Raw genomic sequence first — 72,089 nt, forward strand, 5'->3', positions numbered from 1 at the left:
GGTTAAGTTCTCTAGTGTTCAAAGAAATTACCAAAAAATGACTGACTGGTGTTTTATCACTTTTTATTTCCTGTTTATTTAGAGGGACTGTCATTACAGAAATGAAAATAGCAATATAAACCTTCAATAAAAATAAACATAAAAATAAAAATGAAAAACATCAGTGCAAGGAATGGAAAGCTTTGATAATTGCAACATGAACTTTTTCTCGATGCATCTCTTTACTGCCCAGACTTTGTGAAAACAGCCTTATGGTAATACAAGAGTGGTATATATTTATCATGTGTTAGAAAATCAGAGGGTAAAATAGATCTATTTGTCTCAATCAAACACTATGAATTGTACCTGACTACAGTAGTACACAGTTGTGTGTACACACTGACACACAGGCAGATGAGCTTTACCTTTTGTTAAGTAACTTCATTGTCAAAAATTACAGAATTTCTCATAGCAAGAAAATATAATTGTCCTCTCTGGCTGTGCAATTACTTCATCACATTCAAGAAGTATACCAAAATAAAGCAATAACAGAAGAGGTCTAGATTATTTTCAGAATTTTTTTATTTATAAAGCAGAAGGGCTTTTAACCACCTTTAAACAAACGGTGTCTTTTAAACAAGTATACATGAAATGAGTCTAGTTTACAGTAGCTTACAGTTTCCCTCAACATTGTGGGAACACACAGATAAGACAGTGTGTCCAAAGCCACCTAATGGAAGTGAAGTCATCAATTCTTATCCCCTAGTACATGCAGTAGATTTTGACCAAGCTTCAAACATTTGGTTGTTTCATTTTCTGACGTCCATGGGACTGATTGATGTGCTTTGTCTGAAGGCTGTAAATATGGCAGAATGGAAGAGCCATTGCTACTCATTCCTATTCTTGCTGGTGGGCTTACGGCCAAGCCTCAAAGGCCCCTTCTCTTTTTTGCTCCAGTTTTCTGAGTTCCTGAGATTCCTGTCTTGACTTTTGCAGTGAGAGTCACAGTGAGAGGCATGGGGGAAAGCCCTCAACTCCTCTGCCTGTGCTGCAGGTTGTTACAGTGGGGATACTGTAACATGATGTATCAAACCAGGAGGCCCATAGAAAGAAATATATATGGACAGACTCTTGATAGATGTTTCAGAGATGTTTATTTCTCCAGCTGCATGGCTGGGGCGCTGCCGAGGAACTGCTCAATCACGGGACCCGAGGGTCCTTGCCCGTGCAGGGGAACACAAAACAACCAATGGGGAACGAGGCTGACCTGGGGCAGGGAAACCCCGTGCCTCCCCCCAGGGCCCCTCTCCCAGGGCTACATGGCAGGGGGGAAGGGATCCCAACATTTCACCCATTTATTTTTAACAAAAGAGATGTAAAACTTAACATTGAAAACAACAAGGACAGTTTCAAAACAAAACAAGCCGCCCTCCTGAGTCTTTGAATGTCTAAACAGATTCTCTGGAACATCTTAAGGCTGACAGAAGGGAGACAGGACTCTCCGGGCATGCTTTGTGGGGAAACTGAGGCAGGAGAGAGTTTAATTTCTTCCCTCCCCCTCTTCATCCCCCACTCGGCATTGGAAAGGGATTTCTGGGGAAACAATTGGCAAAGGTATGGTTTTGTGAGGGAAACCATGGATGAAAAAACGGATTGGGAATACACTGGGGGTAATAGGACATAGGATAAAAGGGAAAGGTGGGATTAGGAAAGGGAGACTGTAGGGGGGGCTTATAATGGAGATATTGTCTAACAGGACTACAATTTTTAGCATATATACTGCCTTTTACAGGAACACCATCAGGCCCAGTGACCTGTGATGCTTGTAACCCTTTTCTACCTTGCACAATTTTGAACTCCACCACCTCTCCATCTCCCAAGCTTGGGATGCATTTTTCAGGGTTATTCTTTTTAATAGCAGTTCTATGCATGAATATGTCTTGCTGGTTGTCACATCTTCTTATAAAACCATAATTTTGTTTAACATTATACCATTTTACTATTCCTAAAACCTTAGCTACTGTGGTATTTTCCTTTTTCCAAGTGGCTTCTGTTTTCTGTCTCGCTGCGTTGGAATTTCCAGAGCTGCCAGTGCTGCCGGGGCCGCCGGAGCTGCTGGTGCCTGCGCGCTCTTCCTGGGGTCACATTCGGGGCTGCACGGGCCGGGCCGCGCCACTCAGTTCTCCGTGCGTCGCCTCCTCTGGTTTCAGCTTCGCTGTCAATGCCAGGCTCTGCAGCCACATCTCAGCCGGGCCCCTGAGCGACGGCCCCCCCGCGCCCTGCTCCAGCGCGCGTTTCGGCTGGGCACGGCTCCGCTCCACCACTGCCGCCGCCAGCCGCCGCCCGCGCACCGCCCCTCTCGGCCGGGCGTTCACGGGGCTCGTTCCACCAGGTGCTGCGCGGGGCCGGGTGGGCTCCGCTGGGTCGTGCCACTCCCGCCACGCCTCACTCCACTGCTGACACTGCAGCTCACGTCGCTCCACCCATGTGCGGGAACTGCCTCGCTGCTGCTTGGAGAGCGCTTGGTCCACATGGCCGAGGCCACACGGTCCCTGAGCCAGGCTTCCCTTCGCCAGGACACAGCTGACATTGCTCAACAGTCTCAGTAATTAAATAATATTCACGAAAGTATTCTTCCATCGGCATATATTTTGACTCAAAAATTAACTGTGTCCAAATGGTCTTCCAAAAGTCTTTGGTAAGAATTAAATCCCAAGAAACATAGAAAAAGTTTTTAAACAACCATGAAAGGAAGTGTTTCAGTTCTTTCTGAGCTTGAATTAAGCTAAAATTTACAAATCGTTGTTCAAGAATCATTTTAAGTTTAAGATAAATGTCCATATGTGGCTCTGAGAGCCAAGAGTCTTCCCACAGTTCCTCCATAGTTTAGATATGGAATAGCAAAACATAAACAAGAAGACGAATCCAAAGTTTCTAGGGTTTACTCACACAAATCAGTCGCTTAGGGATCGGGGATCGTTCTGCTCTCAATCCTCTACCATTTGTTACAGTGAAGATTCTGCAACACGCCTATATCAAACCAGGAGGCCTGTAGAAAGAAATATATATGGACAGATTCTTGATAGATGTTTCAGAGATGTTTATTTCTCCAGCCGCATGGCCGGGGCTCTGCCAAGGAACTCTTCCAGTCACAGGACCTGAGGGTCCTTGCTCGCGCAGGGGAACACAAAACAACCAATGGGGAACGAGGCTGACCAGGGGCAGGCAAACCCCATCTCTGTCGCCTCAGGGCCCCTGTCCCAGGACCACATGGCAGGGGGAGGAGACCCCAACAGCAGGTTGCTATGGTTAGGGCGGGGAAGTGGGTTTCAGACATTTCAGCTCAATAGCACTGGGCTCCAAAGGAGTTTTCCACCTCTTGGGCAGGTGTTCCAGCCACTGAACTGCAGTATGAGAAACAGGGATTGTGTTCTCCTCTTATCTAAAAATAAAGCTTACTGAGGTGATGCCTTGAAGTGGCTACCTGAAACAGAAGCTAGACAAGATTAAGAGAAAAAAAGTAGGTATTTATTTGAAGAGCCTTCAAAGGTACACCTTGGGAGTCAAAAGCCTCCATGGGGCTCCGCCCAAGATAGACCCTGGGTCACGGGTTCTTCACACTTTTATGAGTTTGGTCCATTTGCAGATCAGGGTTAATTATCCAATTATAATTTCAGTTAATGATGTAATTACCCCAAGTTTGCTCCTCCTCTCAAAGGCTTTAGTTTGCATATTTTAGGGCCTGGGACAACAAGGTGTCCTTGAAGTGCAAACCTGGAGAGGTCTGTTATGTCTAACCAGCATGAGAGAACAGTAGCTAACAGGCCACAAGAAACTTCAGAGTTACACACTAGTCAGTACAGGATTTGAAAAATATAAGTTAAAACCTAAGGCATCAGAGGGCACTCTGAATTGCTCCTCAAAGGCAAAGCTTCCGCAAAAATAGCACAGTGTAGCTGATTTGAGGTACATAACGAGGATGTGCACCTTACCTATAGGCAGCCTAATCTGAGCATTGCAAAAGGGGGAAAAGTGCTTATTGTGAAGTATTGCAAATCCTTTAGGGGTACTAAGGGTACTGTACAGTATCAGACTGTAGACTGATAGGGGTCAGTCTACAGTCACACTTGACATGCTAGTCAGAGTGATGTGGCTGGAGAGGAATGTTAACTTGGGTAACTGTTACGAATTAGATGTGAGGGGTTAAGATAAGTCCCTGCCTTTTGCCCAGGCCTCTGGCAGCAGGCAGTAGCTCTATCGCAAATTATTTAATAATGGCTGATTCAGTCTATTATAGAATGGATTATTTATTTAATAGACACAAAACTAAGAGACATAAGACTTAAAACAGACTATTGCTGCACAGGAATAAGACAAAAAGAGGAAACTGTGTGTATTATACACACAGGGTTAAAGGTACCATTAAATTTACAGCTAGCTAAGAAATAGTATAACTTAGGATCCAGTGTTTCTTACCACCAAATTGTTGAAGGGGCACACATCAAAATCCTTTCCCTCAATTTCTGAAAAAGTGACCACGAAGTTGCGTCCAAGCTTCGGGGGGAAATCATCTCGCATGATCCCAGGGAGTGTGTAAGAGACTTCAGCCTCTGTGATAAACTGTAGTACTTTTCTAGTGTAAAAACAGGCCTTTTGGTCACCTATCTTTTTTATCTTTTCCCACATCTGTTAATCTGGCAGACCTTTTGGCACCAGGAGATGATACCCGCTGGGCCTTGCCTGCCTGGATTCTCTTTCCTCTCTGCACTGGCCACCTGTGGTGGGGAGAGAGGTGATATGCCCTGCCATAGTAATGCAAATCAAGGCAGTGAATTCCCCATTTCTGCCTCACAGCCCCATTGCTGTTTGTGTTTCATATTCAGTGCATTAGACCATGAAGTAGAACAACAAAAATCATCTCACGCCAGTTGTGTACGCCATCTTCTTAGGCCAGTAAAACTCCATTATTGTTAATGTAGGCTTTCACATTAATGATTGGGCCTGCAGGGTTTATTGTAGTGCTACAACCTACAATATTTTGATGAAGATTTACTTGATGCTTCTACAACTGTACTATATGATCAGCTAACTCACATTTCCACATGGAGCCATTAAAACTATATGTATGTCCCACACAGAGAGTAAACAAGTTTCAAAAGCTTGTTTCTTCTTCTTAAGGCCAGGTCTGTAAGTGACCTTCTTGCACTTCAGTTCCATGGAGATCACACACTGCAGCTCCTGCTTTAGATCAAACCTGAAGAAGAGGGGAGTTAAGCTTACCTGCTCTGTGAATAGAAAATACTTCTATTCACTGTAATTACTCTTGGTCAGAAAACATCCCTTGCACTTTTCCATTTTTACTTGTCTTTGCTTACCACATAAAGGGTTCATTTTCCCTCTCCAGTAGCCTGTATTGCTGAAAAAAAGTGTATTTGCTACAGGGCATTAGGAAATATATTCCCAGATTTCTAAGAATTCATTTTTGTTTGCTTGGAATAAAAGCACAAGAACAAATATAGCTAGATTAAAATGAAAAGCATTGCTACAAAGCAGAAAGCACAAATAGTGGTTTTTCTTCAGTAGAAGATAAACCTTCAGCAGGAGGCCTGATGGGATTGCTTTAGGCAATAGCCTCAACTAGTTTCACTAACTATTTCACTGGAACTTTTATCTTAATGGGGCTTCAGTCTTTGTATGTAATACTTATACACTGAACCTTGGCTTTCAGTGCTGCTAACTTTTAGTAGAAAGGAACAAGATTAAAAATCATACCTGGCAAAGTCACAGTATGATGTGTTTCCTTCAGTAATTATCTTCTAAAGGAAAATATAAAACCCTAGAAAACATTTTGGGTGTCCGTTGTATCAGATAACATTATTTGGACTATTCCAGTCATTGTTTTTTCAAAAAACTGGGAGTCTCTCATATCATTCAGTTCCAGAATGGGTAACATAAATTGCTGCTGCTTCTCTGCAGCTGGCCTGGGGACTGCAGGAGCTGGGAGGAAACTGGCTGGGTCTACAAACGGTGGGAAATATTCAACTTTGTGAGATGGCTCTGTTTCCAGGCAAGGGATGACATGTCATGTGGAGGAGACTCCTCATCTCACTCACTTTTTAGATCTTAGTTAGCACCGTGTGAACCTCCCCACTTCAGCCCTTGTGGTATAACCATGTCCATGTGCATGGTGGCTTTTTGTCTGCCTGTAAGATGAGACAATTTTAAAATTTAACAGAAGAAGTACTACTCCAGAAAATAACTTCTGTTCTCAGTGGCTGCATCATACACTTTCTTTTGTTTACTATAACAACCTAAAGCTTGGTAGGTGTTCTCACTAAAAGCATGACCATTTGTGATATTTTGGTACATTTTTAGAGATAAAATTTCATATTAGTTCTGATTTGATTTCCTTACCTTAACCTCAAACTTTATTAAAAATATAAACAAGGGTTTAGGAAAATATCAGACATGAAATCAGAGAGCTGATACTAGTTTAATGAGGTGGCAGTAACATGCATCCTCTAATTATCTAAGGAGAACAGAAGAGTAAATTTTTACCCAATGTTTTCCAACATGAAATGTCTACAAACAGTATTAAAGTTAGTAAAATATTTTAATTCCCAAAATAGGGTCATGAGCAGTAACTGTAAAATTAATTGCAAACATCTCATCTGTCGTAAGTGTTACAATTACTCCATTCACTAAGATTTTTTTATAGCACCCCTGTCCCATTACTGCTCTATTGCACTTTTCTAAACTTGATTTAGAAAAATAAAGAAGAAAATTTGCTGCAGAAAATATTAAGATAGCTAATTTAAGAAACAGAACAGCTTTTCATTAGCCGTCATATGACTGGTATTCATGACTTACTGGTAATTATATCAGAGATAATACATTGCAGTTAGAAAATTTTCTAATTGGCTTTAATAAGAAAGAATAGACAAAGCGGATGAAAAGAACTGAAAAGAATGCTATTGGTATCATTAGCTAAAATGAACAAGAGCCTCCCAACTATCTGCTCAGTTATCTTAAACATCTCCAATTGTAAGAACTTAGATCAATTAAAAGTGCCCCAAGTTTGAGTACCTATTGCTCACAGCTAACAGTACATTTCAGTGTCTCATGCTCTACCAGTGAGGAGGTGCACAAAAAAAAAAGGGAGGAAACTTGGCTGGGAAGGCACATTCCATACTAAAGAATGTCATGCCCAGTATATTCATTGGGGAGAGTTTGCTAGGAGCCACCAATTGCTCTTGATGGACAGACTGGGCATTGATTAGTTGGGTGGTGAGAAATTGCATTGTGCATCACTTATTTCTCCTGGGTTTTATTTCTCTCTCTCTGTCTCTCTACCTCTCTTTCATTGTTGTTATGTTATTCTTATTGCTATTATTGTGGTGGTTACTTTTGAAATTTACTTCTGTATTAAACAATTCTTAACTTACAGGTTTTACCTTTTTTTTTTTGATTCTTCTTCCGATCCCACAGGGTGAGGGTGGAGGGAAGTGGCAGAATGAGTGAACAAGCAGCTGTGTGGTGCTCAGTTACTGCTGGGGTTAAACCATGATAATGAGCAGCAATTGCAGTCACCTTAAATCTTGTGTTTGGAGCACCCATGTAGGCATTAAGTGCATTGAGACCCTGAGCAGGTCAGAAGTTTGTGATAGATCTGCTTAGGCTTCTTCTTATAAACAACCTCTCTAAAGCAATTTTTTCTTAGAACAACAGTCGGATCACTATCTTTAATGACAGAAATCTCCAATTGACGAAGTGTAAACAGAACAAAGCAGAAAGATTTCTGCACAATTCTTCCCCTGGCCCACAGTGTCCTTGCTTCTGGCTCTCTCTGCAAAGTTGAGTGTATGCCACTTACCCTTGCACAACCCTCCCTGCAGTTCCTGGATCCCTGCTGTGGCTCTTTGCTTCTGTGCCCTGCCACCTCTGCCACCCTCTCCCTCTCCAAACAGGTTCATTTTCTTCCCATTGCTCCCCAGGCTCCAGAAGAGCCATGTGACAGCTTCTTCTGAGAGGACTACAACATGAATTTAAACAGAGGAGACAGGTGTGGTCACACCTGGCCACACCACTCATTTCACTTAATTTAAATTCACCTTTCCAAACCTGCAGGAGGCAGGCACCAGGGTGTACAGAAGGCTTGGGGGGAGTGGAGTGGAGTGGTTGAAACCCTCCCACTGTAGCTGAGTAGATCTGTGAAAGAGAAGGCACAGGGAAAGAGGACACAGAAGTAAAACAGGCATATTTAAGACTCCACAATAAAAGATGTGGAATTCCCACCTTCTGGTCCCTGTGGGTAGTATTTTTTCTGTTTTAATTCAGTGTGGATATGGCAGACAGGACAGTGCTTGCTGCACTGCATGCTCCTGGCTTGCAGGCTGTCTTCCCTTATGAGAAGTGACTGTGTGAGGTGAGACGTTCCAAGAAGCTTGGGAGCCGACTCCTGCCCTTGGAGCAATCTTCCTGTTGCAGCTGCAGCAAGGAGCTGGCAGTCTGTGGCTCCGGCAGAGAGGGTGCTGGCAGCGACAGGAGCAGAAAGCCAGGTCATAGGAATGAAGGAAGAAAAGCTTTCTGTGGAACAGAGAGGCTGTTGTGAAGGTTGATGCACCTCTGAAAGAGACTGTATTTCATTCAAAGGTATTCAGCATTGAGTTAAGAGCTACCAAAGTGCCAAAAATGCCTTCTGGTCTTTAAAGCATTCTAAGGCATCTTACATTTCTGGCTAAAGACCTTCCTATCTGTAAAAATGCCTTCTGCACCCGTGTGCAAGAAAAGTACCTGAAACCTTGTGGATAAGTTTCTTCCAGGCAGCTTTGACTGTCCTGCTGGTAAGTCAATTTGAGTGTGTTTGTAGTAAAACTTTAGGCTCAAGGCTGTCTCTGTAGCATCTTCTGTTACTATTCCTCTATTAATTATAGTTTTTATCTATATCTTGTAGATGCTTGAACCAGCTGGACTACTTAACAGATCTCAGGAGTAACCCATAAAATTGGCTTGATTTCACTTTTGGGACTTGCAGGTATGTTGACCTTTATCTGTAGGAAGCAAAGGGACCAAGAGATGAGATAGTTCCACAGGAAAGCCTGGAGAGGGAGAGAGCCCTCTTTCAGGTACAACCTGCAAACCAACTGAATGGGAAAACCTTTGTTGGAAAATTCTTCTCCCTCTAATTAATTCCCCTCCCAAGAAATGTTACTAAGGATTTGCTTCAGTCATGAATTTAGAGGACAGTGATTCTATTTGGTTTTGCCATTCCTCACAGATTTTAATAAAAATGCAGTCCTCCAAATCCCCAAGCCTGGCTTTCAAGCCTTTCTGTTGGTCACCTTGTCCTTCTCCCACTGCCACAGGAGAGATAAACAGTAACTAGTAGTTGACCTGTATATTGGGCTTAATAACCAGAAAGATTTGAGTTCTTGGCCTGCTTGGTTATTTTACACTCCCTTACTCTCCACCCTTTCTAACCCTTAACTTCCACCCTGGTAGAGAAGTCACTGGTGGTCTGGGAAACTTGGGCAGGAAGTTCTGTGGGTTCCTGCTGCTCCCAGTGACCCTTCTGGACTATCACTGGTGAAAGTCCCTGAGCATCTCCTGGTTTCCATCTTTGTGCATCTCTCTGACTACCAGCACCCTTCTCCCAGTCAGGATTCTCACTACCTTCTTTCCTGGTCCTCTTTCTTCTCTCCAAAACCACATTTTCTCTTTGGAAACCCTAGTGTTTCGGCCTCCTTTTTTTATGGGCATCCCAAGAGCAGGGTTCTCCCAATCTAGTTTATATGCAGAAGCATGATCATTATTCTAGTTGTTGGTCCTGATGTGTGTCTCTTTTGTACCCAGAGGGCTCAAGACATTTCACTGCTATTTAGTCCAAACTTAGGGAAAATTTAGAGCCAACTTGTATTAGTTGCAGTTAGCAAGCAGCAGGCTTCAGCTTGAAACCTCAAAAGTGCAATTTTGGACTTTTGCTGAAACACACACACACACACACACACACACACACCCCCGCACCCACCCCCAGTTATCTGGCACCTATTGCCCTTCACAGTTTAAGATATTTTTCACTTGTGACACCCATGTATATTCACCCTTTTTCAGTGAGAGAGTTCTCCAGCATGGATCAGGTTTGTGCAGTTAGTTCTGCCATGTCACAAGATAGTGAAAAGGCTCCTGCTCCCTAACCTGGACTTTCTTCCCCACTTCTGCTAAACTCCTATATCTTTAAAACACAATTCAAAGCATTATGCTTGCTGCATTCCATTTCCTCTCTTCTTCCCATTTAATTTGCTAGTTCAAAATAGATTGCTATAAAATTATACTACTTGTATGTTTTGTAATGATCTCTTCTCAGGTAATGAAAAGTAGGGGTAAGCTCTGTCAAGTGAGTCATAAGATAATACCAGGCAATTCTCTGCCTGAACACAATTGCTCAATCCAAGTGCTGATACAGATCAAAGTACTACACAGATTCTTTCCCGAATAGATGTAAGAAGAGACATTTAGATTTCATTTCTGACCCTCCCAGGTTCTTACTTCTATTAGAAAAAGACTTAATCAGATGTCTCTTCAGTAAAAGGGGAGGGGTGCTTAAGTGATTTATTGTGTCTTTTAGGAGAAAGGATGTACTTAGGGGGCTTACAATTTTTAAAAAGGGTCATTTAAGATTTGCAATAAATGTAAGTATTATTTAGAGTGGTGATAATTCTCTTGAATTTCATCTGAATGCAATCACCAATTTATTGAGTGCTGAATGTCTAGGAAATAAGCTGGTAAACAGGTAATTAAATGCCTAACTGCATGGGCACAAAAAGCTAAAAAATGAGCTAAAGGCATTATTTTGTTTTATAAAGCACCTGTAAGAATGGGTAGCTCTTCCATTTTCTTTTAAGATCCTGGGTAATATTACTTCACCTTTGCTTGCTTTCTTTAGTTTCAGATTTTAAGATCAGTTGTTGTTTGAATCTTATTGCAATAGAAGACAGTGAGAGTTGTTAGCTAGGGAAGCTGCATAGCCTGAAACATCCCTTGTAGTATACCTAACCACAAAACAATGGGATGGAAATTTGCATACATTTTCATATATTTGAATAAATATATGGATAAACTATTACAAACACAGATTTCAGTTTAAATTGTGTTGCAACAGAACTACAGTTTATTGTTATTCTTTTCTTATTTCGAGTTTTCTTCATTAACCATAGCCTAGAATAGATTTAAAATAGTAGTAATAGAAATAACTCCTAAAAGAAAAAAGGAAGCAGTGTTTCTCCATATTGTTCAGTTATATCTCACAGTAGGTTCTTCATATTTTCCTAACTAAGTATGAATTTTGCTTTTGTGAATAATCACATGGCTGTGGCTATAGCATAAAATTTCCACCTGACATGGTGAATGTAGATATGGAATTTTCCCCCAGTATTTCTGTTCCATAGTGCAGTAAAATTAAAGTACAGCTGGGACTGAAGAATATTTTTCTGACTGGTTTTAAACATCTTATCTTCAGCCTTGTGGCTCTAGATATTGAGTTCATCCCTAGTACACACAGAATTACATTTTGGGGGACAGTTTGGTACTTGGCATCTTTGAACATTTGGACCTCAAGAAAAACCACTAGAGGATTGATCAAAAATAGGTCAAGGCTCTTGTTTAGGAGCAAGCAGTAATTAGCTGGTGGAGACTTTCTAGGCAGAGGAATCTGATAGACCCAAATATTCCTGCAATGTGCCTTTCTTATCCCACAATACTAATTATAATTTATTACTTTTTAAGAAAGGTATTTCAAGGCCATTTCACTTTTTAAATAAATACGATTGTATCTCAATCTCAGTGTTAGTTTCCAAGGCATCAAAGACATTAGAACTGAAGAATTTCTGTTTGCTCCATATCTGACATGGGTTCTCCTCACTTTATATACCTCTTTTCTGTGCTGAACTCATGGTCCTCCCTTTAGGCAAAACCCATGCCTTTCAAAAATCTTAAAGTGCTTTGGGTAGCACAGAGTTTCTTATTATATCATAACAAAATTATGATCCCTGTTTTTGAATTTTTGCAGGAGAATAACAGAAAAATCCCTATGTAGACACGATAAACTGTTCCACTTATTAAGTGACGAATTCAGTGATAAGACTGAACACGACTTGCACAACTGTCCTTGTATTCAGCTTTGAAGACAAGATTCTGCAGAGCAAGGACATCAGAGTAATCATAGATTGCTTCAGACAAATAGTGCACAGACCACTTCATAGCAATAGTGTTGAACATACCCCTATTTACACTGAAATCTCAGGAGTCTGAAACAATCTTCGCTGAATCCAATGGTTATTTTCTCCATTGATATATCTTGTTTAACTGTTGCATTAAAACCATATTTGGGCCACAGCAGCACTTAATAAATGCTCAGATCCTGTAAAACATATTGACTTTATCTGTATTTCCAAGCAGGGAGTCATGGAGTCCAAAGAAACTCCTATCTGTGTTAAATGCCAGCAAGACTGTCCTTGGGGTTGGCCTAAGACCAAGACAAAGCTCATTTCTGTATGGAAGCTTAAGGTGATCCCTTAGGGCACCTTCGAAGAGGATCTTTCTGCAGTGTGAATGAGCCCAGACTCTAGAAAAGAGTTTTAGGTAACATACTTTTCCTGTGGCTGCCATAATGGAGAAAAATAGATGAAATCCCACTCCATTAATTCCAGTGCTTTATACCTCTTTGTGTAATTTTATTGAAAATATGGTATACCTAATTAATGAAGGTGTTTTTCTTAGAGATGGTTCTTCTACATCCTGAAAACATTTACATAGCATATAATAAAATTACTCATGGTTTTTCATATGGAGAGTATCTTCCTTAGTGTTTTGGTCATAAGGGTCTTAACAAGCTCATTAACATGAAAACCAGTATCTGCCAGAGGGAAATGTTTGAGGTTCAGCATCCCAGCCATTAATTCTGGGAAACATGACCCACTGGACAACCCAAAGTACTTTTGGGAATAACGCATGGAATTGCTTCAGGTTTGTACATAGCAGGGCACAATGGGGGCTTGAGCCTGATGAGCACTCCAGCGTTGTAAGAGTATCCATACTTCAACAGCTGGAATTAAAGCAAGTAGTATGAAAACTGTGTCTGTGATAGCTCAATAAATACACACGAGGTTCAGAACACTAGTTAGGGCCAAATAACATAAACTCTGCTGCCTTTCAGTTATCAACAGGTTTTTATACATCCTTTGTTACTACCTTGAAGAAAATGTAGCTATTAAACCAACACTGTGTCTTTTCTTCAATGATACAAACATTTGAGCCAGATTTTTGTTTATTATAAGACCACTTAAACTTTTGTAATTGTGAAGGGATTTTAAGATGGGTGGTCATCAGAGTACTCCTGAAGGGCACTGGTATTTGCCAGAATCAGGTCCTTAATATTGAAATTTCATCTAAGTGTGAAAGCTGTAAATAGACAAAAAATTCTGTCACATGACACATATGCTAAAACATTTTCCAAGGCAATTTACATTCTCATGTCTTCTTTCCCAGATTGCATTATTAAAAAGGGAAATAGGAAATAGATACCTAGAATTAGATCTTTCACAGATGAAAATACAAAGTTAATTGTGCGGTGTAAGGCATGCAGGGGTAGAAAGACACCATGACTTTAACAGCAGGCTAAAGGGATGCAAGGATTCCTGCTTAGTTCAGGAAGCCTGGAGAGGACAAACAGACTGCAGTATCATCTGGGACCCTACTGTAAGCACCAGTACTTGCCACCTTAAAGCCAGGGGGAAAATCTGCATTCCCTTCAGTAGAAAAACAAAACATTACAGCTTAATATGCATCTCCACTGAAAAATAGGTGGAAAACCTTGCATTCAGATGGTGTGGAGATGGATTGTAGCACAGACACTTCTGCCATAAAAATTCACACCTAGTCTTTTGCCATGACTGGCAGTCACAGACTAAGAGGCATCACCCAGCAAGGACTCTGCAAAAATTATTCCACCTGCTTTTTAAAAGCACAAAGTGTCTGAGAACTGATGTGACAGACTTTTAGGTTTGTGTTTGCTCTTTTTGCTGTGAGAAACTAACTCCATATATATATATTTAAGTCAAATAAAATTATAATTTATTAATTTTTGTACTTGTCAGCTAATTTGTTCTCCTACATTTAAATATCTGATCTTCCCCGACTGCCATATCACACCACTAATGAACTTCAGTACATATTATAATTCCAGCATGTTTCTTTCTTTACTGAATTTAAATGCTACTTTTTCTGGACCTTCTAGGGATGCTTACACAACCACGTGTATATGAACATGTGCACTTGCTCATGTGTGTGTGCTCAGCTTGTGTCTACGACTCCAAAACATCCAAGACAGAATATTTGAAGCTGGTATTCCTAGTTTCCTCTCTTATCCTTGCAATTATTTTATCTTTGTTGTGTCTGGGTTACAACTTCAGAGCTCTGCTGTGTGTCATATTTTGTTGGTTCCTCCTCTTGGAGTTCATGTGACATCACAAATATCAAGTCTGTGATGCGTTCATCCAGACAGCTCTGCAACAGCCAAAGTTTGGGGTGGATGTACAAGGATGTTCATCATCCTCTCTGCAGCTAAAGTTAGGCATTTGTAGAGTGAATGCAGCCAGAAGCAAGACAACATTTCCCTTTCCAACAGCACAATCAAAAAAACAAACACACCTGACATACCTGCAGAAAACAGAATGGAAAGGGTACAAGATGTCTGAATCAGTCTCCTGGATTATTGAAACTTCTACCATAAATACTGTTTATCACTTCTATCATTCCAGAAAAATCCCTACCACAACATGTTATAAACTACTTAGAAGCTGCCTCATGAGGTTTTGAGCCACCCCCATCACAGGGGCAGCAACCTCTGAGAAGGAAGCCAGCAGACAGATAGGAGCAGAAATCTTGTCAGCTGTTTGACTTTAATCCACTGATGCTTTAGAGTCAAAACCCTAAACACGCAATTTTCCTTGCAAACAAACATTCAATATATAGTCAGCTCTCCATTATCCCTGGCAGATTATCCAGTTTGTTGATAAACAGTGCCACAATTGCAGACATCCACACTGGCTCTGTGCAGGCTTGCCCAGGTCTGGCAGAGCTTATTAGCTTAAGCTCTGCAAAAATACTTCTGCACAGCTTCCAGAGCCTGCTTTGGGTGCCTCCACATTGGGTTGCTGGAACCAGAGTGCAATGCAGACATCCAAATGGGTCCACAGGAAGCCAGCTCATGTCCAGCAAGGCTTCAGATTTTGCCAGCCCTACATTAACACCAGCTCATACAGGGGTTAAAAACACAGATAGTTTTCTGTAATTCACCCTTTTCCTGCTTGTTCCCATTAATTCATTTACATAGTTATTGTGAGTTCAGCCTTACGCCACAAGAAAGCTCCCAGAAGACTTTAGCCTTCGCCAGGGAATGCACTGAGCAACATCTAATTAACCCCAACCAAAAGCAGGTCCTGGGGACTGTGGCGAGGAGGGAGAGCCAGGGCCATGTTGCCAAGTAACTGTAGGAAGACAGTCCTGGAGCTGGTTCAGCTCCTTGCTCCCCTGCGTTCTTGTATTTCAAGCAGAGCACCAGAACTCCCTCTTTAGGAAATTTTAAATACAAACAAATTCAGTGTTCATGGTGTCCTTATCAAGTAGAGTGGATGATCGGATTTAAGGAGACCCTGGTGTCTTGAATTTGCAGGGAGATACGCACTGGAACATGACCAAAGTTAATAAATTATAAAATGCTTTGGTATAACTCAGGCTGGAAAATATTACAGAAACATGATGTACTGCTATTTTCAATCCTCATGCCCTTTCAGGTTTTTCTCTGTTTGCTGAGATACCCCAAAAGCATGCTAATTATTGCACAGATGTGGGATTTTTTTTCACCAAATTATATTGACATTATCAGCTCAGTTTATTTATTCATCCAAATGGCTGCCAGCTGCAGAGAGATCTGTGGTTTTATTACTCACCTATGCCAGGCTCAGACTGGTGGCTAAGGGGTGAAAGGTCCCACATTAGATTACTGATCCCTTGAGCCAGTCAGTCCTTCAGACCAAGCACTTTCTAATGCATATGTTGTACCACATAATCAACTCACTTTTCAAGGTGACACCGTCACAATTTTTAAAAAGAGAAGGGAAATAGCAAGAAGGTGATGTTCATAACTGCAGTAACCCGTTTGTCTAACACAGCAAGTTTAATTTCTGGGGTCACATCTCTCCTTCATTTCTAAAGTTCACGCAAGCATGCCAGGTAAATGAAAATGAGGAGAAACATATGCAAGCTTCCTTCAATTTATAGGTGCATATGCAGATACATTTATACGTATCTGTATATGCACACAAACATTTGCACATGCACTTTTGCAATGGAAATATTAGCATTTTCAGGAAGATTTTTGTTAAGTGATTTATGCTAACTGCTTAGGAAAAAATGATTCTACCAAACCTGGGAAAATAAAAACAAAGTTATTTATTCCAGGGTGGTCCCACTCAATCAAAATGCTTTGGTTTATTGAGCAGAAATATTTCATTTGAATCATACTGATGTCAAGTTGCATCTGCTCACCACCTCATGGAAGTCCCACTGGAACTGTGATGCAGATGCTACCTATCTCCATGATTTCTCGTGGACTTCCTGGGTTGGATGTGATGCTATGTATCTTCCCCTATGGGCAAGTCATGTAGGAAACGGAATCTCATGGTTTGCAAGGCTGATGATAAATATACTACAGCAAATTAGCCCTTGCTGTAACGCAGGGAAAAATATGACAAGCCAAGTACAATGCCCATGAAGCTTTCCTTTGGAAACTGAAGAGTTACCATGCATCAAACATTTCAACTTGATTCACTACACTGAGATGAAGTATTTCAACCTGGGATTGCAGAAATAATTAATTTCAATTAAAGCACTACAGAAAGTACTGCATTATGTACAAACTAATTGTTTCAACTTTCTGACTTACAATAAATTTAGATATTTTGACTGCAGAGGAGAAAAGAAGGTTAGAAATTCCTGGGGATTTTTAGCTATATCAAAGAATCTGATTCCAACTCAGATATAGCTCAGATCGTATTAAAAAAATTTCACTCCACATACATGGATTCTGATTTTTAGCTTACCATAAGATATTTCCTCTGCCCATATTCCCTCACACTCCCTGTGTAGCAAGCAACAGAACTGAGGGCAGGACAGAAGAGGAGGGCATACCAACCTCCTCTCACACACAGCTTGATATCTAGAGGGAAACTCGGCAGGACATAAAGTTTACATGCATAGAGCCAACAAATCTGCATTTCCTTATGCATAGTAACCAAAAGAACCTTATGGTCAGCTTCAGCTCATTGGAATTCAGAGATATGTCCCATACAGCCAGAAGGGTAACAGCAAGTTTATCACCAAGACCAAGACTGCAGAGCGAAGCTGCCCAGCCAACACGAGTGCCCTGTTCTCATGGGCCCTGGTGAGTCGGCGTCATGAGAGAGCTTTCTGCAAGAAAGGGGAGGCTGGTTCTCTAGGGCACATTATGATTTCAAATTAAAACAATGCCAAAGACTTTGCAAATATATGATGAAGGGCAATAGGACAATAGAAGTATAATTTTGATTAGAAGTAAGGAATTCGGGGAGGTCTAATAGTAATTTGGGAACAATACAAGACACAAAAGGACACAGAGAAGAATTTAAGGTAGAGAGCACTGACATACCAAGTGTTAACTTTTTCAGGAATCAGTAAATACCTGTTTTTTCCCAGCCTCATGCTTTTTGCATTTCCAAAATTCTCACTAGGCAGTGCAATTGCACAAGTACTTCCCAGTCTAGGAGGGATCAGGAAAGAAATGTAATTACTCTTATGAAGACTCCTCTTCATAAAACATTTTATGGATGTTGGGGTGGATAATGTGGCCCTAATTACTTAAATAAGTCACCGGGTATAATTTAAAATTGAGACCTAGATACAACTGACTGTTTTGACTGTTTACTCTGGAAGTAAATGTGGCTAAGAGTGGCACACACTTTCCATTTTGCCTACGGCAGTAAAAACCCCTCAAGCCAGCCCTGTCAGGAGTGGTGCTGACATGCATTAATGGTGCAGTTACCAGTAGATAATAAAATGCAATTAACAGATCTCATCACTAGTCCTTAAGTGAGTGCACCACATTGCAAAATTTCGATATGAATCTCATAATTGGTGCAACATCCCACAGTACCAGATATCCTGGATTAATCTTACACAGTCTGTTCTGGTTTATACTGCACCATGATTTTCTAAAGATTGCAAACCGAGACCTGACTGACCTCCCGCCCTAACATGTGTAACAGCCACAGTGAAGTTACTGGTCTCACATAACTAAGCCTTATGGCCAAAAGCTCTGGAGGGGAAAGATAACTGTACTCCCTCTGTTGGTAGAAAAGGAAAAATGATGCTAAAAACATCCTAATCCACAAAGACCACCTTGTCTGTGAATGTTTTTTGCTGCAAAACTTTTGATAAAGTGGATTTAGGGAGACAAAAGGGAGCTGTAAAAAGGAAATGTAATTCTTATCATATATTTAATAAAGAAATTATTACTACAAAATTTTGGAAATTTTTTTTGCCTTTCTGTGAAGGTCTTGCTGTGATGACTAATACATTCTGAAGAGCTCTGCTATGTCACAAAGAAGACAGGAGAAAAAAGGAAGTCCATCCTTATTAAAGTGGCATTATCAAAATTTGACTAGATAGTGATATTGCCTAAGCAAGATCAGGCAAACTGCTCATTTTGGGCAGGAAAGCTCTGCAGTCTGGCCATGCTGGGACCAAGGGATCTGGTTAGATAAGACAGCAAATTGCTGAGGATGACCAGATTGTTGTGACCCTCCCATACCCCATGAGCTACACTACAGCCATGAAGAACCAGGTTTTTTGCTGTTTTTGAGGGAAGTATCAGTGTTTCTGGGGTGGCAGCTGCTGCTGTAGGAGAGCAGCCAGCAAAGCCCTTGTGCTGCCTAACTCACTGGTAGCAATAGGAGCAGGAAACTGATCTCCAGCTTCCTCTCTCAAGTCACCTTTCCTGCAGTATATCTTTCTTTCCATTCTTATCTCCTGGTGTTAATCTTACTTGTAGCCACATTATAATTGTTGGTTCTGCATGTTTCATCTGCACTGGGGGTGGAGTAGATAGAGGTAGATAGTTGCATTGTAACTTGACCTGCACTCAGGTGATGGGTTGTAGAGGGGCTGGCAAAGATATGAGTACCTAGAGAGATGGATGGAACATCAACACTTAACTCATTGAGAATTGCCAGGCAGGTTTTGGACATGACAGGCACCTCTGTGTTCATGACAAGTTGTTGCTGATGGCATCTCCCTTGCTAATGGCCTGTAACTTCAAGTCCTGTCCTTCACAGATCTTTTACTAAGAAAGCTTGTTTGGGATTTGAATTCTTCACGGACATGGGCTTTACTGGTCAAAGTTATGGGAAGAAGCCAAGCCAGGAGGCGAGGGTCTTGTTCACATTGCCTCCCACATGCACTGATATATGACACAATGTTCCTTTCTAATCTAATTTATTTGCTTAATAAGAAGTGAAGAAAAATTCACCTCTGTTGTAACTGCATGTTCTTCTCCTTAGTAGGTACAGATTTACTACTTATGACAGCTGTGATCTTTGCCTGCTCTCCTGTCCATTTCACTGTGTTCGCACCTGGGATGGTTACTTGGTACTTCATTCCATTGCTGCTGCATCATCTGAATTTTTAGGGTGAAGGTTTTCAAAACAAATTAATTTGCATGATTCCCATTTATGTCAACTCCATACCATCCCCATCTCTGCAAACAAACAAAAAAGAAAAAATATTTTTCCTCTAGCCAGTTGAAGTAAATAACGACCATCTTTTCAAAAAGTAGCTCCCCTTACCTTTTATTTTGAATGCTTAAAATACATTATTAAATCACCTAAATGCATTACGTATACAAGTTCAATAGATGTGCTAAAAATACTATAAAATCACTGATTAAGTTATGATCTACTGCATTCGAGAAATGGCCATCAAAAGAAAAGTAAGGGTTGATTCTGTCAACAAATGAACTAAACCAAGTCATAGGTACATTTTCTATCTGCACATCCTTAACAACCATGAATAGCATTGCCAAGTGGATAGAGAAGACCAGACTCAGGACCACAAATAGCCTTTGTGCTGAATGATAAAACACAATATATCCCTCTCTGACTCTGATGGGTGAAAAAATACGTGTAGGATGATAGGGGCCAGGAATAAATAACAGTAGAGTGCACTGTTGAAAAAGAATAGTCAGCTGCTTTCGTGTTTAAAAAAAAATGAAAAAAAAACCAAAACCCAACCTTAATACAACAATTATCATTAAGAATGATTTTTCCACCACCTAACTGACAAGTAAATTATCACGTCTGTACCTGCATGTTGAGTTCCTGCTTCACCTTCACCAGTAAACAAAGAGGGGAAAAATTGCTTTCAGTGACAATTTTTTTTCCCAAAAAGTCAAGCTGTTTGTGCTTTTTTCTCTTTTTCTTTCTCTACATGTTTTGTTGTTGAAAAAAATCAGATATAATTAGATAAAGTGGTAGCATAAAGCCATGAGAGCTTTTGCTAGAAATCAGGGAAATTGTGTCTCATTTACTGTTATCCCTTCAGTTATCTCCCTCCATCAGTGCTTTACTCCTATAGCCTTCCCTAAACATATTAAAAGGTTAATTAATATTTAATAAAATAAAAGCCTTTATTCTACTTTATTGAATGTTGAAGAGGTATTAATGAGCAAATGGATACTGTTGTCAGGTCACAAATATATGGAGCCTATGGATCCATCTAAATTCTGCTCTACTTCCCTTCTTTATTTCCTGGCATTTCAAAAGAGAGAAACGTTAAATCTTTTTTCCTCTTTACTACTCTTTTATGAAACAGATATCTGGAGAAATTAATTTTTAAAAAGGAAGGACAGTGTTCTTACTGCAGCTTTATCAGAAGACAACAATAATTAGGTATCACAAATAAACAGACCAACATAGAGGAGGCTCATTGTAAAATTTTAAAAAGCTCCAAAATGCTGAAAACATCAGCCTGATGAATCACATCCCAACAGGACCCATTAATGGCATCCTGATGTAACCAGCTTGTAGACAAACATTCATGGAACAAACACCTAAAGGTAGATGTGTCGTAACACGGGTATTCATAATTCTGCTTCCTTCTACACCCAGAGGTGTCTCAGCCTTGATGGAGAAAAACAACTCTTATGTGCTTGCAGCCAAGGAAGATCCAGAAACAACTATCTCGTGGCTCTTCCCTGGGAGGCTCCATCCAGCAAGTTTTGTTGAAGGCCTCCCAGAACATCTCAACCCACACCCCCCTGCTAGACTATTACAATGTAGGAGCCTAACACCACCAAGTGGTTCAGCATTCCAACACTGCTTCACCAGCCTTGGCAGGTCCCTCGGGTGCCCCCAGACAAACTCTGAGGGAACCAGCTGTGTGTTTGCTGCTTGGGTGCTGCAGGTCTCAGCCCAGGACACAAGGCTGAAATGCCAGCAGCCTAACAGGTCGTGAAGGAGCCGAGGAGCTGAAACACCACTCCAGCAGCAGCTCCAGGTGGCAGGACAGGGCAAACCACTGGCTGTGCAAACCTCTGGGGTGGCTCCAGGGGGATCTGCCACAGCTCATGAGTCAGGCTGCTCAGTGGTGAGGATGAACACCCAGATTGCAAGAGCCCTAGGTTATAAGGGCTTACTTCTCTTTTCTTTATTTAAATTATTTTTTCTCATCTGGTAATCTATTTCAAGGTGGAGATATTCTCACCCTATCCTATGAAAGCTATTCCATTGTACAAAACCCAGAATTCAAGGTGAGCGGTCAGGAAGAGAGGCTGCACATTACTCTCTAGATCTTCTCCTTGGGAAAGGGAGGAGTGCCAGCCCCTTGCTGCTGCAGCTATATATGTCTTTTATGTGAAAAAGCCATTAGACTGAAATCCAAAATTCATGAGAGGAATATGTCTTTCTTTCTTCTTAGCTGACTGTAAAAGCAGAGTATATAGCAAAGAAGCTAACAGAAAATGCAGATGCTGATTGTCATGTATGAAAAAGGAAGAAATTTTTTGCTATTTAAAAGAAAAGGTTTGGTATCAGTTTATATTGAACAAGAGATTGCTTTCTTATTTATACAACTATAACCCCATCTGCCTTGGATAGACTTGATGTACTGACACACTGTCCTCCCAGTTCTACAGATGCCAGGGAGCAGTTCCTGTCACCAGATTCCTGTGACCTTCTGCACAGGCACAGGAGGTTTTTCCCTTCTTTATCCCTGCATTTTGCAGCCTCTCTCCTCCAGGTAACCCTAAGAAAAGCACAGAGTGTCATCTGAAGTCAGAACTGAGAAGCATCCTCTTAAAATACAGTGAGGCACACAGGTTGCTGCAGATGCAGGACACTGTCAGTGCTGAATGCTGGCTTTAGCTTCATTTTCAAAGAGCATTACAGTCATGTAGTAAAACTCAAACTAAAACTTTTTGATCTTTTACACCATTATTTATGTTTCCAAATGAAAGTTTAAGCAACCCACAATTTTGCTTGGCGAATACAGCAAGCTTTGGGGATCACTTTCAAAAACGCCTCATTTGCATCAATTCAGCTGATCTCTTCCTTGTTGGTGAAGATGAAAGTGTGCTTCTATCTTACGTTTCCCTCTACTCAGACAATGAGGCACTCATTCCTTTCAAAAAAGAAAAATAACTAGATCAGCAAACTTGTTCTCCCATTTTCCAGTGTTTCTTTGACTGCATAATTGAAAAGCAGGAAAAAATGCAAAAAGCAAAAAGCAAGAGGCACAGTTGTTTACATCAGAGGTACCTCAAATAACTTAAAAGTACCCTAACTGTGTATAGCCTGTGAATATATTTCATGCCTCACTCACTGAGAATTAGCATTGAAAGTCATCACAGTGAACACAGGGAACTGGATGAATTTCAATCTACTGCAGAAACCAGCCACTTATGTTGTTTGATGTCATCTGCAGTCACATCACTGCAGACATCTTTTGCAAGACTAGTAAAAGAAACGTTGTCATTTTTGACATGGCTGCCTGTCCCTCTTCACTGCTCGAGTGACAGCATTCATAGCGCTCTTCCCATTGCTCAGTGTATATAACAAACCCAGGTGCAGAGATGAGTCTCCCAGGCTTTCCTTTGAAGAATGTCAGATCAGCTCTGCTTCTTTTAAAACTGCTCCCTTGGACCAGCTGACATTTCTGCAAGCCACACAACACTGAGGAATCAAGATTTCAGGCAACTGATACCACTTTGGGGACACACAAGCTGTAATCTAAATGCAAGCTACAAAGCCAAAATTAACAATACATGCAACTGAATGTCGCTGGGGTAGGAAAACACACTGCACCATTAAGAGAATTAAGGAAAAAAACAGGTATCAAACAGGTGAAATAATTCCCATTGAGCACTGCTCTTATTGGCCTCTTCACTTGTCACAGAACATCAATATTGTGTTAATGAACTGCTCTGTGCAAGCTGTTTTGCTCTGTACCAAAGGGCAAAACAGGGGATTTGTGATGATGTAAAGGAGAGAGACCAGTCTATCTAATTTTAAGCATTTATTTCAGGCACCCAAACAGGAGCCTTGGTCACCTTGGGCTCTTTCTATGGTGAGTGAAGTGTGGGAGAAACATCTCCAGGGGATGCTTCTGCCCTCTTGAGCTGTGAATTGGCTTCTAGTGGTGCCTTTCACTCTTCATTTCTCAAGAACAAAATGAAAAGCTTTAATTTAGGAATCTCTGACCTCCTTCAAGTCCTCCTCATCCTCCCCTCAAAGGCCTAAAGCTCCATTATGCTTCAAAAACCTGAGAGCAGCACTTGAATGCTGGGATGCAGTTTCCTGCCTAGGAACGAAGGTGAGATAACTGCTGTGGCGAGGGAGATGCTCAGGGAGCTATGGTTTTGTTCAGAAAAGAGTCCAGAGCTTGCCCCAATTATCCAAAGTTGTATGTCTGCTAAATTGGGCTAGAAATGAGTTGGGAAATCTCAGCTCATGTGATGGATCAGTAGTAATGCTTCTTGCAGTGAAAAATAGAAATATTTAAGGCTTTCCCTGGAACTACATTTCTCACACTAGCCTTGTAGAGAAGCAAGAGCTGAAGAAAACCCATATGTGTCAGTATATTTCAGATTCTCATGGGCATCTGGGTAGAAAAAACTTTTGAAGAGATCAGTTCAAAAAGCACTTTTTGTCTGTGCATTCATGGCTATCTTTCCATAAACCAGCCTCTCAATGATAATTAACATAGTTTTTTGTTTCAGGGTTACTGTTGGTTTACAATTTAGAGATTCTGGCTAACCTAATGAAATCACTGCATCAAGAAATCCTCATGTGTACATAGCCATGCACAATCAAAACCAAGTTATTTATCTCCCACACCAATGCTGCACAAATTAAATGTTGCCTGTAAAAACTTGTGGAAGTATATTTACATTAAAAAATATAGACATATTCAACCCTTGAGCAAACAAACAGAAATGGGGAAAGGAGTGGAGGAAATAAAAGTAAATTAAATTTAATACAGCCTTTTATTTTATCCTAAATGGAAATCACTGCAGCAATACTGCACAACAGAATTGGTAGAATTTTTTTAAAAAGTCAAAGTGCATCTACCAGTTAAAAAAGGTTGAAGATACGCTGTTCTTCATCATGAATAACGGAGAGAAGTTAGGCTGGCTTTAGTTGAGGCTTTAGTTGTCTGGCTTTAGTTGAGGCTGCCTTATGCTGTGCAAAACCAGCTTTCCCAAGCCTCTGGGCTGGGCAATATAAAAGCTCAATAGGATGAAGAAACTAATGCGGTGCTATTGTTGTCTCTTTGAATGGGATGGATTTCTGATTCACAAAACCTGACACAGGAGGAGGATCTCCATCTCATTTGAAGATCATCTGTATATCCTGTTGAGAACTTAATGCAGAGAAGAAATTGAAGCAGAGAAAGAGGTACGGGATTTCATCAGTCTGTTGTTATTCACAGCTACATCTGCTGCTAAAATTTTAAAAGGCAACTAATTTTTTAAACTCAGATAAAGTTTCTGCTTACTTTCAGTGATTGGAGATCCTTAGAAAGTTAAACTAAACTTAGAAAGTTTAAAACCAAACTGAGTTTTAAACTCAGCATGGTCACAATATCCATACCGTGGGAAAAGGTGGGTTTGGTCTGCTGGAGAATCTGCAAAGAAAGGGCTCAGCAATGGTCCCGAAGGTCACTTCGGTCTGTGAGCATCCATGTGCTGGTAGAGCAACCATGCTCATGTGATGTGCCAGGGGCATGCAAGGAGGAAGTGCACATGCACCCAGACACAGCCCAGTGAGACGCTCCCAGCAGCAGCTCTGCCAGGGCCTGGTGACACACACAATATATGTATTTATTTTTTTTGTGCGTATGTATGCAAGCTTCAGTGCCTGGGCTGAACTTCCCAGCTCCCATCTGCTGTGCACAGTGTGAAACGTCTCACTGTGCAGGAGCCAGAACAGCCATGCATGCTGCAGAAATCCCACTCATCTCAGTATATTTCCAGAGGCACAGCTTGTGCTGACCCCAGGAACGGAGGCGATTTGCATTCACACGCCAGAATCAGAGGTTTAGCTGCTGCCTTCCTCTCCAATTCACCATTTGACCCGTTGTTTTTCTCCAGCTCAGCTGACACAGACACTACATTATGCTTCCAATGGCAGAGAGTATATTAAGATTCAGGGGATTCTCTACATCCTGTGCATTTTTCATTACATCTATTGATATTATGTATTAAAAGACTAATGATTTGGAGCCTCTAATATCAGGAAATGATGCCTCTAATGATAAATGTTTGACCTCAGGCCTGGAGTCTGCAGCATAGCTTCCGTGTCTATGTATATGTTTCCTAAAAGCTTGGCTGAGTAGTGTGTTGGCTAGTGCAGCAGCTGCTTGAGCCTGCACCTTTGTCTCTGTGGTGCTTGATGTTCATCACAGAAGGGCACTAACTGCTTAGAAAACAAACCAGGATAGTCAGGTATTTGAGTCAAAGCATGCATCTGGTGATGGGAGCAGCTTCATTCAGTATGTAAATGGTCTGTAAAAAATAGGTTTTACCTAAATTTCCTCTGGTCTGCTAGATGCACTGAATTTTGTATCACACAAGAATAGTTTAAATCCACTCTGCAAGCAGACAAAGAGGAGAAGGCTGATAAAAGCAGATGGTTGATCTAAAGGTGCACTGTATTAGTTCATGCTTCATATAAGTACAAGACGTATGGTTGGGGCCTCGAGTTTTTTGACACAGAAGCTTAAAACTTCAGGGCTGTCTGCCTTTTCATTCTTTAAGACAAAATGTGAATGTTCAGCTCACTCTGATCTGCCTTATTGTTGGAAACTTGATTTCCTGATTTTCTCCTCAAGTTGCAGAAAGAATTTTTTAAGAAGAGTACCAACATGAATCTTCAGCATCCAAATAATAAATCCCTTCTTCAAGGGAGTCATAAGAAAACATCCTTATGTAAATTAACGTTTCAAAGGCCAATTAAATATTATGCAGACTAAAGAACCTTTAACAGTGTCTCTGCCACATGTCTTGCCTTCACTGGTAAATGTCTTGCTGTGTAAAGTTTCATTACCAAACTCATTTCTATTACCCATTTTATTGGTCTGGATTTCTTTTCTCTGTAGGCTTATTTACTGTATACATACATGATGATGTAAGGCTTGCCTTAGGGAACTGAACTAACATCATTACTTTGCAATTTACAGTTTTTATTAAGGTTTTTTTATTAAAAGTGCCACTTAAAAAAGACCAGTTCTGAATCCTTTCATTATTAAAGAGCTCCTCATGTGAATATGTGCTCCCAGATACGAAGTACTGATCCTGCAAAATCATAAGCATATCATAAACATGCTTAATTTTATACACTTTGAGTGACTCCATTCAATTCATGGAGTAACAGGGATCACAAGTTGCAATTCAACAGAGTACCCAGACATATGCCTAAAGCCACCTTTGTTCAGCAAAACCCTTCTGCAGGCAGATTTTCAGTAATATACTCCAGGATATATTTAATTTTAAGCACATGATTAAGTGCTTTATTGAGCTGGAGCCACCATTTCTTGGATGAGGCATATCAATAAGCCTATGTAGTTTGGACTGCTACTTCATATGAAAGGCAGTCAAACATGTATGTCCAAATACATACAATGCAAAAATTAAATTGGCAGAGTAAACCACTGTTTTGCAAGATATTCAAAATCAGTATTGATTAAAAACAGTGTGCTAGATGGCAGATGCCCCTTTCTCACTTAAGATCTCAGAAGAACGCACTACACCCACAATGGGAAGACAGATAGTTGAGAAACAGATCTCTGATTACATAGTGATAAGTTACAGATAATCTGTTTTGGCAGCATTTATTCAATTAATTATTTAAAGATTCAGTGTGTCCTCCAAGATTCATAGAATCTTAGAATCTATAAGATTGGAAAATGCCTCCAAGATCACTGAGTCCAACCGTTAACCCAGCACCATCGTGTTCACCACTAAACCATATCTCAAGCACCACATTCACACACCTTTTGAACACTTCCAGATAAAATGATTCCACCACTTGCCTGAGCAACTTGTTCTTGTGCCTGACGACCTTTTCCTTTTTCTAATCTAATTGAAACCTCCTCTGGTGCAACTTGACAGCATTTCCTCTTGTCCTGTCCCTTGTTAGAACCTCCTTTCAGGTATTTGTAGAGAATGATAGATTCCATGGCCCTAACTTTTCTCCTGTTCTAATAAATAAGACATTTGACAACAGGAATTGAGACAACCTTCTGTAGTCACTGAGAGTATTTTGTTTTCTCTTTCAATCTTGATCAATAGCAAAATGCAATAGCAATTGCATCCTCCCATGCCTTCTAGAAGGAGACAACACGAAACTAAAAATGAAAGAAAAATAAACTTGAAGCAATACTATTGGAAAAATAGTTTTAGAAGAACAATAGTATTAGAAAAGATGTCAGCACTCGTCTCAAAATTATATATCTTGCAACCTTAGTATGAAGATATAATAATAATAATAATAATAATAATAATAATAATGATAATAATAATTGCAGGTGATCTGCATAGCTTACAGTTTGACTTTACCACAATGGATTGACAGGTCACCCCAAACTTATGTTAAGAAACCTTTTTACTACAGTGGTATGTATTCTTTATTAATATGGCAGACAGTTCTGAGAGTTTCATCTGGAAAGATATGGACAGAGATGAGAGAATTATGAAGAAAAAAGGAAAAGCACAAAATTGATTAAATGGTCAAAAGTCAAATAAGTGGAGAATGTTGAATAAGGCAACTCTGTTATTCAAATGACAATAAGGTGAAGAATGTAAAAAACAGCACAAAGAGAGAATCTTAATGCCTTACAAACTAGCAACATAATTAAAATAAGATAGAATGGGAGAAAGACATCTGTAGTTTAGCTAGGAAGAAACATCCCTTACTGCTAAGACCTATTAATATCTTTTCCTAGGGAAAAGTGGCAGAAGCCCTAGCACCAATTTAATACTAACTGGTAAAAAACGGAGAACACTCTACAGAAGAGCAGCACTCCCCACAGTGGTGTGCTGGATGATGAAAGAGGTTTGCCTGACACCCAGTGCTATAGCTTTAATGAATCTTCATTTTCTGAGCCTTCCCCCTTAAAAATTACAATATGCAAGTTATATAAAACATTACAGGCTCTCTTGACTGCTCTAAACTATACTGATGTGCAGGCAGATGTTTTTCACCTGATCCAGATATTTTTTTTTCTGTATTTTTTCTCCTTCTGCAGCCCTGCTTTTCCTTGCAGGGTGGTGAATGGGAGCCAGGAGTACACTTGTGAGAGAGCAGCTGTTTTGAACTGGAGCAGGCACACCTCTGCCAGGGTAATACAAAGAGCAGTTAGAGAGCCACTGACAGTTCAAAGTGTCTTGCTTTCATTATGCTGCACCTGCCATCATCCTCCGTACATCTGTTAAATTCCCTTCAGAGGAATGTTGTTTTTATGAGAAAAAATGAATAGTTCCCTTTTACTAGATGAAAACCTGTAGATGTATGAAGTTAAGACAATTACTAATATTAAACTAACATCTACCATTTAATAGCAGCTTCTCTTGAGACTAAAGCGGTGACATGAAATACTATTGTTGCAGAAAGAGAGACTTGCAGCTTACAATAGAAGCAATGCTCTGCTTACGTGTGCAGAGCCACATGTGACAAACTGTGGCAGCTTTCATAGGTTTAACGAGTCTCTTTGGAGTTCCTCTCTCTGGTTAGTCATAGGCAGAGCAAGGGAAAAGCTGCATGCAAATACATACCTCATGTGAGTAGCTGCACACCTAACAGCAGGAAGCGTAATGAGCAAAGAGATGGGTTTTCCTGTGATGTCATTGCTTCATACATGACTGGTAAAAAAAAACAGGCCAGGAAACAGAAAATAGTCTGAGCCTTTTTGGTTGTACCCAAACTCCGGAGTGCAGGGTGTGATATGCAATGACAGGCTTCATACTCTGATTTTTACCTCTGGTCACTGCTGTGTTAAGAACAAGTGTTCCCAATTTGGTCTTGCTGTACAGGAAGTAAAATAAGAATTTAGTGTACCCCTAAAACTTCCTGCTGCATGTTTGCTTCTCTAAACTCATCCCCTGACTACACTGCATTGACAGCAAGAGGACATGGCAGTTTTCCCTTTCCCATCAGGGCTGTAAAGAAGCTGACTTAGCTGTTCCCTATGGTGTTCGTCTTTGCGGCATTGACTAGAAATGTTGTGTCTGAAGTTCACTGGGATATAAGGTGGCTGTTTTACTTCTAAAGATATACCAAATGGTAATGAGGCCTGGCATTGTGTTGGGGTATAATGAGGGATTTAATTACCCATGAGAAATAGCAGTCACATAATCATAAAATTTTAGAATGGTTTGGGTTGGAAAGGATCTTACAGATAATCTTAGTCTACTTCCTGCCACGATCAGGGGACCTTCCACTAGACCAAATTGCTCAAAGCCCCACCCACCCGGGCCTTGAACTCCTCCAGGGATGAGGCATCCATAGCTTCCCTAGGCAAACTGTTCAGTGCCTCACCACACTCACAGTAAAGAGTCTTCTCCTAATATCTAATCTCAATCTCTCCTCTGTTAGTCCACCAGTACACCTCGTCGTATCACTATCTCCTGGAGTAAAATGTCCCTCTCCTTCTTTCTTATAAGCCCCCTTTAGGTACTGGAAGGTCACAATGAGGTCTCCCCACTGCCTTCTTTTCTCAAGGATCAACAACCCTAACTCTCTGAGTCTGTCTTCACAGGAAAGGTGCAAACAGCCCTCTGATCCTCTTCATGGCCCTCACAGTACACTAATACCACACTTCAACTTGTGTGACTTTCTCACAACCCTGAGAGCTGTCAGCTATAGCTTGTCAGAGTAACAGTTAGCAAAGCTTTCTTCATGCACTGGCTTTTTATTTTTGTATTACCAAGGTGGAGATTCTGAGTTTGTGTTTGGAAAAGATAATTACTCCCTTCTGTGCTTTCTTTATGCAGTTATGCACTGTGTGGGTAGCGATGTGAACTGTACTGGCCTTTAAGTTCCAGGGGTATCATTAAACTTTACAGGTCACTTATCAATGTAGTCAATGAAACCCTTTATAGTTTCTCCTATGATCAACCCACAGTGATGGTCAAAAACACAAAGTTAAAATTTAAAAAATCTTGCATGACAGAATGATCTCCCTCAAGAAGTGGCTTGCTCATCAATTATCACATTATGGGTGCTACCTAAACCATGTAACTGTTGTTATTTGTCATCAGCAACTACCTTTGGTACAAGAGTTATTTCTCAAAATGAAGTTGCCTCAAATTGCCTATTTACTACCCTTCTTGTTCAGTTTCAGTGTATCCAGTCTTTGTCCTTTATCAGTGCTATTTTCAACCTTATCATCTCCTCTTTCCTTTCAAAGATCTTTGAATTGCTTTCTCCAATGCTGTCCTGTTTTCCAAGCCATGTGGAAGAGATATCATTCTTGTTTTCAACTGTGTTAATAAAGTGTGCTGGACGGTACTTACTAAAAGAGATTCAATAAAATAATTACAAATAGCACCAGAGTACTGAGTTCTCATTGAAAGCTTTGCTCCTGTATGGTAAAATTAAGTCCCAACTTCTCTGTGAGACCAGTAACTACATCAGCATGCTCATAGGAAATCTATAAAGGATCCATCATCTCCAATGTTTCAAATTAAGACAGGTTTAGCAGCATAGATTCCTGTATCCATAAAACTTTGAACAGTTTCGGACCTGCTCAGTTCTTCATCTTCTCTGAGGAGATGGTTAAAATCTACTCTTAAAGCTAGAACATGAGCAGCTCCAGGCCCAGCAATAGGAATCTCCCAGAAGGCAAGAGATCTCCCACAGCAGCACAGTGCAACAAGAACTTGACAGAAAATCTGAATTTTTCTTAAATTTTTCAATGAAGCATCTAATTTGCTTTTTCTTTCCTTTTTCTTTTTTTGTTAACAAGATGCCATTTTCAGGTAATTAGTACATTCCTTAAAGATGTTGTACGTAAATACCACTGAGAAAGTATCTTTACTGTTGCCTTCATAACAGAATAACCTTTTGGTAACAGTCCAGCAAGTGTGTCTTTCTATGCACTGGTCATCCTACCACCTCAAAACATGTTAACCATTGATGAACTTCCACTGAAAAGGACAGAAGAAGAAAGCTCTCAATTATTATTAAGCTCCCTCATGGCTAATAAATTAAATTTTCCATCAGTTAGAAGAGACTGACCAAAAAATTTTTCTCGCCCATCATCCATAAAAAGGAAGCAGCAAAATGTCAACTTGTATGAGAAATAGTGTGGGGACTACCATTAAACCCCAGACACAGGATAATTTTGACTAGAGCTTGAAGAGACACCAGAACTTACTGTTTCCACCTGGAAACTACAGAACTGTTTGCTTAACTTTGTGTTTGATTCTTCAGGTGCTATATTTGCAGACTATTCGTGAATCAACAGCTATTTTTCAATATCCAATGTGCAGAATCAGTAAGTTCTTTCCCCAGGTACCTCCATTTTTGTGGGTTTTTTTCTTTTTTTTGAGATATCTGTAGTGTACTACCTTCCTTGAATCTTATTATAAGGTACCTCTACTTATTCAGTATAAGGCATTGCACAGACAGAAGTAAATCCAACTTCAGTGGACCCCAGACTTCAAATGTCCTGGATTACCCCTGGACAACTATTGTCACTAATTGCTTCAAGATTCATAGTGGTATGGGGGCAAACAGCTTTTAAAACAGCTGCAGGAATTCACTTAGAGTGGTACTGCTACCAGCGCCCGGAAATCCTAGACATCCTAAATGTAGCCTCAAAGAGAACAGATGCACTCAAGAGCTGACCAAATGCCAGCATCTTTTAACCATATGCTATTGACTATTGAACCAGAAATGCTACCACAGTACTTCTTACTAACCTGCTTTCCTTGGTAGTAAAGGGTAGCTATAACTGTCTTTTCACTCCAGGATGAAAAAATCACATTACTATGAGATTCTGTAAAAGCATGCAAGAAGCTATAGTGAAAACATGGTGATAGCTATCTGATTGTGTGTGTCATCATGGCATAGGCACCTTTAAATAAACCTTGCTGCAAGGTAATCTAGTAGAATCTAGCATCACTAGGATCCTTGAAAATAAAGCATTTATGGATTATTCACCACTGCAATCAAATAAGCACCTACACATTAAATCAAATTCTTAAATGATAAATGCTTCTGTGTGTAAACTGAGGAGAAAATAAAGATGACTGGGGTTTTTTTTCACATTTAGGTCCTAATTTCTAGCACTCTAAGACTTATTCTGGTCTTGCCTACTTGGACAAAGAGCTGCAACTTTTGAAAACAGAGATCATAGCTTGATGGGAGAATTACTAAATAAACTGCAGTTGTCACATTTAGAAAGGTGAGCCAAAGGACATGTGTCTGAGGTGGCAAGCTTTCTCCTCTGAGTAGCATGGCTGCAGGGAAAAAATGTAGAATGGGTTACAACAGCAGCCTTGCTTCATTTTAAAAGTGAGGCTGGTGAAATTTCGGGTTAGTGGCAGTTCACTCCTATCTTCATGAGGCAATACTTTGGCTAGACTGCAGTGCACTTTGTGATCTAACAATGAATACTTAAACAGAAAATATGCCCCTGTAATAAGCCCCCACAGTAAAAAAATTAATATTAATGCAGTGAAAAAATTGTTCTTTCTTTTGAACCCAGTGAGGACTGCAAAGACAGTGATTATTAAAGAATTCAGCTGGTTTCAAAATTGACCTTAACCTGGAAAAAGCTAAGCAGAAGCAGAGGGAAAATTGATTAAAAATTCAATGCAGCATTTCATGGCCTTGGTAACCTGGGACTGGGGTACTCAAGAGCTACTGACAGCTTGCATTTCAAAGCTGATTTGTAAAGTTGCCAACAGGTCAGTAATCAGTAACTTTACAGAGCATGCAGCTGACACAGAAAGCCAAAAAGGAACAACAAAAGACATAATTGGATCTTAGGACCCAAAAGATGCCATGAATGCATTCATTTTTGGCACTACGTATGCTGCATGTTGCTACAAGATATGGTTATAATGAAGGTGATTTGCATATTTTTCATGAAGTTCGGATGCACTGAATTATAAAAATAACCCCCTAACATGAAACTATTTCACTGGCACTTGGAAATCTTATTTGAAACATTGACAGAACCACAGAAGTATTTAGTGATGAAAACAGAAAGGAAGGAAAAAAAAGTCCGTTAGGTCATCACAGGCATCTGCCTTCAAATGCTGAATTATTTTGTTCAGCTTTTTTAAAAGTTATTCATATTTACCAAGGGAAAGAAACAATACAGGAAACCAGCAAAGTAACTATAGATGGCTTAAAACTTCACAGCACTTAAATCTTTGGACTCAAATGGGAAAGTTCTTACCCAGCTGCTGCTGATTTTGGAGAGTTACAGGGTCTTAAAAGGACTATGCATACTGTTTAAGGGACTACTGGTTAAAAATTCCTTCCCTTTAATGTCCCCTTATCCTTCTTTTCCCTGCTGGTTATCAGCCCTGAGGACTAGATATCATATTTTGTATCCAGAGGTTTCCAGGTTGATGACCACATGCAAAGCTGCGTCCCCTGTCATAAGGTTCTGGGTCAGTCCTCTTGTACCTTTATCCAGTGTTTTTGTTTAACATGGGAACTTCAAGCTCTACCATCTTCTTGGTTTGGGTGGTACCACCCCAGATTTCCAGACCTGAAGCTCCTGGAAACACTGGCAAACAGCCACAGCTGTCAGAGGCACAGACTGGACACGCACAGGCATCAGACAGGGACTGTTGGAGTGGGCAGAGACAGCGCTGGCAAACGCTGCCCTGTTTCCAGTCCTCTTTCACAGCAGCCAGTATACAAATGGCAGCTGGGCTCAGATAAAGCTTGAGGCTTCTCACCTCCTTCTCCCTCACAGGGCAGGTGGCTGGAGCCTCTGTTTCCTGCTGATGTGTAGGGACTGAACCTGTGGGCGAGTAACCACAGGTGGTCTGTCTTTCAGTGTGCTGGGCTTCGACAGCCCTTAGCCTCAGCACAGCTGGGGTCTGCACAGCCTGAGGGGAATTACACTGTTAAGGTGTAACTTGGATTGCCAATGTCATGCCCAGCCTTGCAGTCCCACCAGCAGCAAGTCAGTCCCTGTGGATGCCTCTAACCAACCCAGGGACAAAAGTCATGCCTTGAGGTGAAACATGGAGAAGCATTTGCAGCACACCAGATACACTCCAGTGAGTCACATTAAGAAAAAGCTGTATTTCTATGACATATAACAAACCTGGACCTTAAAAGTTTCCTGTTGTCACGGCTATAGCACTCTTGGCAAATCTTTCCATTCTTCTCCATGGAAATTTCTTGTTACTCCTGTGCCTGGTCTTTCTGACAATCAGTTTGTGACCACCTACCTCTCTATCTATACATATAGCAATCATGTATTTCTGCTAGAATGTTATAGCTGTATATTTGCTGTATTTACTTCAAAGAAAAAAATTTATAAAAATTAACACTGAAGTGCATATTCCTCTGTTAATTTATCATTGTTTTACTCAATACACAAATGATAAATATGGGCCAGTTTGAGGGCTAAGTCGTTTATTTTTAGGGATTTTTAAAAATTATTTCCTACAAGTTCCCTGTAGGAATAAAACTGTATCAAAAATTTGAATATGCAATAAATCCAAGATTTTTGGATACTCATTTATTAGAATAGCAGACTTCTTTACTGGGGCTTCAGACCAAGTAATGGTCAGCTTTAGGTTTTTGCTCTTGAAGGAGTTTTCTCTTGTGCTTCTGGGAAAAAAATCTTAAGTCGGTTTGTTGTTATTGGATAAAAAGTACTTCTGCCCTTTGAATTGAAAGATGTAAATGGCAACAGGCAGCAACATAAATGAAGCAATGGGTTTTCTGGATATGCACTTTGGCTGCAGCTTCTTCTTGTTTGCTAGGGATGCTGCAGCAGAAATGCAAGGTTTGTGTGAAAGGAGTCACCCACAGTGACATGAACACAGGTTTCCTCTACACTTTTCTTTAAAAGTCTTAGTACAGCAGAAGCAATGGGAGGGAAAAGGCAAACCAAGGCATGGCAAGGCATGGCAAGGCCCTAGGGGGAGTCTGCATAGTCTTCCATGGTTGTTGCAAACTGAGTGGTATCAGGGCTTGATGTGGTTATAGCAACATGAAGTGTCACAAAATGAATTTAAGTAATACAGCTCTGTCATTACAATGCCAGACTCACTCTTCTGTCCCTACCAACTCATCCTGATGCAAATTTATTCATACCAAGCTCTTGTGAAGCAAGAATGTGATTTATTTTTGAATATGCAAGTGCCAAACTTTAGAGATGGAAGAGATATTTCACAAAATATGGTCAGGGGATATAGCTATAATTAGTGAGAGAAAATAAGAAACAAAAATAATTTTTTTATTGGTGAAATCTTCCTATCTATCAATAGGAACCCTGTACTTCCATAAGACACATCCATAGGACTAGGCACTGAAAATACCGCTATTTCTGGAGCAGTTGGCTAATGAAACTGGTGCATACACTGAGCTGAAGGTACTCAAATCCTTTCAAGCCTGGTTTTAATTGAACAGGACACAGAACCAGTTTGGATCTAGGGCAAATAATTTCTCACTCTAGACATATCCTTCCAGGTCAGAGGGCAACTTGTTGACATGAAAGAAATAGGAGGTCTGGTAGCAACTTGCTGCCTACACTGCTGCGAGATGTGACACATAATGTGCAGTGACTTTTTTAGCCCTTCCTACCAGCATTTGGAAGGAAAGCATGCTGTGATATGCAGGCATGCATGGCTAACTCAGCCACCTAGGAGATGTGCACATCATGTCAGGTGCACAGGGAAAGGAAGCAGGGCTCCACAAGGGCAGTTCTTGCTTGCCCTGCAACGTTTGTTCCCATAATTTATTAAGCTAGTGGCCTGTCTCCCCCATTTTAAAAACTATTAGCAATGGATTCATTCACTAATATGTTCACACACAAACAAACAAGATTTTGTGAACACATGGGAAAAAGTCCAAGCTTGCAAACGCTCCTTTGTTTCAAATACTAATTGAGGTTGCTAAGAGACAATAGTGTTGATATCTATTGCATCATTTCCAAACCCAGACACTTTAAGAAATTAATAGCTGAGGGTACCACACAATTCATACACATAATAAAATCTGAACATACAATTCCTATCAAATAGAAACAAATCAATTGCAACTCCTCCCCTACTTTGACCCTGAAATAATATTATCAGCCTGATTTATCAGGAGTACTTAGTTCTTGCAGCTCTGTAATATTTCAAAATGAATTCGTAACTGGTAGTTCAAAAAAATCTCTAGCTGTGTTTTCTACCAGAAGTCTAAATGAATGCCCTTCTTTGAAAGAGAATGTGAGAATGATTTATGTGCACATTAATGTAATGTATTGATCAACCACCTTGTCACATGTAATTTTATTATTATTTGAGATTATGGTTGCTCATTAAGGCATATAATTCCGAAGAAATTTCACTTATCAAATTTAAGCAAAATAACAGATTAGCAAATTGACTATGAGATATTTCTTAGTTAAATGCATCCCTTAAAAGAAGGTATGTGTGAGGGATTCCTTTTGCCTAATTTTTAGCCATCTGAAAGCTGGGTGCTTAGCCTAAGCTAGTCACTTGCATTCCTCAGAGCAATGGAGAGAGACTGCAGAAGAGAGCAATTCATCCAGTCTATCTCAGACGCCTATCTTAAAATGGGATGAATTGCCATTTGGAGGAACTTATCTTTCTCCATTTACTATAAGGGGAACCTGGACAAATAGCTTAGATGAAACCCTTAACTTTAAATGACTAAATGTAGTGAAGATGAATTCTACTCTAAATCAATACAATACAAATAATACATAAAAGACACAATGCAGAGGTCAAACTTAAGGCCATTGTGATGAAATATATATTTTCTTGTTCTTGGTAAGAAGAATGTAGGAGTTTTGCATGCCAGGAAACTTTGAGATTTGCAAGGAACCTAAACTAATAATTTCTTTTCTTTCTATTCTGCTATTTCTAAGTGAGTAGCTATGCTGTTTTTCACTGAAGTCTTTTAATGTAATTTTTTTAATGGGGTCAATTGATTTTTATGTATATGGGAGCAGTTATAAGTCCTAGAGCAGGAATAACAGCGCCTTCTGGATTACATGTCACATATGCTAAATTCAGTTGCAACTTTGAAGGCATGGTAGTGATTGTGATATCCACATTCCCTTCCAAAAACCGTCATTTAAAAAAAAAAAAAAATTGCTCTTCTACTGTAAGTAGACTAGAATGACTCTTTTCCCTCAATTTCAATTTTTTTTGTGTAAAAGAGGGCATCTCCAACATTTGCTTGATGCTCTCTTGCTCACATTGAGATTCCTTCCTTGTTCCGACAGTCTCTTCATGGGACTCCCTTCCCACAGGATTGTCCTTCTGGGCCCCCATAGCCCTGCTGGTCACCTCCTCCTCTTCCACACCTTTATGGTAAACAATGAAGAAAGGACGCAGTTTTTCAAATACCAAGGAAGAAATGGAGCAGTAACTGGAGGACCATGAGCTACTCATTGCTGCTTCCAGTGGATATCACAGTCAAACTGGACAGACAAGCAGACCCTGCAGGACCATGAAGAAGTGCCACTTATTTTACTGGTTCCAAAAGTTTAAATTACAGAATCTGCAAATCTTGAATGGATTAAATCAACTTCCTTTTAATTTTTAAAATTTTGTAAGTATGTATTTTCAATGTGTCCCGGCTTTGCGTGGGATAGAGTTAATTTCTTTTCAGTAGCTGGTACAGGTCTGTGTTTTGGATTCAGTATGAGAATAATGTTGATAACACACTGATGTTTTGGCTGTTCCTAAGAAGTGTCTATCCTAAGTCAAGGACATTTTTGTGGCTCATGCTCAGCCAGTGAGGAGGAACACAAAAAACCTGTGAGGGAGCATAACTTGGACAGATGACCTGAGCTGGCCAAAGGGGTATTCCACACCATAGAACAGCATGCCCAGTATATAAACTGGGGGAATTACCTGGAAGGGGGGCTGACTGGGTTTCAGAGACAGGTGTCTGGCATCAGTCAGCAGATGGTGAGCAATTGTATTGTGCATCACTTTTTTACCTTGGGTTTTATATTATTATTATTGCTGCTGTTGTTGTTTACTATTATTATATTTTACTTTGTTTCAATTCTCAAACTGTTCTTATCTCAGCCTGGAAGTCTGATGCTCCTCCCCATTCCACTGCGCTGGGGGTGTGGGGTAGGGGCGTGTGAGTGGCTGCATGGTGCTTAATTGCCAGCTGGGCTTAAATGACGACATGTTGCCATGTTAGCTGTTCAGAGGTAAAATGACAGGCCTGAAGTTTTAGTATCTTTAATTTATTACTTTAATTTTTTTAAAAAAATAAGCTTTGGATGGGGCAGAGTTTTAAATCATTATCACCAGTTTTAGTGTCTCCTATGTAGTAGTTCTCTCCAAGTACTACCAACCTCAAAAGTTTTACTCCCCTCACTGTAAATGTAACTTTGGGATAGAAGCTACTGTTTGTTCAGCAAATACATCCGTGTGTGTGTTTTAAGTAGACTAAATATACACAGATTGTAGGTAAATAGAAATAGACAGTATACATAATAAACTGGAATGGCCTTGACTACACCCTCTTCCGAAGGAGATTTGTTGTTAATTGAAATTCTGGCCATCAAGCAAGTTCACAAAAGCTGCTTGAAGAGGAACTTCTTCAAGGAAGATCCAGAGAAGACTCACAGCAGCAAGAGCAGTACTGCTCAATGTGGAAAACTGAAGGACAATGATGCTAAAAGGGCAAATATAAACCAGTGAATGTAAGTATTTTTCTAAAGCTTTGGTTTTTTTCGGGTAGATTTCCCAAAAGCAATTGATAGAAAGCTTGGTTAAGGCATACAAAAATCACATTCACTGAAGTCAGAAAACATGTCTTGGACTACCTACTCCTCTCATTGCGGATGTTCAGAGAGGGTTCCAGCCCTTCATGTATAAATTCCTTTTGCCTGATGCAAAGGCAGAGGAGCAAGCATGGAACTGGGAGGCACTTTGCAATCTCAGACAGGCTGGGCAATACCTCTTGCATAACTTAATGACTTCAAAGGGAGACTCTTTGGCTTGAACATGGATCAGGGTAACCATCGCTATATTGTCCCAGTGTTGTTAGAGTAAAAGAATTTTAGTTTTACATTCTCACCACAAATATCATCACATGTTTATGGAAATCCCTAACAAATAATTAATAAGACATATATGGGCTAATGAAGATAAAAGGAATGAGAATCTCTGTGAATTTTTAATCTGAAATCTAAGAAAATTTCATCAATTAAATTTAATGACATTGAATATTTAAAGTTGCTCCCTGACTTTTTTTTTAACATTTTTTAAACCATCATTTTTGTACTGTATATCTTTCCTTCTTCAAATTATCAGCAAATATTATAATAAAAAAGTCTTGAATTGAATTGGCAAAACTCCTTCCTGCTGGAGACACCACAGATTAATTTGTCCCAGTATCCAATTCATCATATTGATTAAAAAATCCTGTTTAGGTCATCACTGGAAATACTTCTGTTCACATTTATAGCACATTAAATCCCAGTATCTCAGAGTCTTTGGAAACATTAATGAAACACAGCCCAGGTATGAAATAGGAGGTAATAGTCCCCATTTAAAAAGAACAAAAGGTAAGGATGAGGATAAGGATGAGCTTTGGTTACATATCCGTTGCCCCACTCAATATAGGAGATAACTACATGAAAATCTCTGACCTGTTTTACTCAGAAAGATCAGACAAGATGATCTAATGATCCCTGATGGCTTAAAAATCTATGGAAGTGCCAAATGACTGCTGCAGGGCCATGGGGTGACTGACTGAGAGCTGCTGAATTGGACATATCAATAGGAAACAATTAAACAATTACTATGTTCCTCTCTATCAGAATAAATATCAAGAATGCAGCAGGAAATGGTTTACTAGGAAAGAGTTCTTGGCTTAATATGCTACTTTTTGACCATGATATACTGTTTCCGGGGAAATTGTTCTTAACAAGCAAGTCTACTGGTTAATTGTTAATATTAAAATATTGCTAAATCCATTCCCTGATGGATTAAAACCTTTTCAAATTTACTCAAAGAGCATGTGCTCATGATAATAAATACTGAAGGAAACACCTGGATGCATAGTCCCACAGTTCTATTTGCAAATGGAAGTGAAGAAAAAGCTCTGTAGACCTCTCTGAGAGCAAAGTATCTTACAGAATATAATGGGAAAGCATGGTTCCTAATAACCTGTCAGACTTCTAACAAGGTCACCATAATGAAGAAAAGCATTGTATAGTAAAATAATGAAATAGTTAAGAAAATTTAACATTTAGATTTCTATTTTACTTTTGATCTTTCTTTTTGAGGACATGGCATTGATTGTTAAATGTACAGTATATTTTACAATAAAATGCTAACACAACTCAACTACTTTGATGGACTATATCGAGTCAAAGTGTTTAACTGTAAAATTGACTTGAAATGATTCTTGCTGTATTGCATCCCAGCCTCTTAAGAATTCACCAGAAAATTCACTTTATAATATATATATTTAATGCTGTTTATGTTGGACAAACCTTTACAAAAATTTTCCCCGGTGTCAAAACTTTCATCAAAGAGAACAACAGAAGACATCATTACGTAATGCTCTGATGTACACATTGCATCAATTCTACTTTCAGATGGAGTTTTGCATATGTCAGTATAACTTCTTGTTTTCCCTGTGACGTATAGCTACGTCTGTGATCCTCTGTTTGCTGATTTCCACTATTTAGCTGTAGTATTTTGATATGCAATTGCTGAAAACCGTGGGTGACAAAAATATCACCTCACCATTGGAGAACCAGTTTCTTGAAGAAAAAAAATAACACTCCAACCACCTTGCGAACAGCCTGCTCAAGCCCAGTAGTGTTTGAAACCTATTCTTTTCTGAGGATGACATCATACAATCCTTTGCAGAGGGCACAGATGTCATCTTGGTGTTGAAAAAGAGCTGCTGAAAAGAGACTGTAGCCTCTATTTGTCTGTTAAGTGATGGATTGCTATTCAAAACTGTCAAAACCCACTGCACCTGAGATTCCCAGCCTACACCAAGATGACATGGTCTATTGTCCTCCCTCCCCACACATTAAGGGTAGATTAGCTTTAGAAATAAAATATAGCTTCTGAAGTCATAGAATGCAAAGTATTTTATTAAGTCTGGGGATTAGGTTTAGATCATGATTAGTTTTCTACAGTGTGCAGCGAGATACCATAATGAAGTAGCCATCATTTCTAGTTTTTTACAGACAGCTGTCACAGAAATGGCAGAATTGTTCCAAAACACAGAACAACTTTCTATGGAGAGGTGAAAACCAGTGAGGCAAGCAAGGGTCACTTATTTAGGACTGAGGCTCAGTATATTATGCTAACATTTTATAAGGGTTTCACTGGAGCATAATCTGACCAGTACCAGAAGAAAAGCCCCATTCTCAAGTCTGATCTCACTCCTCTGCAGCTTCTGTGCAGAACCTCTGTCAGCAGCACCATCAGCCTTCCTGTTGCTCAAATCACAGAAAAGATTAGTTAGAGGGGTTTTATCAATATATTTTTAATAAATTTTAGCATATGACAATTATTAATAATTTTTCATTTAAAAACCTGTGAAATTTGATCTGTAAGTAAAATAGTTTCCCATCTCCCATTGTCAAGACCGTGACCAGGCCAAACCTGATTTCAGATGATTGGTTGCCAGATCTATTTAAAGTTTCTGGGTGAAAGTGAGGGCAAACCAGTGAAGATGGATGCCACTCCTTGTTATTAGCAATTTAGCAGAAGACAGGATGCCACCAGGGAAACTAATGGTCTGTTAGCTACTCTGTGAGGGCCAGCCAGGGGACAGGGGAATATGGACATGCCAGATACAGTGGGATCAGTGGGGAGGGAAAATGCATTGGAAACAGGACAGCAAATTGAGTGAGACTAATGTAGGGACCAGGAGGGATGCAGAGGAGTGGCAGAGAAGCATGAAGATGAGGACATGGAGTCAGAGTGCAGGCAAATGTGCTGCAACAGAACAGAGGAAAGTGCCAAGTAGGAATTTGTGAGAAGGAAGTATGGAGGTCAAGCAAATGCTGCAGCATCCGAGCTATGTGAAACCATACAAAGAAAATTCAAGCAGTTAGCTGCTCCTGCAGCAGGGACAGAGAAATCTGAGCCTTGTAGAGGCTCTTAGAGGTTCCTAGTAGATAGAGTCTCTCAGATAAGTGAGTTGAGAGGCTGCATTTCTGGAAAGGATTTTAAGAATAAACTTTTTATACCTGCAAAATTACTAACAGGGAGATAAAAAGGAAAGTTCTACATTCTCAGAAAACTACTGACTATTTTGGTATCTTATGTTTTACAGATAAGCCATTGTTCTGAGAACTGGAATTGCCAGACTTTGTTTTACAGCTATCATTATCATTACATATCATTATAAGCTAATATAAACCAACTAAGTAATTGCCACTGTTGCCTTTCTAGAAAAAGCTCACTAAAGATATATGCACTTACACAGGATAGTTGTGAATGAACTTAAGCCAGGTGGATTTTTGAGGTAACACAGTCTTCTTCATTCTGTTACATGAGAAAAACCACCTCTAGGATCCTTCTCTGGAATCTGAGATATCCAGTGGTGTCAGAGTGTGTTAATGTTGTACAGTCCAGTGGCTGCCAAGATTTATCTTTTAAAGGTTTGCCAATGTTATAGTGTACCGCTATTTTACAGTCCAGCGACTTCCAAGGTTTATCTTTTTGCAGAAGCCCATATAAAAGTTACAGCATCTTGGACAGTTTTGATAGGAAGCATCCATAATCACTGAAAGATTGAAAACTATTTGAAGTTGGACACACTAATAATTTTCATTGCTTTCATGGCAGGTGTCACCTTTTACTTTGGAAATGCACCATGTCAGTGTCCCCCAAGAAGGAAGACAAAACTTCTAGACTGGTGAAGAGCATTGAATAGAGTTGTGGGCAGATGGTTCAGAAAAGGCTTTCTTTTTCTGTGACTTTTTCAATTGTGGTTCTCACATTGAAAAGTTTATGCTGAGATTCTGTCTAACCAGCCAGACCTTTTATGCCAGGGAGGAAAGCCTTAAACACTCTGTGCCCTTGTTCCATGGCACCATGAGTCAAACCTGGTGCCAGGTTGAAACCTGGTTGAACGTCACCGCATGCTACTCTATGAAGGAGGGGAGAGAGCAAGCATGAAGAGCTGATTAAGCTTTGGTTCTAGTTTTTTCTCTCCTTAGGCAGACCTGTTCCTACACAAAAGGGGAAATACTCTCAACTAGAAGCTGGTCTGGTGTAGGGTGATTGTTAAGCACTGAGAAATCAAAATCAAATGCTCTTACAGTCTCAAAAATACTTTCCAGTCCTTGGGACAGAATTTTTACATTGTAGCAAAGACAAAATAGAATTGCTTTTTTAATATTTATTTCCAAAGCGTCAGAAAAGTGGGTTTTCAGGTAATTTCATTTTTAGTATGTACAACACATAGTCATTCTAAGATAGTCATTGTGATAGTTTTGAGTTTTCCAGAATGCTTGTTTCCTAAATGTCTTCAGAAAAAGAAAATTACACAAGATATACTTCATCTTACTATATTTACATAGTCATTCATAAATGACTGGTTTTATTCGAGTTTAGGAATGACTGGACTTTGTTAAGGACTTCTCACAGCACATTAATGGGAATGTTATCCAATAGCTTCTGAGATGGCAAAACTTGAATTGGGCAACTTTATTTACATGGCTGAGTAGAGTGATTGCATATACTGTAACATGTTCACATAAATATTTTTAACAAGATTTTTATAAAAGTGGATATAGGATGCCACATTCTATGGTTTTATTCATGCATCGTGCACCAAATCACTTTCAATAATTTACCAGGAGTCCTGGTCCACCAGGCAAGTCCTAAGTGACCAGAAGATGGCAAATGTGATCCCATCTCATTTCCAGGGAAGGTCATGGAGTAGATCATCTTGAGTACCATAAAGCAACAGGTATGGGACAACCAGAGGATCGGGCCCAGCCAGGATGGGTTTAGGAAAGGCAGGTCCTACTTGACCAGCATGATGTCCCTTCAGTACCAGGTGACCTGCCTAGTGAATAAGGGGAAGACTGTGGATGTTGTGTATCTGGACTTCAGTAAAGCCTTTGTTACTGTCTCCCAACAGCATTCTCCTGGAGAAGCTGGCAGCCCACAGCTTGGACAGGTGCACCCTTTTCTGGATTAAAACTGGCTGGATGGCCAGGCCCAGAGAGTGCTGGTGGATGGTGCCACACTCAGGTGGTGGCCAGTCACTAGCAGGGTTCCCCAAGGCTCAGGATTGGAGCCAGTCCTATTTAATATTTTTATCCATGATCTGGATGAGAGGATCAAGTGAAGCTTCAGTCAGTTTGCTGACAACACCAAGTTGGGTGGGAATGTTGGTCTGCTGGAGGGCAGGAAGGCTCTGCAAAGAGATCTGGACAGGCTGGATCGATGGGCTGAGACCATTTGTATGAGTTTCAGCAAGGCCAGGTGCTGGGTCCTGCACTTGGATCACAACAACCCCCTGCAGTGCTACAGGCTGGGAACAGAGGAGAAGGACCTGGGGATGCCAGTCGACATCTGGCTCAACATGAGCCAGAGTGTGCCCAGGTGGCCAAGAAGACCAAGGGTATCCTGGCCTGTATAATGTGGTTGGCAGGACTAGAATAGTGGTCATCCCCCTGTACTCAGCACTGGTGAGGCCACACCTTGAGTGCTGTGTTCAGTTCTGGGCCCCTCACTACAAGAAAGACAGTGAGGTCCTGGGATGAGCCCAGAGAAGGTCCGTGGAGATGGTGAAGAGGCTGTAGCACAAGTCCTATACGGAGCAGCTGAGGGAGCTCAGATTGCTTAATCTGGAGAAAAGGAGGTTCAGGGGGGATGGTTTTATCACTGTCTACAGTTACCTGAAAGGAAGTTGCAGTGGGGTGGGTTTCAGTCTCTTCTTCTGAGTAACAATAGACAGGACAAGAGGAAATGGAGGTCTAGATTAGATATTAGGATTTTTTTTTTCATTTAAAGTGTTGTAAAGCATTGGAATGTGCTGTTCAGGGTAGTGGTGGAATCACCATTCCTGGAAGCGCTCCAGACCTGTATGGACATGGTTCATGGTTGAGGACATGTTTTAATGGTGAACATGGTGGGAGTGCTGGGTTGATGGCTGGACTTGATGATTTTAGAAGTCTTTTCCAACCCTTAGGTTAGATTTTATGATTCTATGGTCTGCTAGTGCTGTTCTTACTAACTGATGTTTGTAAGGTTTTTTCTGCAATGTCTTAGCTGTTGGAGTGAAAGCTTCTCTGGACTCAGGCCCAAAGGAAAGCCAAAGCACAGGGGTTGAATTAAAACCTTTGGACAAGCTGAGATACATGAAGTCACACCAAACTGAAATAGAAATATAGATTTTTAACTTTTAGTAGAAACATATGCTAAGTGCCTTAAACATTAAAAAGCTGCAGCAGAGACCTTAAACACATTTCTTGCTGCAGCAGTGTTGCCTTTTCACAGAATTCTTTACTTTAGACAAAATATAGATAGAACTATACTGTTCACATTTTTTAGATAGAGTGTTCACATAAACAATAAGAGCTGATAGAAACTGTACATGCAAATCTGTGTAATACCTATGTAACACTTGTGTGAGACTTACGACTGTTAGAATTAGACCAAGATAGGTTAAGGAAAGGAAAACTAGAATCGTGTGTTAATCTTATTGGTCAATTAACAAATATAATCCACACTTCTGTAAGGAAATAAATATATAGAAAAAACTAGAATTAGAAGAAGCAGCTGGTTTTTGCCTGCTGTTGCTGCTTGGCTTTATCATGAAACCCCCTTGAACTCTGCCTTCAAGAAAGCTATGAGACTATGAAGTAAAGAACTTAGCAAAACAGCAGCCTCCTCTGCTCTTCTGCCCTGGTCCAAGAAGGAAGGGTATCCCATCCAAAGCTCAACAAAAGCTGAACATGGTGGGGATGCTGGGTTGATGGCTGGACTTGATGATTTTAGAAGTCTTTCCCAGCCCTTAGGTTAGATTTTACAATTCTGTGATCTGCTAGTGCTGGTCTTACTAACTGATGTTTGTAAGCTTTTTTCTGCAATGTCTTAACTTCTATGGTAAGTTGGAAACAGAAGCTTCACAAATACTAACTGAGATGTGAAGAAGAAGGGGCTTTTGAACAGTGTTCTAATGGACCATACATAGATTTTAAATAAGTGATCAGGCATGTAATCAGAATCCCAATCAACATATTAATTTCAAGTTCAAAGATGCAAGGCCAAAGCCTCCAAAAACCAGATTTTTCTATGTAAGAGTATCCTCATGAACAAGTCAGGCCACATCAAACTCTCTCTCAAAGAACAGAGAAATAAAAGCAGCTTACAGCAATGAGGTATAGTATTACAGCAATAAGAGTAGTAGAAGTTTCTCAGTCAAGTGCAAGAAACATGACACTGATTATATGGGAGTGCGAGACTGCATGGGAAGATGAGCCCATGCAAGACCTGACTACCTTTCATCACTCTTACAAGTTTACAGTGCTGTCCTTTATGTGACTCCCTCTGTTTCAAGCAACTAAAGACCCAAGTGAGGAAAATGAACAGTTCAAGATAATTTTCAATAAGGCAAGATATGTATTACTCTTTGAAATTCATGCCTCAAACTACATGTAGAAGTCATCATCATTGTAGAAGACAGACATCCTTGACCATGAAGGAAAGATTTAATCTACAAAATATATGGGTTAGTTTGTCCTAAATCCCCAAGACTTCAGCTCCAGTCCTTCTTATTTATCCATTGTCCTTTAGTTTCTAGTAATTCAGTCTGTATGAAATCCTTTTCTTTGAAGTCTGTTGCCAACTCATTAAAATTTTTCCAAACTTTCCAGTACATGGATTTATGGGCAATTAAGAATTTCTCAGACTCAGTAGTCAGGAAATATAGCTTATTATCTGTTACAAAGGCATTTGGCCAAATTAAGGGGATTCTTCAATAGAAAAGTTGTTTCCTAACAGTATTGCCTGGTCTCTTCCTTTTCAGATATTTTGTCCTAAACATTTTTTTTCATACCTGCAATTGCTCTAATATGAACAGCTCTTTCATTGAAGGAAATGGCTATATTTTACCCAGTTGTTTTCAAATGGTAAATTTATTGAGCTCGTCTAATGGCCCTGATATAATAGATGAAAAAACTCCATTGTCTGAGTGCAGGTCTTGAGACATATATTCAGAAAATGTTTTATTTTATTGCCTTTTTCTCCTTATTCCTGGTAATATGTACACAGTATGTTTGTGTTAACGTATTTTCTGCAAAATCCAAGGTCCTGCAGTTCATTCTGCCAACTCTGCCATTTGTTCAAAATCTTTATTCTTAAATGCAATTTTCATTTTAGACCTATAGGAAATGTATCCGAGTGTGTCACTTTATAAAGTTAGATTTTCTGAACCTTTCATCTTCTACCCCTTGGACAATTTTCCTACTTGTGTTAAAGCAACGTCATTTCTATCGAAAGACTGCTCTTTTGAAATTTGTCATCAGGTGGTTCTCTAAACTTTATTAGCAGTTTCTAACAGTATCTTTTATTTACTGGACAATTCTTCAGTGCTTTTAGTAGCTGGTACTGTAGCAAAAGCAATCACACTAGCAGTTTTGAAAGATTTATTGTCTGGGTGCAATTTTTTGTTAAGGGACTTGCTGCTCAGACTGTGTTCAATGCAGTTTGTAAAAGCATCACAAAAAAAAGGGGCCTCTGAATTAAGATCTGCACAAAACCACTTTGACGAATGCTGGGTTCCATCCAGGGCCAGCCCTTTGCACTCAGATACAAGTAAAAGATCAAGTCATGGTGCTTATACAAGTATACCTACTTGGTCAAGCACAAATCTCAGTAATGTCATTCAAGTAAATAAGTGTTTGCAGTTTCAAATCCCATTCTTGGTGAAAGTATTTTCCATGCTCATCTACATTTCTAAGTAAAAGTCTCGGAGATCTTTAGGAAGAAAAGCAAAAAATCCCAACTTCTCTTTGCATTAAAACAAATCACGATTAACCAATTTATCATTAGCCAACTTATAAAACTATTTTCTTTGGTGTTTCCTGAAAAAAATTTCTTGTTCTCTGTAACCTTTAACTACTGCCTGAATCTTCCTTAGAAACCTGGTGAAAAATGTCTTTGTATGTATTTCCAGAATGTGTTTTAAACTATTGACTAGTACCTCCACTGTAACTTCTTCCAAGACTCTGCAAGACCACCTTAGGTTTCCCCAGAGCTACTGGTATCTGTATGCAAGATGTAGCTATAATCTCTTAATAAAAGCAATCAGATTTTTCCTTTCATCAGGGTTGTTTTGTGCACAGGCAACTAATCACTACTAAATTAATAAATAAATACAAAGAGAGAGGAAAAAAGAATATGTCTATTTATAGATAGATTAAATGACTGTAAGAAAAAAAAAGAAGACTACTCAGTTTTGAAGTGCATTTTCAAAGATAATAAGGATTTCACAGTTTGTTTCTCTTCTCTACATGTGACAAAGAACCCTCCCTCCATCAGAAGCAGCTTCTACCTCTAAAAGCTGTTGATAGGCAGTGCTAACAGCATTTACTACTCTTCTTGATGGTACTATCATATATATACATATATGTATATATCATATATACATACTTACATATCATCTAGATGTATATGTATATAGATGAATATGTGTATATGAAATATATACATATACATCTTCATATATGTGCATATATATACAGAAATTCAGGAACATCACATGATCATGAGTGCTTTTTCAGTCCTCTGCAGTATGCATGGTATAGAGTACAACCACCAGCTTTTAAGTATTTCAATTCTAGAGAAAATAACAATCTGTATATAAAATATTCTCCTTCAAGGTAGATTTTCTTAACAGCCCTTTTCACTCAAAACAGCTTGCCTCGCAGTAAGATCTTTCAGTTCAGTTTCAGTTCAGATTAAAGAAATGAACCAATGAAAGAAGAAAGAAAATGCATCTTTACACAGCCCATCTCTTCATGTAAAACATATACAACACACAAACACTGTCAACAGCCTGGCATCCTGTCCCAAACATTTCTATCACGCCACATGCATTAATAAAAAGCCCCTGTATCCAATGACAGTGCCTTGTTAAAGCTCCAACATCAATCATGTTTTTTAAAAAATTTTGGTTCGTGTCCCTAATTGAATCCTTTGAAAATACGCCAGAAAGGTGAGATACTTTTTTCCCCTTCTTTCTCTTCTGGCTCTTTAATTACCCTTCCTTGAAACGAACAGGCATCAAGTAATAGACTGTTATGGGAAAGTTTCAATAGAAAACTCAAATCTCTCATTACTAGATTTTTATGGGACAACATTTTTACTTAAAGTATCTGGGATAGACACAGCTTTGGAGAGTGGAAAGGTAGAACCGCTGGCAGAGCAGCTGCTTGTTTGATATCAGGTGCAAACTCAAGACAAACAAATGGCCCTGCCTGCAGAGGGAAATGTGCTCTGACAAGTGGAGGTCAACTAAAACATTTCCTCTTCTCAATGCACAGTTGGGCCTCTCCTTTTACACTTTTCTCTCCTACAATGACAGTTTTAATTGTGACACTCCGGATGCACATGAAGAAAAAATGTCTCAGATTGGCTCTAACTGCTGTACTCCAAAGGGGTCAGTGTAATGGAATCTGATTTTTGCAGAGAAAGTTTCAGCCTTTGCTGCACAAAGCAAAATTTAGTCAAGAAATTTAGGGCTTTCATTTCAGTTAAGCAGAAATGCAGCACTCTGAAAATCATGTTCACTCCTGTTGGGGTCCCTTCCCCCCTGCCATGTAGCCCTGGGAGAGGGGCCCTGGGGGGGAGACACAGGGTTTCCCTGCCCCTGGTCAGCCTCATTCCCCATTGGTTGGTTTGTGTTCCCTGCACAGGCAAGGACCCTCGGGTCCTGTGACTGTAACAGTTCCTTGGCAGATCCCGGCCATGCGGCTGGAGAAATAAACATCTCTGAAACATCTACCAAGAATCTGTCCATATATATTTCTTTTCCACGGGCCTCCTGGTTTGATATATGTGTGTTACAGTAATCCCCGCTGTAACAAATGGTGGGGAATTGCCGGCAAGACACTGATCCCTAAGGACAGGAAATTTGTGAGTAAAAACCACTCTAGATCTCTCTCTTCTCACCTTGGTTTGGATATTCTCTCTGGACTATGGAAGAATCATGGGAAATGTGGCTCTCTGAGCCACAGAAAGAAATGTATCTAGAAGTTAAAGAAATCCTTGAACAACAAAACAAGAAAGTATTGGAACCGGGAGATCTAGAACATTTTTTTAACTGGCTTTTCAAAAATTTCTTCTATATTTCTCGAGACTTACTTTTTGCTATTGAACCTCCTGGAACTAGTCATGGGTGTTTTTGGTAAGAGATCTGGGATAAGATAAGGGATCAAACAGAACATGGACTAGCGACAGAAGCTCTCCGTGCATCCCTTGTAATCAGCGAAGCTCATGAGGAGCATTTGTATGGTCCCATTACCCCTAAAGCGGAGGATCATACTAATCTTGTGGCCGAGACCGCACAGCAGCCATCCCAGGGGTGCGTGACTGCAGCCCTGCCGGTGGAGGTGCCTGTGCTGGATGTGCCCGGCCCCCTCAGGTCCCCGCGCCTTATCGTGGACCTCATCCCTGTCTCGGGGTCCCTGGCCACTCGACCACGAGTGAGGGAGCGACGCCGCAGGTGCTGCAGGTGCCGTGGGCCACGAGCAGCCAGGAACCAGGGGTCAGCATGGAAGCCCCCTCTGAGCACACGGCTCGGAGAGCTCTGTGGAGGGAGAAGCGGCGGTTTCCACAGCGACATGAGAAGCCGTGCAGCACAGCGCCAAGCTGAAACGGGGCCACGCAGAGCCCAGACATGCACCGGAGCAGCACCGCTCAGAGGGTGCAGAGCAGCCGCAACGTGGGGGCCCGGCCGAGACGTCGGAGTCAGCGAGGCAGAGGCCATGCGGGACCGGCACCCACGACGAACACGCAAGCACGTGATAGGAGAAGTTGTAGCAACAAAAATCACAGGAACTGTGAAATGGTGCAACGTAAAAAACAACTATGGATTTATAACATGAGATGATACAGAGGAAGATTTATTCATCCATAGAACTGCCATTAAAAGGAATAACCCTAAAAATTACCTGCAAATTGTAGGAGATGGGGAAGTTGTACAATTTGATATAGTACAAGGAAAGAAGGGTTTACAAGCAGCAAATGTTACTGAGCCTGGGGGTATTCTAGTCAAAGGCAGCTGTTATGCACAAAATTATAAACAATATCCATCCCAGCAGCTTCCCTACCCACAACCTACTTCCCCCTTTTACCCTATACCCAATATGAACCCTTTCCTAAGTTTACCCCATCCCCAGTTTATTCCTAATCTGTTTTTCACCCCATGGCTACGGCTTCCCTATACAATTCCCTTTCCCTACAATTCCTCTCCGATGCCAAGGGGGGGATGAAAAGAGGGAGGGAAGAAATTAAACTCTCTCCTGCCTCAGTTTCCCCACAAAGCATGCCCGGAGAGTCCTGTCTCCCTTCTGTCAGCCTTAAGATGTTCCAGAGAATCTGTTTGGACATTTAAATGCTCAGGAGGGTGGCTTGTATTATTTTAAAACTGTTCTTGTTATGTTTATCCAGTTGTTTTCATTCTCCTTTCATTCAAATAAAACGGGTGAAATGTTGGGGTCTCCTCCCCCCGCCATGTAGCCCTGGGAGAGGGGCCCTGGGGGGCAGACACGGGGTTTCCCTGCCCCTGGTCAGCCTCGTTCCCCATTGGTTGGTTTGTGTTCCCCTGCGCGGGCAAGGACCCTCGGGTCCTGTGATTGAGCAGTTCCTCGGCAGAGCCCCGGCCATGCGGCTGGAGAAATAAACATCTCTGAAACATCTACCAAGAATCTGTCCATATATATTTCTTTTCCACAGGACTCCTGGTTTGATATATGTGTGTTACAGTAATCCCCGCTGTAACACACTACAATATGAACACATAAGTAACATAATTATGTCAATGCTTTCCAAAGAATTTTATGCATCACTCTGTCACTGTATTATGTACCTTTGGTGATCTGCCTAAATTTTGGCTTCATCTCATTTGCCTGCTAAGCTCTCTTGAATAATGACACCGTACAGCTATTTTAGGTAAAACAGATTTGTCACAATTCTCTCACTCTCTTTTCTGTTGCCTAACAATGGCAGGGATGCAAAGGCAAGAAACTACTACAAACCCTACTTTGCTTCCACACAGACCACATGGAATGAAAATTGAGAGACAGAGCCAGATGCCACAGAGGTGACATCCTCTTTCCTTTATCGTCTCATCTCATTCCTCAAGGCAGCCAATCTCCTATCCCCTCCATGCCAGTGACAGTAATCCTATGCGAAGCAGTGTCACCATATAACCATTAAAGAGAAGCAGCAGTAGCAGTAATACTCAAGGTGCCTTTCCTATCTTGCCTTTTAAAAAGATCAAACTTTGGTACATTCTGGAAAATAAGAACGGTTAGATCCGCTCTGTGAAATTGTACCTTCATTGAAAAAGAAAACAGGCAGAGACAGAGCTACTGGCAACTGTTCTGATTTTTGAAAAATCATGCTGGCAATATTACAGAGAAAGATTACAGACAGTTATGTACATGTGTACAATCACACAAATAGATAATTGAAAGAACTACACTGGCTTTTTTTGAGAAAGTACCATATGAAAAGATAGTGAGTAAAAACTCCAGACAAGTAGTTCCTATAAACCTCCACACCTGGTGAGCTGCAGCTCCCATCTGCCATCCTCCTTGCTTTTCTCGGTGCAGTTCTCTTTGTACAGAAATAGTGTATATTCATGTCATCATTGGATCCAAGCACACTGTTGGGATTTAGATAATAGTGTAACTGATCCCTCTTCGGGCTGTGTCAGTGTGAACATGAGGACATTGATGTGCAGATACGTGCAGAGAAAACTCATAAGTCAGAGCAGGGCCAAAATGTGTGCCTGAACACTAGCCTCCCTCAACCTGAGCCTTCCATGGGCTCATATAAATAGCTGTATCCTGACAAATAACACAGTTTTCCACACTCAGACAGTGGAACTACCATGGGTATAAATGCTTTAAATTCTGTGTGAAGGAGCGTACCACCAACTCCCACCTCAACTCACCAGACAATAGTTCACAGACTTTGCATGTTCCACTTGCACCACCAGTACAAGTTTTAAACTCACCAGCTTACTTCCAGAAACAGAGCACAGTGCACCAACACTCATCCACAGTCGAGAGCAGACCACGGCTGCCCCTGTTCTGTCTGCATCAGGCGGCTCCTTCCTTGCTCCTACAGCCACCTTCAGGACTTCCAATGTCCTTTCCTCCAGCTTCCTTTTTTCCTTCCTTGTTGGTGATTGAGGCACGGACCCAGACTGGCAGGGAATCTGAATCGTTTATTCAAAGGAATGAGCTGGTTTTATACACTTTTCCAAAGCACAGTATTTTCCTTACATGGTAATTCTCACTACGTGACCTATCCCGTGTTGCCACATCAGCAACACGCTTTCCAAATGTCCTTTTATGGGGTGATCATGCGCTGTTCACTCGTCTGTCAGCTCCCGGCAGCCTCTTCTCTGTAGGGGTCTGCCGTGTGACATCTTCTCCCCCCAGGGTCCGGTGGAGGAGCTTCTCTGTGCCTCCATGTGCTCCTTTGTGCTGCCATGTGCTCCTTTGTGCTGCCATGTGCTCCTTTGTGCTGCCATGTGCCTCTGCAGCACGTCTCACAGCCCACAACGCAATTCTATCTTATTCCTCCCCATACTCCTCCTAAAAACATTTACTGCTCCACATTGGTCCTTACAGCCTGCTAAGCTGAGCCTAACTAGCTTCTTCCCTTATCTTCCCTCTTCTCCTGGAGACATCTACAGGCCTTATGTTAAGCAGTGCCCCATAAAGAAACAATACTGAGGCCACTAACCATCAAGATCAGCCTCTGTGTTGACAGTTCTTTAAAATCTATTTGGATTTGTGCCAGTGGTAAATTCTGACCTTTGGGACAACTTACCAATATCACCTTTCCCTAAATAAAATACTAGGATTCAACATAGGTCTCTATAAATATAGACCTCAGCTGCTCACATATCTGCTTTGACAAGAATAACTATTAAGGTGATAAGAACTTAAAGCTTAAACAACCAGAGGACAGCTTATCTGAACATGCTAAAAAACATATTTCCTGTCAGATATTTTCCACCCCTGTGGAACACAGCTAAGAAAATCCTAGTTCCTATGAAAATATTGCTGTATGCTTTTGCAAATCAGTTCAGAAATGCATCTGAGACAAATGTTTCCACTAAACATTTTCCCCAGGAAGATTCACCAGTTCTGGGCCCCTCAGTTCAAAAGGAAGAAAACCACAAAGCTCAGAGCTCCAGGGCCACTGCAGCTGCAAAAGGCATGCCAAGGCCAGCGCTGCGTGGCCCCAGCATTGCTCCTTCCACTCTTTTCTCCTTGGCACCAGCCTCACCCCCATGTGGCTTTTACTGCTCCACCAAGGGTTAGGGTTACACTTAGCGTTAGGATTATGATTTAGGGTTAGGTTTAGGTTAGGGTTAGGATTAGGTTTACCATTTAGGGTTAGGGTTTTTCTTAGGGTTAATTTTAGGGTTAGTGTTAAGTGTTTAGAAAACCAGAAAGCCCAGGTCTCCAAGGTCACGGCAATTTTCATGGGAACGCCAAGTCCAGCACGGCTCTGCCCCAACTTTGCTTCCTCCAGTCTTTTCTCCTTGGCTCCAGACTCTACCCCCATTTGGCTTTTACTGCTCTGCCAAGGGTCAGCATTACACTTAGTGTTAGGGTTAGGGTTTAACACTAGGGTTAGGCTTAGGGTTAGGGTTATTCTTCGGTTAATGTTTAGGGTTAGGCTTTAGGATTTTATCTAAGGGTTAATCTTATGTTTAGGATTACATTTCAGGGTTAGGGTAAGGGTTAGGTTTTCAGTTAGGGTTATGGATTACAATTAGTGTTTGGTTTTTTTAAGGCTTAGGGTTACATTTAATGGTTAGCATCAGGGTTAGGGTTTGGTTTAGAATTGGTTCTCCAGCTTAATTAATAACTTTCTGTCACATACTGCAGTGCAGTTCAGACAAGAACACAGGAGAATGAGGATGGCCATACTGATCACACTAAAGGTCTCTCTGTCAATAGCTCACAAATATAAAAGACAATAAAAATGGGCTGAGTATGTATCTTTACTTCCCTCAAAATGTCTCCTTACCTCTATGGCTCACAGACTTCCTAGGTTTAGGATTACAGTTAGTGTTAGGGTTTGGTTTTGGGTTAGGGTTAGGATTGGTTTAGGTTTAGGATTACGGTTAGGGTTAGGTGTAGGCTTAGGTGTATGGTTAGTGTTTGTGTTAGGGTTAGGTTTAGTGGTTGGTTAGGTTTAGGGTTTGATTTAGGTTTAGGTTTACTGTTATGTCTTAGGGCTTGGGCTACTTTTATGGTTATTATTTGAGTTGGGTTTGTGGTTTGGGTTAGGTTTGTATTTGGGTATGATCTTCGGCTCAGATTGGTTTAATGTTAGTATTAGCATTAGGTTTAGTTTTGGGGTTAGAGTTATATGTAGGGTTACTGTAGGTACAAAAATGCTGTTAGCGAGGATTTTCTTGCTATTTTCTCAGTCCGTGAGATACTTTTCTCTCTCACAGAAGAGGTAGCAGGGAATGTAAACAACCAAGACACCTGCAACCTTGAAAATTCTTGTTTATGGTATAGTAGAAAAATATTTTGACAATGGATGTTTTAGGATTTTAGCCAATCACCCCCAAGGGGTGGCTGGTCCTTTGTCCAATTAGACTATTAAGAAAAAAGTCTATAAAAGAGTTTGTAAAATAATTAAATAAATCAACCTTGCTGCACAATTCCTGCCTGCTGGATCTTCTCCTCCTCCTCCTCCCTATGGCTGCGGGACACGGTGATATACCGTAGGAACCAGGCCTGCAGTAATAGGGTTACGGTTAGGGTTAGGGGTTTTTTTAGGGTTAGCCATAGGTTTATGGTTAGTGTTAGGTTTAGGGATAGAGGTAGAACTAGGATTAGGATTGGTTTAGGGTTAGGGTTAGGGTTAGGGTTAGGGTTAGGGTTAGGGTTAGGGTTAGGGTCATGATATGTTTAGGGTTTAGGCTAGGTTTAGGGTTAGGATCATTTTAGGGTTAGGGTTCAGGGTTACAGTTAGGGTTAGGGCTTAGGGTTAGGGCTAGGTTTAGATTTAGTTTTAATGTTGGATTTGGCTTAGGGTTAGGTTTGGGTTTAGGTTTAATGTTTGGTGTTAGGTTTTGCATGCGTTTTATGGTTATGGTTTCAGTTGCGTTAGGGTTTGGGCTTGATTTACGGTTAGGGTTTTGTTTGTGTTTTTTATTTTGTATTTATTTTTTAGGTTTTTCTTTCGGATTGGTTGTGGTCTAGGGTTGAGAAAACCATTAATCCTAGATCTCCAGGGCCATTTCATCTGCAGAGGTATGTCTAGGCCACTGCTCAGCTGCCCCAATATTGCTTTGTCCTTACTTTTCTCCTTCGCCCCAGTTTCTACCTCGATGTGGCTTTTAATGCTCCATTTATTGTTAGCGTTACTCTTAGAGTTAGTATTGGGAAAAGAACGACGTCCAAAGCTCCAGGGCGTCTGCAGCTGGAAAAGGCTTTTCAATGCCAACGCTGCCCTGCCCCAACATTGCTCCCTCCACACTTTTCTTCTTGGCACCAGCCTCGCCTGCATGTGGCTTTTACTGCTCCGCCTAGGATTAGCGTTACGCTTAGGATTAGGTTGGAGAAATCCACAATGCTTTTGAGTATCTGGGCAATCTCTGCCAGAGCTGGGTCCCCCTCACATCAAGAAAGTGTTTCCCAATTTCAGACAGCACCTCCTCTGTTTCACTTTGTGCCTGTTGGTTTGTGTTTCTATTTTTATGTCACTGGGTACCATCGATAAGGGCCTGGCTTTGCACCCTCTCTCCGGGTGTTTATATATATTAATAACATGCCCCATAGTCTTCTGTTCTCTGAACTAAACATTTCCAGCTCTCCTAGCATTTCTTCATATGTGAGGTGCTCCAGTTCCTTAACCATCTTTGTAGTCCTTCACTGGACTCTCTGGAAGAACTCCATATCTCTTTTGTTCTAAGGAGCCTACAATGGTGCCAGGAATGGCCTCATCAGTGCTGAGGGGAAGAATCACTGTTGTGATAGCTGATACAGCCTTAGCTTTATCACTTTAAAATTATTTTATAATTTAAAAATTATTATTCTAAAATTCTGGAATAATTCCTACATGTTCTCCAGCTTAATTAATAACTTTCTGTCACATACTGCAGTGCAGTTCAGACAAGAACACAGGAGAATGAGGATGGCCATACTGATCACACTAAAGGTCTCTCTGTCAATAGCTCACAAATATAAAAGACAATAAAAATGGGCTGAGTATGTATCTTTACTTCCCTCAAAATGTCTCCTTACCTCTATGGCTCACAGACTTCCTAATCAGAATAGGTGTCTATATATGTAGTAGCCTTAAGGGACTTTCCTTCAATGATTTTTTCTCATTGCTATATTAATTTATGTAAACTTCAAGCATCAACATCCTGTATCAAGGAATCCTTCAGATGATGTGTGGTAGATTAGATCAGCTGTGTTTTCTGTGTCTAAAAAGTGCCTTTTCCAGGAATAGATAGCAGACTGGTCTGGCCAAATTTCTCTTCAGAAAACCTTTTACCTTCCACTTACCACCATGTCTTCAATTTTTCCTTCCTTGAACTCAGACAAAAGTGCCTGTCCCTGTTAGCTCACTTTTTGTGTTTGGTTAAATGTAAGTGCTATTCTTCAAACCCCTTATACAATCATACCCTGCTTAAAAATCTCTTACAGGCTGGATCATGAACAATCCCTCTTCTGACTGCATCGGCTCTTTCAGGACACTGAGCGAATCCAGCTCTTTGAGTTTTCCTCCCACTACACATATAATAACTTCAATTTCATCCTTATTGATAATTAGCTCTAGCAGCAGAACTACTGAATCCTGGTCTCCTACTGCTTTGTGAAGCCCAGGGTTAAGATCCCGTGGTCATTTTCTGTTGTCTAGTAGGTGCTGAACTCATGTTGCAGATTTGGAGCAGTAACAGGGCTCTTCCATTTTATTCAGCCAATTATCTTTGAGTGTTCTATTCTGCTTCCAAATGTGACTGAAATCAGCTGACTGATTTGAAAGCTGTCTCATGGACTGCAGGAGTGAGGCACAGGAGAATGCAATATTTAGTTGTTTTGGTTTGTTTTAATGCAGAATTGAGTTTTGACTGTTATCTCCAGGAACCCCTTCCATTGTTGCAAGATTGTTTATTTTCAGATTACAGATAAACTATTTGTGTTTCATTAGGGTTAGTACTGAAATGGCAGACTTGTGGCAAAGACTGAAGTTTATACACCCTAGCATTATACCCTAGAACATCTAGAAGTGTTAGTCATAAACAGTTGCTAATTAAAGAAAAAAAATCAAGATTATAATAGAATAGAATCACAGAATGGCTTGGGTTGAAGGGACCTTAAAGATCATCTAGTTCCAACCTTCCTGCCATGCACAGGGATACCTTCTGCCAGACGAGGTTGCTCAGAGCCCCATCCAAACCGGCCTTGAATGCTCCCGGGGTGGGGCACCCACAGCTTCTCTGAACAGCCTCACCAATCTCACAGTAAACAATTTCTTCCTAATATCTAATCTAAACCTACTCTTTCAGTTTTAAGCCACTTCCCCTTGTCCTGCCACTACATGCTCTTGTAAATAGACTCCATCTTTCTTGGAGGCCCCTTCATGCCACAGTGCTAATGCCAGCTAGCACGCTGTCCCAAGTACCGGGCAATCTTCTGCCTGTCCCCAAGGGGAGGATGGAAGCTGATCGTGGCACAGGAGGACGGGCGAAGAAGCCCCTGCTTGCCCACTGATGACAAGGGTGTGCGAAGGAGGTAGAGAAGAGGTGGAGGGACTTCTTCCTGAAGGCAGATGGTTTATAGAATACAGAGAAACCACGGAGAAGCCGAGAAAATGGGACTGACATGGAGTTTTATAGCCCTACAGGGTGGGCGTGGAAAACACGCGGCAACCAATGATATATCAGTTAAGGGGTGTTACAAAGCCAAGGAAAAGGAATTAGGGCAATTGAAAGAAGGGGTAGGTGGGAAGGAGCAGCAAGGGCCAATTAACTACTGAGGAACATAGAACTTTATGGAGAGACAGCCAAATGAGAAATAAGGGGAGGGGAGGGCCACAGCCAATGGTAAGGTGTAGATTAACACATTTCACACAGCCTTTTGGGCACTCTCTTGAATTTAATGCTTTTGGGCTGTGGAGGCCTCAAACCAATGGACCCTTTGGTCCACTTGACCCGGCTGGCCAGGGCGTTGGCCATGGCTCACCGCAACACCTTCAGGTACTGGAAGGCCACAATTAGGTCACCCCAAAGCCTTCTCTTTTCCAGGCTGAACAATCCCAATTCTCTCAGCCTTTCTCAGCCAAGCCCCTTGCAGCCACTCACTCCTTCCCCACTGCTGGGATTGAGAAGAGAACTGGAAGTGTAAAAGGTAGAAAACTTGTGTGTTGAGATAAAGTCAGTACAGCAGGAAAACCAAAAGCCACACACACAACAAAAACAAAACAAGGAATTAAATCACTGCTTCACAAGGACAGGCAGGTGTTCAGCCATCTCCAGCAGAGCAGGGCCCCATCACATGTAATGGTGAGTTGTGAAGACAAACACCATTACTACAAACATCCCCACACCCCCACTTCCTCCTTCTGCCTAATCCGCTTTGTATACTGAGCATGATGTTGTATGGTCTGGATATTCCTCTGGTCAGTCTGGATCACCTGTCCTGGCTGTGTCTCCTCCCAAATTCCCAACTTAGTTCCCAAGCAGATGACAGTTCCAAGGTTTCAGTCTACATTTGGTTGTTAAAATGATGTTTTACTCCTTGATAACTGACAAAGGCATTGTTTGTGAGTTTTGAGTCATTATTTGTGCATTACTGAAAGTTAATCTTTCACCTACTGCTACATTAGCCTAAATTGATGAAAGCTTGTGATTATTTCTTCATTTATTCATTGATATTTTTTTAAAGTCAAATTATTTCCATATCTTTACAGAAAATTCCTCTACAGTTGTGGGTGGAAGGAATGAAGCTGGTTAAGTAATTCTGAATTCATTTTAGAAGACTTCTCTTTTGCTACATAGAAGCATATTTATGTTTTTAATTAAAAAATAAAGAGGCTATAAATTGCTGGTCAATTTTACAATGTTCTGTCACCTCACATTAATGCAAATATAGAAGATATATTTCATAAAATAAATATATGGAGCAAGGATTCATGCAGCATGCTGATAGTCTCTCTTTTTACAGTACCTAGCACAACATATCTGTAACCTAGCTGATGTCTCTCAGCTCTACAGCAATATAAATGTTAATAAATTCTGTCAGCTAAAACTTGATGTTCAGAGAAGGATTACTAAACAGGTACTTACATAAGCATTATCAGAGAGTTGTACCTATTTTATATAACTGATCAGTCATTAAGCACAATAGGGAAAAGAACAATACACAGGGGACTTGCATGCCATTTGGCTTTTTTATATGTAGACTAGCAACTTCGGTAGTATTCAGAAGAGACACAAAGATTATAATAATCAGATTTGCTTTTTCAGTGCTGTCACCGTTACTGGGTTAGCTGCACATCAGATCCCTCCTTGGTCTCTCCCTGTCTCACGTGGGCCTTCCTGAATGGCAGATGAGCTGCTCCATTGCCCCTGAGGTTAAATCCTGCAGATCTCTGACTCACAGCCTTGTCCCCAGCTGCAGAGGACTACCCAGCCAGCTGTGCCGCCACAGCAAACTGTGCTGAATTTAGTGCTTGAATGGGACTCTTTTTTGGTTTGACTTTCATTAGTAGATGCAATGACTCAGAACAGCTTTTTCAACACAAAAGAACAGCACTAAGACCATATGACAATAAAAAATGTCCTGAAACTAGAGGCAAATGAGTAAAGGTTATGTGATCTAAAATTTAAGTAGGTCTAACTCATGTCGGACACCATCCCTAGAGAATGGAAAGTCTAACTGTATTCCTCTTCTCTCTTTTCCCTTTCAGAGCTCAAGATTTTTCAGATGTGTAAAACCCCTCAGAGCAACTGAGCTCCTAGTGATTTCTCAGCAAGATACTCCAACAGGGGACACATGAAAACCATTGAAAAATATTATTTTGTCTACATTCTTTCCATCTTAAAATCTGTTTAAATCTGAAAAATTTGCTACATCGTCTCTCTACCAATGCCCAGAAACATTAGAGTCAGCTCAAAAATCTGGAAAAATTAGAATTTGAAAAATCCTACAAAACAAAATTAGACATAGCCTTTTAATCAGCAGGTTAAAAAAATGCCCTAATTGTAACATGATCAAAAGTCAACAGGATAAAAGGTGTCGCGGGTTGGGTTTGTAACCGGGCTGAAACACCAATTTAGTGTAGTGGTTTGGTCTAAAATACTCATTACTGTTTATCTTCTGTGAGATAAGAATTAGGAGAAATGCAAAGCAGGCACCAACTTGAATGAATAGAAAGAAGTTTATTAACAGACCTAAAAGAAGAAAAGAAAAGAAAAAAAATTATACCACCTTTAGAACTCTCCTCCTCCCCCCACCTTCCTCCCGTCTCTCACTGACAATGTAAAGACAACCCTTAAGATGTTCAGTTTGTTTACTACTTCCATAATAACCTGGTTCAGTCCATTTAGAAAGAGAAGTCTCTTTTTGCTCATGCTATGAAAACAGTATCACACCGAGACAGCCACCCGCTTCCAAATATTGTTCAGTCCATTTAGGAAGAGGAGTCTTTCTGCTTGCGATGTGAGTCCCTTCCCCCGACTTGCAGCTTTTCCCGCAGCTGCTTTCGAGGGTCCACTCTTGAAAGTTTTCTGGGGTACAATTTTAAGGTTGAGCTGTTCAGAAACAAAGAAAAACAGAGGCCCTTCTCCTTCCCTGGGAGCAAAGGGTCATCTTCATCTTTAAAACTATCTCTGGAAGCATCTCTAGGAATTGAGGTTTTTCTCCTTTCCTCTTTGGAGCAAAAAGTCCTCATCTGGTTCATCTGGTTCATCTCCCTCTGTCCAAACTTCTCATGAAATTACAGCTGCGGCAGCATCTGCCTATTGCTTACGAGTTGAACACTCCACCCCCCATATCTTCATGGAATTACAACAGGATACTCTGATATATCATAGCTTCACAACAGACTTTCAGCTTTAAGCATCTCCTCTCTCTCTTCCCTCAGGTTTTCAGCTCTTCACAGCAATAAAAGGGTTAATCTCACCTTGGCCTTGCAGCTGGAATGTGGCTTATCGCTGTTGGTCACCTGGCCTCTGCCGGACAGAGGTGCCGCTTTGCTGAATCTCGGCCGCAGTGGAGAGGGGGGGGGTTCCGAGCCGCTCCGGCTGCCCACGGCAAGGCAGTGGGGGGGGTTCCATGGCTGGAACAGGCCCATGGCTCCAGGCTGGCTGTGGCCCGGCCCGGCCTGGCCCAAGCAGGGCCTGGCCGGGCCTGCTGGCCCCTGCACGGGGCCTGCAGCCACCTGTCCCAGCACCGGAAACGAGAGAGAGCTTGGGGGGGAGTTTGTCTATTCTTAAGTGTGTATCACAGAGGCGGTCACAACTTTAAGTGGCTTAAAGAATTGTCCATATTCAAACTGGCCAGCTGATAGGTTCTATCAGGTCCCAGAGGAAGCTGTAAGCACCCCTTAGCAAGGATATCCCTTCCGGGACTATGCTTGCTAACCTATGACAAAGGTTTTGTTAGGTTCAGACACAAGGCCGTTGTTTCAAATAGAAATTATGAAAGAATAACTCACACTTCTTCAGTTGCAAGATTTCTGTTTTATAATGCACAATGCATGGAGGTAAACCCACAAAACACAGAAGTCAGTGTCTGGGAGCACCACCTAATTCTGCATGATTTCTAAAAGTGAGGAATGCAGCCTTCTGCAAAGGTGATAGAAATGAACTGAAGCTGGCAAGGATGTGAACAAGACACACATCTCTTGAGTTATTTTTCAGGGTTCTAAACAGCATAATGCCAGAATGTTTGTTTCAGGTTCTCTCTTGTTAGAGGAAGGGAACCCTGATGCATCATTTATGCAATAGCCATGAGGCCCCCTTCATTTTCCCACTCCCTGAAAAGTACAAGAAAAACGCAATGGATCATAATTTATTTAGTTGTGGACCACACTGACTTTTAAACTATTAGACTACTCAAAGAACATTTATAAGAGAAGGCAGCAAACCCATTATTCATATCTTCATGTGGTTGGGTGCACCCAGTATCCTTTTTGCAAAAGGTGACCAGCATACAAAAATTGTGAATTGATGCCCAAAAGGCAGATTCTTCCATAATTGATCATTAATGTAGTTCTTGTACCTGCTTCTGAACAGCCAGTATTGGCTGCTGTCAGGGACAGAATAATCTATTAGGCAAATTCATACCGATCCAGAGTAATGTGGTGATTCCTAAATGTTGTTTTTGCTAAACTGAAGACAGAATATTAAGTATTTACTTAAAGAGAAAGGAAAGCAGATTTTAGTGATATCCTATGGCGTTCACAGATGAACGTGTTTGCTATTATTGCTATTGTTCTTTTGTGGATGCTCCTGATGCTGATTGTAAGATCTAGTAATTTTTCATCCCCTGCCCTTGGCTGTACCTCTTGTGTTATTTCAAACAAAAAACACAAAGCAATGACCCTCCAGAAACAGAATGTCATTTGGGATGACAAATTCTGTCATCATATTGTTGTAAATACACAGTTTTAAAGAGTTAAAATAGATATGCAAATTGCAATGATAGTATTCCTAAACATGCCTGCAGGAACATCAGGTAGGTGCAATCAAGGAAGAAAAATGTTGCTGTTTTAGGGACAGCACCTTGAATTTAAGGACAGGGCTGCAGCTGAGGGCTGTAGAATGTAAATTCACTTGTTAAACTGCTCATTTATATATATTTAAAAGCAGAGACTACAATTCAGAAAAGCACCATACATATTCTTAAGTACCTTTTTCCTGTAAAATAGGGAAGGCTTTTCACCACATGCCTTCCATTACTGACGGCGGTCAGTGAGAAGAGTCTGCTGCAGTGAGAAAAGTGTACTGGCAGAGCAGAGGTATTTGACTGAAGCAGCAATGCTGGCAGTTACTCCCAGTATTGACATACATCCTTTCCACTGATATAACTAATTTCTTTTATAGGATGTGGCTTTGCTAATTGTGCAGCTCACACACATCCAAATCTCACTGCAATTGTGCAGATATACCAGCAGCTTTGTCCTAACAAAGAGCTGTAAGAAGCCTTTTCTCAAATAGTTTGCTAGGTAAGGACACTTTCCAGAACTAGAAACAAAGAAATAAAAGCAGAGTAATATAAATATGCTGTTATTTAATGCCAGCTGAATTCCAAGGATAAAAGAAAACAAAATATACAGCAGGCTGCATTTCTTTGGGGAAAATCTTTCCGTTGCCTGACAGAGTTTTCCTACAGGACAGTAAAATACATATCTGTTAAAAGATGAATGGCCAAATTTGGGTCATTTACCAATGCCAGGATTCACAAATGCATTTTTAACTGCCTGTTTCTCAAGTCAGTCCTGCTGTAGAGAAGTGGGCTTGATGCCAGCCCAGCCATGTGCCTCAGTGCCCCGGCACGTGCCAGTCACACACCAGCCTGCACCCACCAGCAGACACACGCTTCCCCCTGTGGCACAGAAAAACAAGCAATGTGCTGCTGGGAGAAGACTGTTTGGAAACAAGCCTACAAAATTAGCATTGTGGCCTGGCCTTATTCCCACTTGAGGTCCCTTTAGTGAAATGCAGTAATGGGGCAGCTTGGGACACTGGACAAGCAGTACTGGTGTGTCACACAGATGCAAAAGTTCATCTGAGACATTGTAGGACTTGTATAATGCAGATCTTATTGTTTCCCTCTGGCTTCAAACCTCTGGAAGGACCTGTGATGCACAGAAAATATAGATTTTATTTAGAAAATAGCTTCCACTTCAGGAATAACAGTGACTTGGATGAAATCAGCCATAAATGCACGTATTCAGCCACTATATTCTGCAAGTGGCTTCATACAAAGCATTAAAGAAATTATCACTTTAAAAATTGTTTGAAGTGTCAACAATTTCAATACATTCAATTTATGAATGCTTTTGTCAAAGGCAATGAATGTAATCTATTTTGTTTTTCTGGTAACTATGTGTTTATGAGACTATTTTTTGTAAATTAAATATAATATAGTTCAAATAAAATGTTATAAGTTAATAATTTTCTGCATAGTCAATCAGTCTTGCAAGTTGTGATGGAAACTTGGTCAAGTTTTAGTCTTTTTTAATACTTCAGTTATGGCAGCTGGTGTGGGGTCAGTAGCTCTGACCGAGGAAGCTGTGACCGGTCCGGAGAGATGGTCCCAAAAGAGATCGTCTTCCCAAGGCCCGGTGTCTTCCCTCAGCTGCTGGCAGGAGGGCCCATGCAGGAGCTGTCAGCTCTTAAGTGATTGTCAGCTCGTGATTCCAGCTCAGCTCTGCAGGGCAGCTGCCAGGCCAGACCAGGGAGAGAGACAAGAGGCTCGTGTGGCTGTTCCGCAGGAGGCAGCTTTATGAGCTCGGCAAAGGGGAAAGCCAGGGACGAGCATCTCTCTGCCCTCACAGGGGCACGGGGATAGCTTCATAGGGATACAGGGGGTGGGTGTCAGAGGGTAAGGGCCAATGGGCTACAAAGGATCTGCATAGGGTCTCCCAGAGGATTATCTTCTTCTTCTTCTACTGAAGAGTAGCTCCCTTTCCAGGGGAGTTCTGCTGGGAGGTTTAGGCACTCTCCTTATCTCAGCAGACGTCCCCCCAGGGTGGGGGCTGGGCATACCCCACACTTCAGAAAGGTTTATAACTTTTTCTGACAAATACCCTGAGATTAGCTCAGTTGGTTACAGCCTGCTACTGAAAACACCAAGGTTGGGGGTTCAATCCCTGTATGGGCCATTAACTTAAGAGCTGGACTTGATGATCCTTGTGCAGCCCTTCCAACCCAGAATATTCTGGGATTCTGTGAAATAGTAGTTGAACATCTTGAAGAGATGCAAAATAATAAAGAATGGAAAGAACTCATGGGCAAGAAAGACACAGTTTCCAAGGAAGGTATGTACCTGTAGAAGTAAAGAAAGCTGTAAAATCATAGATTTCATAAACTGGAGTAATGTTTCCTACAGTAGAGTTAAAGACACACATAATCACAGATTCACAGAATCCTTAGGGTTGGGAGGGACCTCTAGAGATCATGCAGTCCAAGTCCCTGCCAAGGCAGGACCACCTGGCGCAGGTGACACAGGAACACATCCAGGTGTGCTTTGAATGTCTCCAGAGAGGGCCACTCCAATTGGGCAGCACACCTACCTCCCTGGGCACCTCTGCTACCCTCAATGTAAAGAGGTTCTTCCTCATGTTGAGTAATGGAACTTCTTGTGTATTATTCTATGGTCATTACTTCTTCTGTATGGACATGTCTGTACAGAAAGACAAACTTGGTATTATCTTTCCATTTCTATTCCTACAAAGGCAATAGAACCTTGCAGAGAAATTGGATGGTTGGATAGTGCCACCAAAAGACCTTTCTGAAACTGACCTCTCTGGATTTTTACAAAGCCTGAATGTTCTGAGACTGGAAAATAAGCACAAAAAGGCAATGTTTTGTAAAAAATAGTATTCAAAGAAGGTTCTTGATAAAATATAAGAATATTTGCTTCTGCTTTACTATTTCAATTTCCATATAATAAATTACATCAAACACAGAATGCACTGACCTTTTAAAACTAAACATTTTAATAGCTTCCTGTGAGACTGGATTAGAGATTACATTCACAAATATCCCTTGTGAAACCTTCCAACTTTGTTGACTCAGCACTGCCTCTCAGAAAATCTTTTCTGCAAGAATTTCTTAATTAGCTGTAGCCCCACATATCACCTACACCTTAATGGTGAAAAAGGGAAATGACAGCATTCCCTCTGCTTTGGCAGGCGTATACCATGCAAGTGGACAAGCAAGTGGGCAATCAAACATAGTTTCATGCTTTTCTTTCACTCTACTTATAACAAATAGTGATGAGTCCAAGTTGCTACCCAAATACAGTGTCCCAATGCCTGTTTAACCCCTAACAAAAGCAACCCAAGTTTCATTTCTGGTTTTCTTTGTCAAAGTCATAAGGACATCTAAGCCACCAGAACACCACTTTCTTTTTTTTTTCTTTCATGCAGCAACAGAAGGTGTCATTCCCAGAGATATCAGACACCTGAAGGCCTGTACAATGACAGAAGTAAATATTGGGACAGAGAAGTTGGTCTTTGGAAAGGACTTAGTGTACTGGAAAAACTTGTCATATCATCAGACCCCTGAGGGAGAAGTAAGAGTGGAAGAAAACTGGTAAGGAGGAAGAGCTTTAGGAAGGAGGGCAATGTATAATCTATCCTCTCCCTCACACTAGGAATTACGTGAAAGAGTGTGTATGAGATTTAAGATTGAAAAGAGTGTAGGTAGGTGGGATACCACAGCTCTTCACTACAGTGGGATTAAATTACCACAGAGCAATGACCTTAACAGTTCCTCTATTAAAAAAAATATAAAAGGCAAAAGCAAACGAAGACTAAACAAGTAAATTTATTCCCCCCCATCTGATGGATGCATGGCTGATTTTACTGTAATTTCTGTGGGCTCTGTATGCCATTGGGAGACTTTAGAAAGACACAGAAGGTGTGTAAAGGAGTGTAACAATGTAGAAAGGACATAAATTATCTGGCTTCTCCACAGCACATCATCAAATAACAGCTGTTTGGTGGTGGGGTCACTCACTGACATGCTAAGGAGCTCCAATATGCTTTCTCCCCACTTTTGAGCAAGTCAGAACTTTTAAATTATATTAGATGCTATTATATTTGATTACATATTCTACGAAAAAAGAGGGCAGTGGATTTTACTGGAATACAATACCTCTGGGAAAGTCATTCACAGAAGGTTTAAATTCAAGTTCCCTCAGTTTCACAGCCATGAAAACCATTGCAAAGCAAATCTCCATCTTCTGCTGTTGCTTTCTCCCTCAGAAAGTACAGAAAGATGACAGTTGCCGTAGCACTGCATCTTTATGGGAGAGGGTGGTATAAATGGCCTCGCCATGGCACTGGCTGAAAATACCACAGAAAATGCAGAAACATCCCTACAAAATTCAAAGCACGTCATTACCATTTTTATCAGTGAATTTTGAATGAAACACATGGTCTCGGCCCAGACATGCAACATCTAGAGTTTCTGTCTCTTTCTGGAGACCTAGATCTAATTTAGCACAGGCGAATGCATAACACAGACTTTCATTTTTATGCTCTCATGCTGTATTCACTCAGTTGTAAGAATCTGACAATAGCAATGTAGAAAAGCCATAAAGCATCTGGCTTCTCTGCAGTCTATCAGCAAACTATAAATGTCATAAGAATTGCTTAATACTAGGAAAGGATGGATGCACAAAGTTCCCATTTTAGTAGCCTTTACCATCTTGAGGAAGTAATACTGGTAGGAGACAAAAGTCAATATCAGTCTTCACCCAAATATGAAGGCAAGCCTGTTTCAGCAAAATGCTCCCTTTAAAATATTTGGAGATTTTAGTCTGAAAGTTCCTTTTATCTTAAATACCAGTTAACAATATAAACTTAGAGAAGTCTTAAGGGGTTTTTTTTTGGTAGCAGAAAGTTTGGGATTTGGTTGTACAGGAAGCTTTCTCAGTGCCAGTGTAGTTAATTATGCTGATACAGTTAACTGTCAGCTCTTCTGGCCTAACTCTCCTGTGTTGGCAGAGTTACCTGGAATATGAGTATTTTAAACGTTTTCAGATGGCCTGAAAATTGCTTCCCAAGTGGCAAACTGAAGGAATTGGAGGCAGACCTGTGCCCATAGAACAAACTAATTTTAAACTCTTGTCCTATTTATATGACTTTCTCATGTAGAAAAGCCCCTGGGACAAAAGTGCTTTAAAATCTATTCCATAATACTTACTTCAGTATAATTATTCTTAAATGGTAAAAGTGTCCACATGAGGATTTTGTGGTTTGGCCCTGGCTGGATGCCAGGCACCCACAAAAGCCTCTCGCTGACTCCTCTACAGCTGGACAGAGGACAAAAAATATAATGAAAAGTTCATTAAATGAGATAAGGACCCGGAGAAAGATCACTCATTAAATACCATCATGGGCAAAACAGGCTCAAATTAGAGATACTAAGTGAATTTATTACTAACAAAATCAGAGGAGGATAATGAGAAGGAAAATAAACCCTTAAAAACACCTTCCTGCCCCCCAAACCCCTCTCTCCTTCCCCCCAACAGTGCAGGGAGACAGGGAGTGGGGGTTTTGGTCAGTTTGTCACCTGTGGTTTCTCTCTGGTCAGGGAGAGGAATTGTTCCCCTGCTGCACCATGGGGTCCCTCCCACGGGAGATGGTTCTCTGTGAACTTCTCTGATGTGGCTCCATCTCATGACCAGCAGTCCTCCCAAAACTGCCTCAATGTGAGTCCATCCCACAGGCAAACTGTCCTCCCCAAACTGCTGCAGCATGGGTCACTCTCCCACAGAGGGCAGTCCTCCAAGGACAGGCTGCTCCAGCATGGGAGCAGGGTCCCTCTCTCCTCAGGTGTCCCACGGGGTCACAGCCTCCTCCAGGCATCCACCCGCTCCGGCACCTCCCCCATGTGCTGCGGGTGGATCTCTGCATCCCCATGGATCTCCAGGGGCTGCAGAGGCACAGCTGCCTCACCATGGTCATCACCATGGCCTGCAGAGGAATTTCAGCTCTGGTGCCTGGAGCACCTCCTGCCCCTCCTTCTGCACTGACCTTGGTGTCTGCAGAGTTCTGCTCACATGTTCTCACCTACTCCTCTTTGGCAGGAATGAAAGCTGTGCTACAAACTTAGTTTTGATTTCTTAACTATGTTATCACAGAGGTGTTATCATCCTCTCTAATTGGCCCAGCCTTGGCCAGAGGCATGTCCATCCTCAGAGCCATCAGGGACTGGCTCTGCTGGACATGGTGGAAGCTTCTGGAAGCTTCTCACAGACGCCACTTCTGTGGCCCCTCCCACTACCAAGAACCAGGCCGTGCAAAACCAACACACCCAGAATAGCAATTTCAGTCAATATGCAAGTGCTTATGGATGGGGACATTTGTAGATACTTTACCCTTTCACACATCGTGAAGGCAGTGAGGTATTGTGGACTGTGGTTCCAAGGAGGAGACACTGAGCAAACTTAGTGAGGGCAAACCCTGATGAATGATGTGATGAAATGAATTAGGCTACCTAAAACATCTTCACAGAGCCAAGTTTTGGATGTATCAACAAGGGACTGGATGAAGTAATGTAGTTTCTTTTCTAGTACTGGGAATTTCAAGCCTTTGATACACCCCTCACAGACATGAAGGAGAAAATTCTAGTCATTGGGTAAGAGGCAAAGAATTTCTCTGGATTAGACACTGGCAAAGTACCAAAACAGATAATCAATTTCCACCTCGGCAAAGCCTCTATGCTAAATCAGTGTTGGAAATATTCATCAATAAATCAGGAATTAGAGAACAGCAAGATGTAATTGCTCTTGTAATGCAAATAGCAATTAACAACAATATTTGCATTTGACACAAAGCTCTGAGGATAATAAAGACTGGAAGTGCCTGTAAAGAATCCCACCAGTAGACAAATGGGAAACACAGTGACAGATAAAATCTGATCCCCAAACCATCATGACGCCTCAAGGGATTCACTGCATCAAAGGTTATTTATAGCTGTCTCAAAGAGGGGAATCACAGCACTCTTCACTGCCATCCACAGCCTGGCTCTCATCTGTGAGTCCTGCAGGGGCCCAGAGGCCACCCCATCTCTGGTATATGGGATTCCCATGAAAGGGGACGAGGATCACAAGCCTGGAGGAAGCAAGGGGGGCTTTCCCTGCTGCAGAGCAAGTGCGTGGGCCACCCCTTTGTGTACCTTAGCTACAGAGGAATATGGGTGTCACTGCTTCAGGCTTACTGATGGGAGTTAAGAAGAAATTTTCTTTCTGAATATATTATTCTATCAGGTGACTTTGATACCTTCTCCTGTATTAACTAGCGTCAGCCACTGCACTGACTCAGAGGG

General features: G+C 40.9%; 1 long non-coding RNA gene across 1 annotated transcript; it reads left to right on the forward strand.

Moving 5' to 3' along the window:
* Nucleotides 1–8,149: 8,149 nt before the first annotated feature.
* LOC138107392 (uncharacterized) lies at nt 8,150–12,677 on the forward strand. The gene is made up of 3 exons (XR_011149477.1): nt 8,150–8,822; nt 8,933–9,013; nt 12,044–12,677. It is a non-coding gene; the product is annotated as an uncharacterized lncRNA (long non-coding RNA).
* The last annotated feature ends 59,412 nt before the right edge of the window (nt 12,678–72,089 follow it).

The sequence above is a fragment of the Aphelocoma coerulescens genome, chromosome 3 (genome assembly GCF_041296385.1).
Source record: "Aphelocoma coerulescens isolate FSJ_1873_10779 chromosome 3, UR_Acoe_1.0, whole genome shotgun sequence".
NCBI lineage: Eukaryota > Metazoa > Chordata > Aves > Passeriformes > Corvidae > Aphelocoma > Aphelocoma coerulescens.